Source organism: Etheostoma spectabile, unplaced genomic scaffold, assembly GCF_008692095.1.
Source record: "Etheostoma spectabile isolate EspeVRDwgs_2016 unplaced genomic scaffold, UIUC_Espe_1.0 scaffold00001614, whole genome shotgun sequence".
Classification (NCBI taxonomy): Eukaryota; Metazoa; Chordata; class Actinopteri; order Perciformes; family Percidae; genus Etheostoma; species Etheostoma spectabile.
Window position 1 is genome coordinate 133,984 of NW_022602782.1, and position 72,089 is coordinate 206,072.

General features: G+C 41.3%; 3 protein-coding genes and 1 long non-coding RNA gene across 4 annotated transcripts; all 4 read left to right on the plus strand.

Annotated features, from left to right (window-relative positions):
• Window positions 1–9,103: 9,103 nt before the first annotated feature.
• LOC116675180 (WD repeat-containing protein on Y chromosome-like) lies at window positions 9,104–13,697 on the plus strand. Its single transcript, XM_032507199.1, is given in 3 exon segments — window positions 9,104–12,499; window positions 13,162–13,238; window positions 13,240–13,697. Coding segments are annotated over 3 exon segments (3,261 nt in total). The 5' UTR covers window positions 9,104–9,343; the 3' UTR covers window positions 13,268–13,697.
• Window positions 13,698–17,801: 4,104 nt separating this feature from the next.
• Window positions 17,802–20,691, plus strand: LOC116675181 (WD repeat-containing protein on Y chromosome-like). Its single transcript, XM_032507200.1, is given in 4 exon segments — window positions 17,802–19,786; window positions 19,789–19,890; window positions 19,893–20,258; window positions 20,261–20,691. Coding segments are annotated over 4 exon segments (2,865 nt in total). The 5' UTR covers window positions 17,802–17,820.
• Window positions 20,692–29,834: 9,143 nt separating this feature from the next.
• LOC116675187 (WD repeat-containing protein on Y chromosome-like) lies at window positions 29,835–34,602 on the plus strand. The gene has a single exon (XM_032507203.1). The coding sequence runs from the start codon at window positions 30,241–30,243 to the stop codon at window positions 34,396–34,398; it is 4,158 nt and encodes a 1,385-aa protein (XP_032363094.1). The 5' UTR covers window positions 29,835–30,240; the 3' UTR covers window positions 34,399–34,602.
• A 13,189-nt stretch (window positions 34,603–47,791) lies between these two features.
• On the plus strand, window positions 47,792–48,315 carry LOC116675189 (uncharacterized). Its single transcript, XR_004328316.1, has 2 exons — window positions 47,792–47,824; window positions 48,243–48,315. It is a non-coding gene; the product is annotated as an uncharacterized LOC116675189 (long non-coding RNA).
• Window positions 48,316–72,089: the final 23,774 nt, after the last annotated feature.

Genomic DNA, 72,089 nt, shown 5'->3' on the forward strand with positions numbered 1-72,089 from the left:
AATTATTTTATACATTTTTCTTTTACCCACCTGAACACATTGACTAATTTGTCATCATTGTGGCAATTTTAGAACCACGTAGTTGAACAAGTCTGGCCTGAGGTGAACAATCGTGTCAATATCCACTGAAGACAGCCCTTCTGCAGTTGGTGCATCAAGAGGAACTACACATGGAAGATACTGTGTGTCCAGCTTGATTGGCCAGTTGTGCCAGATTGGTTTTACAAGAATGGTTGAGTCATGGAATGCTCACAGAATTCCAGGTCATATAAACCATTGCTGCAAAGATAAAAATAATTACAACAGACATTCACAAGTTTTAAGACTAACAGTATGTTCTTTTATTTTACAGGTAAAGGTATACCGAATAATTTGGCTGCCAGTGGGTGTCCAAAAGAAATACCACAGGAGCTGTTGCCTCATTCAGTTGAAGCAGCAGACCTTTACAGAGTTTTAAAAAGAACAACCTTTTTAAGGTTTTTTAAGATTCTTGCAACCTATCTCTGCAGCACTTTGAAGTGATGCAATACTGTATTTATAATTTATGTTTGATATTGCCATCACAATATGATATTGCCAGCTGGGATCTTCACTGACAACCCATTCTACTTTTGGAGTTGATCCATTTTTAACTGAACAGGACAAACTTGCCGTCGAGAATCAGTTTGCAGAGAAATATTCAGACATTTGAAACTTGTTCTCTAGAGCGGTTAACAATGACTTTGCTCCATACAAAGAGGCATTGCTCTATCTCATAACAATACCTCAGCGCAATGTGTGAAAACCATTTGCTCTATTTGAACTACAGAATGTGAATTACTGACAAAAGTAAAATGACTTGAAACTGTTTAAATCAGTAAAAACAGTGATGTCAATAAGAACAGTAGTCACATTTTCAACAAAAACAATTTCACATCACTTGTACAAGAACTCTGACCGACACATTGAATTGATAAAACAAACTTAAACACTGCAAAATCTTACTCCTCTTCAAAAAGGGATCTTAGAACAGAAAATGCCTCTGACAGACCATTAACCTGAAGTATGTGGTTGTCCGCTGTGTTCTCTCTGCATTTTGCACAGTGCACAGACGTCTCCTGCCACTGTTCCACACATGTTGTGCAACCAATAATGCTTCGACAACACAGTGTGAAGACGGGCTCCTCGATGAACTCTAAAAGACAAAATATTTGTCTTTCTCATTTATCCCGTCTGTCCTCAAAGTTTTCTTCATGTATTGGATGATAGTGTTTTATTATTTTATTAGGAACTCCACACAGAGAGTAACACGAGGGTCGGCCCGAGGAGACTGTGTTGTTCCTCTGCGGAGAAGTGCATTTAGTCAGAGTGCCTTTTCAGTCACAGCAGCACGGGAGTGGAACTCTGTCCCTCAGAACATCAGAGACCTCACCACTTACACTCTGTTCAAAAAACATCTAAAAAGCTGGTTCATAACACATCAGACATGTCGGCATTAATAAGAAAATGTATTTTCACTCTACCCAACCGTGCTGCAACTTGTGTCTCTATTGTGTAGTATCTTTTTTATTTTTATTTTCCCTAATGTCTGTATTACATTTGTAGACTGTATTTATCAACGTGTTGTAAAGAGTTTTATCTGTTTTACTACTTTTTTATTTGTATTGTTGACTGTAATTTTCTTATTGTTGTTGTTTTTTAGGGAGACAATTTTAAGATCTGTCCAGGGACAACGGATGAAAAATAGCCTTTTGGCTAATTCTGGTGCATTTACAGCAATGTTGATTAATGTACACTGTCCCTGTCAAATAAATTATTATTATTATTATTATTATTTTTACTAAACAAGTGTACAACTTTAGTGCTTAAACATTACACTTTGTTTTTGTAACATTACACTATGAGCTGGTACAAAAAGGTTTGCATCAGTAGATGCAGTTAATTGTTGTGGATGAGACAGCTGATCTTGGGTAGAGAATGTAAAAATGATTTGTATTTGGAAATCTCAAATTCTGTCACACAAAAAATAAAATAGATCCAGAATTATCTTTCATGTGGGACAATATCTATTGCATACTTAGTTATACAAACAACACAGCAGAGTCCTTGCTTGATGGTCTGTAGCTGTGGATGATTCAGGATGACTCTCTGAGTGGCAGCCAGGTTGGTGAGCTCTCTGATTGCTGCAGTGATATCTGGAAGGCTCTGGGATGCCAGCACAAGCTCTTCTAACTTCTCAGTGACCTCTCCAATGCCTGCAGCTTCGTCATCTTTTCGGCTGTTACAAGGGAAAACAACGTTAATAAATATGTACTTGTTGTTTTATTGCAGCTTTGCTTAACTGTGGTGGGGTGGAAGCCTAACCTTTTGTTTGAAAAAGTTAGAAAAGGGGAAAAAACAACAACAACTTAATAACAAAAGCAAGGGTTTTATTCATGAATGTAGCTTGGCCAAGTCAGGGCAGCTACTAATGTAATTCATCAGTTCAAAACAAGACTCTTGTCTAACACACAACAAAACAGCAGGGGGATGGGGATGAGCTCAAATTCTATCTCAGATTATTGGACTTAATAAAAAAAGTTGACAGGTAGACTGTCATAGTCGGGGTCCAGCTGGCCTTGAGTATTATTGTATTATTGTTTCCCTGCATTTTTCTTCTGTCCTGTTTTCTGTTTTTGTTTCTCCCTCTTCCTCCCCCTCTCCTGTCTGAAGCCAGCTGATTGCCTACACCTGCCGCCAGTCTGCCAGCAGCAATCCTCTCCGCCACACCTGCTCATCATCACCCGCTCCCGCCAATCACACCTGCCTGCAATCTACATCAGCCACAGTATATCTACCCCGGTCCTGCTCTCATTCTTCACCTGATCGTTGCTTCCGCTACTCGGGTGAACCTCATCAGAAGAGAATTCTGAACTTCTTCACGGTTTTCCCCTTGTGTCCTATCTCATGTACTCGCCTTCCTTGTGCTCTACTTTTCAGTGATCCTCTCCTCCGGTCAGCTGGCTTCAGACCCCGGACCCTCTCCCTCAGCGCCCCCTCCTCTTCTCGTATCAGCATCCGTTCTTCGGCCGCTCTTCACCAGCCTCCTCTCCTCTCCTCTGCTCCTCCTTGTGCCGGTGTCTCCTCCCCGCTCCCCAGCCGGGGCTCCTCTCAGTTCCTGACCCCTCACCTGTCCTCCGGTCCTCCGCTCCAGTGCTCCATCGTCCGCCTCCTACCTCGCTCTCCCTCTCTCTCCCCGCAATATTACAATAAATCTGTCTTTGTGAGCTGTGCATTTGAGTCTGCCTGTCTGTCCCATAACATAGACAAATAAATCTCTGGCCCAAACATTATAGAAGTCACTGTACAGGAGTGGTAATGGATAGGGTAGGCCAACGGGTTGATTTAAAAAAGTAGTTTTTTTAATAGTAACAAAAGGTAAGTGTACATTAACATTTAAAAACCATGCATTTCAATGTTTGTACAAAAAAGATTAATATTATTGTTTACAGGAACATGTCGACAGATTATTATTTTGTCACTTATTGGGAGCAGTAGGCTAGATGGAACCGGTTACCTCCAGGATCTGTGCTAAGCTAGGCTAGTGGTGGGCCACTTGGTAGAGTCAGGTGGAAAAATGAATGTACATAATGTAAATGAAATGCAAAAGTACTAGTAAATGTTATTACACAATAGCTACAAAGGAGACGAAGAATGGCAACTGTAGTTGATATTAGCATATCATCAAATGGTAACTAATTTTGGGTGTTTTGTAACGAAATTACATTTACGTTTTTTTTATTTCCTATCCTGTCACCTAATTAGTACATTTTAAAATATTAAATCATATCACTGTTGTTTAACAACCAATTTAGGAATACATTAGCTTTAAAATGTTTGAGGGACTGCTCTGGGGGAGGCGGAGGCCGTTGAACTCGCAGCAGTCGAAGGTGTTTGCACGAATGCGAAACGTTGGCCCGTGCTAACGTTAGTTGAAGCTGGTGAGGCGTCCTCGTCCTCACCGTGAACCTCATGATGACTTCTTGCAGTAAGGTCGAATGAGCTGAACACGCCAGATAATCCCGGAAACAATGCCACATTTGCATCGTTAGTCAGGTACAGACTACGAGTTGAGACCTGTTAAGAAAGTGTACATTGCATTTTCTTCAGTGAATGCTGAGAGTAAAACTCCAAATTCTAAATTTCTGAATGACGTTTAAAATTAGGCTAACAATTAACGATTGAAACAGCTCGTCTAGGGTCAGGTTACCAGGCTACCCTCACAGACTGATGCCGTAGCCTAGAGAACATATGGATTGTTTCTACCTGAAATATGTGACTGAGTTTTTCTCCAGTCATGTCTTCTTCCCTGAGACACACTTGTTTATTGTTCCTGAAAAAATACTGGTCCATGTCTTTCTAACGTAGCAAATAACAAGTTTTAATTTGAACAGAAATATGTGTCAGGCTAGCTAGGTGAGCGTTAGGCTACACGTGAAGGAGCCTTTAAGAGTAGGCTTAAGACTTTCCTCTTTGATAAAGCTTATAGTTAGGGCTGGCTCAGGAGAGTCCTGAACCATCCCTTAGTTACATCGCTATGGGCAAAGAGATACCTGTTGTTGTGATTAAGCACTATATAAATAAAATTGAATACTTTCTCTCTCTCTCTCTTGCTCTCTCATATCCACCTCCTCTAGACAGAGGGATGCTCTCTTCTATCTTCTTTTATTTATTTATTTATTTAATTTAATTTTTTATTTTCCGCTTCCCCCTATTTCCTAAACTAGAGGGAGACAGGGCATACAGCCCAATCTGGTTGGGGAAAATGTTATTTTAGATTGTTGCAGAGGTATACGTCTTTGTGAAGTGTGTATGAAGCGGTATTAAAATATCATGCACTGTGGATGATTGGGCCATTTTTATAGCTAGAACAGTACGTTTTCCCATTGACATCATGTTTCTAATGTGGAATATGTCGTTTCACTAGGTTTTTACGTGGGTTAGACCACTGCACAACCCCTCAACCCCCTATACCTGGTGAGCCCAAATATATTTTTATCTTTCTAAAACTGCTTTTTCATGTCTCACCTTGATAAATAATTGTATAAACACAGATATTTGTGCATTTACCTAAAATCCATGAAAGTCTGGGATTAGTATTAGTATGCAATTCACATACTTTTTGATTTATACTAAGACACACTGCTTTTCTCAGAATTCTGTGAAATGAACACGGCACCTTATCTCAAACTCTGTGGCAGATTCACGGAATTAGACCGTGGCCCCCCTACAGTGACTCTGAGAACCCCCTAGGGGTCCCTCAGAGAAATAACAACTTTGAAATATGCTGAATATGTATAGCTGTTGCCCTCCCAAAAATATTGTTTTTGTTACCGGCCTCAGACCTGGGGGAATCTGGGCAGGTACAAAGCCACAGGCTGGGTAGCACTGTGGATTGGTTAGAATTGGAGATACAAAAATTGTCTTTCTCAAGTGCTGGCTGTTTATTTCTGAGCTGAAAATAATTTGCATCTCTCCATTTGTGCATGTAAACACCTTAGCGTGTGTGTGTATTTCAGGCCTGTGTTTAGTGTGTCTAAAACAAACTGTAATTTGTAAATTTGTTGGTAAATTGTAATTTTCCAATAAAATAATATAAAGTATAAATTATTATAAATCGTTGCTGTTTCTTAATTTGAAATCTAACGGCAGATGGATACAAAGAAAAGACAACAAAGTGCAGAATTGGAGATTTTTTAACATGATGACATACATAATTAGATACAACAATTTATTTTTTTCACCTTCTTTCTAGGGTAACTTGTTTTTTTGGCGATCTTTTAAACATAACAGGCTTTTTTCATTTTTTTGGGGAGCTTTTATTTTCCCACAATGACATTGTTACATTTAGCTAACCAGACTTATACAATGTGTCTGTTGTTGGAACACAACTAGAGAATAATCGTCATTATCATCAGATTGATTCCAGGCAGATCCAGGTGATGATGATGATGATGATGATGATGATGATGATGATGATGTGACATTGTCAAAGTGACTAACCCTCTAAGATGTTAAACTGCTAAGTAGTAATTAGTGCAGGAGTAAAACTAAGACTGAAGTCGTCTTTCTGATTAAGCTGTTATAAAGCTCTCTTATACTGTACTAAAAGTTCAAATTTAACAATATTTATTGCAGGAATTTCACCATTCATTATTAAAGAATTATATTTCCATTTTATCTCATTGACAATGTCCGAAGAAATTCAGGCATCAATTGACTAATGTATATGACTATTAGGCTTACGAGCTGTTCCATAAAGTAGTGATCTTGAAATGAAGCTTCACAGATCATATTCTTTATTCCCTGAGCCAAATAGATGGCACTCTTTATTCAACAAAGGGTTTGAAGCACACTAAATAGTAATTTGTTGAGCCTTGTTCTATCAACCAAGATGGTTTGGTTCTCAGTAGACCCATCTAAATGGGTCAACAAATACAACTAATTATTCATGTAGCTTTATTTGGCAATCACTAGCAATAAATAGCACACTGCATTAAAGGTCCATTATTGAAAAAAAGTTTGATTTTTTAAATGTTATTTAACATGTGTCTAAAACAAATCTATTCATAATAGACTGCTTTCTGTCAACCAAAGCAAAGGGTGTATCCAGATTTTTTTTTACCAGCTCTTTTTTTTGCCGTTACTTAGGGATGTAACGATACGCAATGGGAAAAGAAATTTGCGACACTCCGATCCACGAACCTGTGTCTCGGAGTGAGAAGTGAGAATCGCCAACTCCCAGAGTTATGCTTCCCATCCAGATGCAATGCTACCACATCTTTAAATTACTATTACTAATTTAGCCAACTGTAAAGACGACTAAAGCGAGTAGGAGAGGTGGAGGGACGGAATAACGTTTGGAATGGCGAGGTGGAGGGACGGAATAACGTTTTGAATGGCCGCTGCTCTGACTTGAGTGCCTAAGAGTCCTTAGTACCAGAGTTAAGTGCTGACCAGAGTGGCTGCTAGCTGGCTGGGGGCTGACTGTGGAGAGGCTGTGTCCCCGGGGCTTTTGTCAGCTCTCATGAGTGAGGCAGGCAGATGGGGGTGTTCTAGCTGGCTAAATTAACATTAGATTAGTCGTCTATCTATGCAGTTAACGTTACTGATGAATTTGTGGGTTAGCCCAGAGTTGTTAACCATAGTCAAAACAATCAAACTAAAAATAACTGAGTGCGTTATGTTACCCACTAAGAATTAGCGGTACAGACCAAGCATTAGCATTAGCTACTTGCTTGTCAACCAGCACCTCAGTAGGCACCAAAGCACGTTTCCTCTTTGGTCCCCCTATAGTTTGGAAGCGGATTTGTCCATTACTGTTACCATTCCCATTATTCCCGTGTCTCCTTTGAACAAGTTAATGAACCACTGAAACTATTTTGGAAGCATTATTTTAAGGTACAAAAGAATTGTTGATGTTCCATCATGTTTGGTGGATCGATTTTATCTCTGTTGTTTGTTGCAAAGTGGCATATAATTAATGAGAAAACAATGCCCTTTGGCAGAAAAATAATAACTCTCCTCCAACCCTCCAATTTCTCTTGTCCTTTAATTTTAACATTGTAAAGTCTCCTCTGCAGTTGTTCAACTTCTACCAGCAGGCATTGATGGCATGGAAGTTATGTTACGTAGTTATGTTTCTCTCCACACAAAACAATAATCTGGAATGATGAATATATTACTATTCTATTTACTTTAACAAATTGGATTTAGAGCACCTTTATGCTGATACTGTAATTTTTTTATTTCAAGACAAGGGACAGCGCATAATAAAACATTAGTCTTGTCCCTGGGCAGGTTGATGGACAAATACATAGGAAATTAGTATGAAGAAAGATCATTATTAAATAAAATAACAGAAAAATGCAATAAATGGGCAATATATACTGGAAATATATTAACTTGTGAAAAAATGTCCTGATAACCAAATCATTTCCTATTACTTTTAATATAGTTTGGTAAGCAAAGCTTTACCGTATGGCATCCACCAGCTAATGACAGCTCAAGCTGGAATTGGTGAGAGAACAGAATTAAAGTTGCATCTCAATGGAATAGTAATTGAAAGTTCTAAATATATAAACAAAAATATCACAGAATTATTTCAGAACAAAAGCAGATTACACCAAGAGGTAAATTCTTTACTTTAAGAGGTAGGATGGGAAAACGATTGGCTTTTACCCTGTATAAATAACTAAGTAAAGGAGATACACCCTAAAAATCTTGCATCATATATACCCATCCAATTTATCTAAAATTGATGCCAAAATTAGCTTTTGTGATAGTGACATGGAAAAATCGGCACATTAAGTATTTCATGAAGCTTTTGTCAGGCTTGGAAGAATTTATACTATGCAAAACAAAGACGCAAGTTAAAATAGACTGGAAGAGTGTCATCACTGGTTTTGACTACAGCGAAATATATTAACCTCATGTTATTATTAGGCAAATATATTCATAAATCTAAACCATGCTTTAACCCTCTTAACCCCAAAACCTGCTGGGGGGCTTTGAAAAAAGCCTGTTTTGTTTAAAAGATCGCCAAAGAAAAAACACTTACCCTAGAAAGAAGGTGAAAAAAGAAATTGTAAAATGTTTTTTTTTCTATATTTTGTTTTAATAAATAATCAAATACCATTAACTAACGTGTATCATTTTTATGTTTTATGCCAATATAACTGTGTTATACTGTTCAACAGACATTTAGGAGATATTCCTGGCCATGGTTGTGTTTGGTAATGTTAGATACCAGACTTGCATATGGAGTGAAAAATGAGCTCACAGTGAGTAATAATGTGACATGAGCAAAAAAAAATATTTCTTTGATTTAAAGCTGTGAATGTTGAATTGTTATCTGCTTTTAGAGATGCAATGAGATAAGTTGTATTCAATTGTATTCAAAAGTTGCAGTCAATTACTAATTTCTGTATTTGTATGTTATAAATTGTTAAATAAAGTTTTTTTTTAAATCATTCACTTCATAACAAAATATGACATCATCATTGGCTTTCATGTGAAGAATGCGTTGATCTTTTACTGAGGTCACTATCTTTTACTTAGGTCAGTATCTTCGATCCATTGCACATTTGGTACGCAGACACAGAACGTTACACACAATTGTGAGAACTTGCAGCTCAAGTTTCAGCACTCCAGAACATAGAACTAGAATTCTATTCATTGCTCCAGACTGCTAAACTCTCAGCACAATTGCATTGTTATCATTCAAACTAAACCAGGATTGACATCTTAAGGGTTGACATTTTAATTCTTAAGCAACTCTATTAACTGGTTAATTCGGTCGGAGGACCTAACTGAGAACGCTAAAATGGATTCTAGAAGTGAACTTACAAAGACGGACAAAATGTTTACTGCTGAAAATGTGCAAGAGATTGTAACGCTATTTCATGAGGCGGATTCTGATGGAGATGGACGATTGGACATTGAAGAATTCTGTGAAGGACTGAAGCAGTTATTCCCTACTATGGATGAAGAAGATCTCATTGCCCTCCACATGAAGATTGACACAAATGGAGATGGAGGTGTGGACCTCGGGGAGTTAACAGACTACCTGGTGAACAAAAACAAGGCATCACAAAATATGGCTTTTAAAAATCAAATCTTTCCTAAACCTATAAAAATGATATCGGTGGATCAACATAGATTGATTGTTCGTCTGATTCACCGTCCCTTCGAGAATGACAGGAAACCTGACCATGGTTCAGAGGTTTTATTAGGACAAACCAGCACTTACCAAAAAGGTCAATACCTCTCCATCACCTCGAATGGTATCCTCAACTTCTGGCCTGACAGCTTTGACACCTCATACCCAATTCAATTATACAAAAAGGAAAACACACTTCCTTTTTCACACAACAAGAAAATGCACGTTAATGACATGGTCTACATCAGTGAACTCAAGCAACTGGCTATCTCCACTTCTGACAGGGAACTAATATTCTATCGCTGCAATGAATTCCCTAAGTTGTTTTCAACCAGCCACTCTTTAATAGTAGAGGACAACATAGTGAATACCATGAACTACTGGTCCAATGGCACTAAAGCAGTGTTTTCCTTTGGCGATGTAAAAGGTTTTTTGTCTGTGTTTGTCTCCAACAACATATGTGAAAACGGCCTCTTCTTCAGAGATGCATATGAGAAAATCTCTCTGCAAAAGTACCCAACTGTTTATGTTTCTACCCTGTTAAAAAACCCCTCTAAAGACTTTCTATGTGTGAAGGTCAACATCTTTAATGACATTTGCAGTCAGATTCAATACTTTCCATCACTTAGCTCATTTGCCATCTGCGGTAGTTCATCCAAGACAATGGTCCTTGCTTCTCTACCCAAGACATCCGCAACCAAAATGTCTACAACAGTCTTTAAGAGCAGAGGAGATGTGGACTTCTTCACCTGTGTAGAATACTCCACTTCCTCTGGGTATCTGCTGACCGGTGGGACGGACGCCCTACTGAGGACGTGGTTTCCCCATAAAACAGTGTCATGCATCCAGGAATTAAAGGGACATGCCAAACCCATCACCCATATAATGTTAAATCCCAAGGAAAAAGTTTTTGTTAGTTTATCGCTGGACCACCATATATGTGTTTGGTCAGAGGATGCAATGATCTGTTTGCAAAGCTTCAAGATAAAAGAAATGATGCAGAGTCCTATCTCCAGTGTGTGTTACAACACACACAACAATGAGTTAGTCCTAGCTAACACAGATATTGGCAAATATCTTGGAAGAGGAACTGATGTGTTTAAAAATGCATTAACATCGCATGACAAGCCCCTGTGCTGTGCTCTCTATCACAACATTTTCAAACAGGTTGTCTCTGTTTGCCAAAATGGCGTGGTGACAGTGTGGGATATCTTAACAGGAACGGCCGCCATGCAGTTCAAGGTGACTCCAGATCAGTACGTGGGGCATGTTGCTATTTCATTTGATGGACTAAAGCGCAGACTGATCACAATTTCCCAGGATGGAAAAGTTAAACTTTGGAACTTCAACAACGGAACAGAGCTTGCCATTCTTCCTGTTACCGTACAAAGGGAGGTGACAGGTATCGTCTGTGTAGACAATAGGGTGTTTGTGTCGGGAAAGAACTCCAAGATCATTTATGACCTGGACATACACGGATATGACAACAGATTTTTGAAGCATTATTATTTAGATGACATTTGCTCAATGGATGTCCATGAAAACACACTGGTTACTGCCTCCAGCTATGGAAATATTGTCATCTGGGAGGCCGCCAGTGGCGAAGTTCTCTACTGGCTCAATGGCAGCAACAGCCCTCGGACAAACATGGCAGACAAAACCACTCAGGGCCAGACAGGGAGTCTGCTTGGTGACAAGAGTCCAAAGCATGTCAGAGGCACTGGGAAAAGACCTCTAAAAAGTAAATCCCTGAATGGGAATGACATTGATGTGATTAACATACCTCTTATCATATGTCTGAAGACCAGGGAGGTTAAAGTTCACACAGCCACACTGCTGACGTCTTCAGATGGCAACATATATGCCTGGTCTGTTATTAGCAAGGGAGGATTGATTGGAAAGTTCAGAGCAGTGAAGGATGAAGGAGCAGTCATTACCACCATGTCAACTGATCCCAATGACCAGATATTAATGACCGGGGATAGTACCGGAAAGATTTATCAGTGGGACATTCAGGCTTTTGGGTTTAAAAAACAGGCAAACAACGAGCCATTTGAGGATATAAATGGGTGGTGCGTGTCATTGTGTCCACCTCCTCTGTTGCACTCTTGGCAATCTCACATCACAGGGGTGGTGAGTGTTCACTGTAACCCAACTTGTGAAAAGTTAATTACCGCAGGGAACTGCAATGTCTGTCTGTGGGAAAACACAGGAACCTACATAGGCCTCTTTGGGAAAGACCAATGGGGTGCTTCACAAATCAGCCTTGAGGAGAATGCTGAACAGGAGGAGACCGGCAGACCAAGCACAACGAAGACAAGCAACTTTCCATTGGCACGTCCTGTCTTTCCAACAAAATCAAAGTCAGAAGAACTGACAGACAGCATTAAAAGCCTCTGTGACAGAATAGACAAGGTAGTCAGCCCTAAGAAGCCTGGAGACAAATTAACAGAGGATCTACTTGATCGTGTAAATAGACGGATGATGAAGATTCAGTCAGGACTTGACTTAATAAAAAGCGAAGCCAATTACAATTATTTTGAACAAACTAACAAACCCCTGGAAAATCTGTATTTTAGTGAGGTCCACCAGGGGTCTAAAACTACATCAACACCATGTCCACCAAACACCAGACCAACTACACGTTGCACTAATGACACCATCAGCTTAGCAAACATGCAGCAATCTGATGGTGCCGTGAAGCAGGGGACTGAACCCACTTCAAAACAAGTACACATTACAAGGCAGTGTCCTGACACCAGTTCCACCAAACACCCTGCCAGGCATGGAGGGGTCTCAGCAAACACCGGACCATGTACACTTTCCACCCATCAAGGATAAGGTGCATCGCCCACATCATCAGACCCGTTCAAAGTTTCAGCAGAGAGACACCTTAAAAGGCGGTGTCCTCACACCAGTTCCACCAAACACCCTGCCAGCTATGAAGACCTCGCCACACATGCAGCTGGACCCCTCTAGGTCCAAATATGGGCGTGTGCTCAAGACTCAGAAGAGAGACACATTACAAGGCAGTGTCTTCACTCAAGTTCCACTAAACACCCTGTCAGGTACAAAGGGGTCTTGGCAAACACCGGACCATGTACACTTGCCACCCATCCTTGATAAGGTGCAGAGCTCACATCCTCAGACCCAGATTCAGCAGAGAGACACATTCAAAGGCGGTGTCCTCACACCAGTTCCACCAACACCCTGCCAGCTATGAAGACCTCGTCACACATGCAGCTGGACCAGACTAGGTCCAAATATGGGCGTGTGCTCAAGCTTCAGCAGAAAGACACATTACAAGGCAGTGTCCTGACACCAGTTCCACCAAACACCCTGCCAGCTATGAAGACCTCGCCACACATGCAGCTGGACCAGACTGGGTCCAAATATGGCATGTGCTCAAGACTCAGGAGAGAGACACATTAAAGGGCAGTGTCTTCACTCAAGTTCCACCAAACACCCTTTCAGCCATGGAGGGGTCTCAGCAAACACCGGACCATGTACACATGCCACCCATCGATGATAAGGTGCATCGCCCACATCATCAGACCCGTTCAAAGTTTCAGCAGAGAGACACCTTAAAAGGCAGCTTCCTTCCACTGTGTCAACCAAACACACTACCAGCTTTGAAGACCTTACCACACATTCAGCTCTCGGCTAGTACAGTCAAGCACGGGTATAAAATCACATCAAAGTATGTACCCTTACCACCCATCTCTGATAAGCTCACCACAGACTGCACTAACGCTACAAGGAGCTCATCAAGATTACTCAGGAGAGGCATTAAAAGGTGAGGTTCTCTCACTATTTCCGACAACCACAACCACCATTTCCAATCACTGGCAGCATGAAGGGTGATTGTGTGGGTTTAGTCCAGGTGATCTGGTTTCCTTAAACAATTGTGTGAGTTCATTCCAGGTGATCTGGTTTCCTCAAACAATTGTATAGGTTTTCTCCGGGTGAACCGGTTACTCCCACAATTAAAATAAATAAATAAATGTATACTAAAAAACAGTATTTGTTGAATATCAATGTTTTGGTATGAACATTAGCTTGTGACCTTGTTCATTGTGCCCGCTACAACCCAGCTTCTTAGGAGAGATCTACCGAAGGCACGGAGAAAAAATGAGCAAAAACATGATAAATTATGGACATCAAGTGGACAAATCCTGGATTTAACAGTTTGGACTTAATGCTCAACGACCCCGAAAAAGGCACACGTTCCAGGCTGGATAGAAAACCATTCACTTCATAACAAACATCCTTATGGGTGTTCATGTGACTTTCATGTGAAGAATGCATTGATCTTTTACTTAGGTCTCTATCTTCGACCCACTGGACATTTTGGCACACAGAAACACAATTCTGAGCGCTTGCAGCTCAGGTTTCTTCAGCTCGTCTAAACAGAATTTATTCATTGCTCCAGACTGCTAAACTCTCAGCACAATATCATTTTTTTCATTCCAATAGAAATTTGAACTAAACCAGGATTGACACTTTAATTCTTAAGCAACTCCACTAAACTACATTCTTTGTTGAATGAGTGTGACGTTGACGTCACACCCAAACTTTCGAACCCCACTGTATAGTTCACATTCATATACTGTACTTACAATCTATGCAATCTATGAAAAAAGTAAAGTACATAGCTAATTCATTGTATTTATGAAAATGAAAAAAACTGAGCTTTCACTGCTTTTTTCACTTTGCCCTCATTGGACCGGGTCCAGAATCAAAACCATGATGCAGATTTGACAAGTCTGTGTATTGTGGACATGGTCCAATATGACTAGCTACATGTGAAAAAAGCTGTGAAATTGGACAGACCCTCATTCACACACACACACAGTTCATCTTTGCATTTTCCCAATCTGAAACTGTAGTCTTCAGCATCATGTGCACTGGTTGAATTAACACAGCTTGTATGCCTGTCACATCTACTGTAGTAAATGTCACTGTGTTCACTTTGAAGGAATCACTGCACATGGCTCAGCACTTGTAATGACATTTTGAGCATGTTTAGAGGCTATAAACAAGTTTAAAACTTGTTGGGTGCAAACTCTAGCAGGAGGATAACATGGTGTAGGCACCACTGAAGGGTTTCATTTTTCTCTCTACTGACAGACCTCCAAATTCACTAAAAGAGCTATGTGTTGAAATTGACCAGAATTCTCCTTTAACAGAAGGATTCCTTTTTAAAGTATTAAAAAAAAAAAATATGGCTTTAACAGGCTGAAAAAGATTTCAAATTATGCTTTAATTGGACATTTAAGCCTTTAATTTAAAATCATACAGACAGGTCCGATGTTACCCAAGTGACACATTAGTTATGGCTCACCCTGTTTTGGAATGAGCCTGACATAAGGATTCCTTTTAAGAGTAGCCTGAAGAAAAAAAAAAAAAAAGAGATAAAAGGAACAGAAGGACTCAAACGCAACGGCTTGCCAAACAGAAGGATTTATTAATAAGAAAAAGGAGAAGTGGGGAGGCAGACGCCAGGGATCGAGACTGGGAAGACTCGGGGAGTGGAAGAGCCGGGAGCGTGGAGCCGAGGAGGAGACACCCAAACCAGGAAGGGGAACGGAGTCAGGCTGAAGCGGGATGCCGTGGGAGGGCGACCGAGAGGGGAAGCCAGCTGACCGGAGACGGGAGCGAGAGTGGAGGTGATGACTGGGGGGAGAGAAAACAAAAGAGGTAAGTAACTAGTAACACAGGGATTTAAATGTTCAACACGAGCGAGAGGCTTGTTACAAGTTTCACCAGGGTGAACGAAGCACCGATCAAGCGAGGAGTGGATGGAGAGCTGGGGTGGATGTACTGTCGTTAATTGGAGATGGCAGGCAGGTGTGGGCGGCGGGAGCAGGTGACTGTGGATGGAACTCACGTGTGGATTGTCAGCTGGCTTCACCAGGAGGGGGAGTGAGAGACAAGACAGCAGGGAAAAAACAGGGTAGGCCGATAGCAAACTCAGAAACATAGAAAACAAAAAAATACTCACGGCCAGCCGGACCCCAAGCATAACATAAAACATATTTCAAATATAGCTTTAATTGGACATGTAACCCTTTAATTTAAAATCATACATCAGAATGGGCTTAAATGTCTTATTTCCATCAGAAACCACTGTTCACAAACTGCTCCAAACAGCTCTATTGCAGTCCATATATATATATATATATATATATATATATATATATATATATATATATATATATATATATATATATATATATTTGTTGTCCTTTAATTTTAACATTGTAAAGTCTCCTCTGCAGTTGTTCAACTTCTACCAGCAGGCATTGATGGCATGGAAGTTATGTTACGTAGTTATGTTTCTCTCCACACAAAACAATAATCTGGAATGATAAATATATCACTATTAAGAATAAAGACTATTTACTTTAACAAATTGGATACAGAGCACCTTTACGATGAAATTGTAATTTATTTTACAATAAAACATTAGTCATGTACAACAAGAGAATATGCGTTGTGCCAGGTTCTAGAAAAATGCCATATATACTGGAACTTGTGTCCTGAGAACCAAATCATTTCCTATTACTTTTAATACAGTTTGGTAAGCAAAGCTTTACCATCTGGCATCCACCAGCTAATGACAGCTCAAGCTGGAATTGGTGAGAGAACAGAATTAAAGTTGCATCTCAATGGAATAGTAATTGAAAGTCCTAAATGCATAAACAAAAATATCAGAAATATTTCAGAACAAAAGCAGATTACACCAAGAGGTAAATTCTTTTAGAATTTGTTACTTTCAGAGGTAGGATGGGAAAATAATTGGCTTTTCCCTGTATAAATAACAAAGTAAAGGCGATATACCCGAAAAATCTTGCTTCAAATATACCCATCAAACTTACACATCTCAAAAAACACAGAGATTGATGCCAAGATTAGCTTTTGTGATAATGACATGGAAAAATCGGCACATTAAGTATTTCATGAAGCTTTTGTCAGGCTTGGAATAATTTATACTATGCAAAACAAAGACGCAAGTTAAAATAGACTGGAAGAGTGTCATCACTGGTTTTGACTACAGCGAAATATATTAACCTCATGTTATTATTAGGCAAATATATTCATAAATCTAAACCATGCTTTAACCCTCTTAACCCCAAACCTGCTGGGGGGCTTTGAAAAAAGCCTGTTTTGTTTAAAAGATCGACAAAGAAAAAACACTTACCCTAGAAAGAAGGTGAAAAAAGAAATTGTTGTATGTAATTGGATAAAAAGTGGATAAAAAACTCACATAGAAGATTTCCAACTTCAAAAATTGTAAAAAAAAATAAATAAATACAATTTTATTTTTATTTGCATGATCAAGAAACTGTAAAATGCATAAAATTCTGTTTTTTCCCTCTATTTTATTTAATAAATTATCAAATACAATTAACTAACGTTTATCATTTTTATGTTTTATGCCAATATAACTCTGTTATGTGTTGTTCAACAGACATTTAGGAGCTATTCCTACTTCTGGCCATGGTTGTGTTTGGGAATGTGAGATACCGGATTGCATATGGGGTGAAAAATGAGATCACAGTGAGTATTAATGTGACATGAGCAAAAAAACGCTTAAAAATGGCTTGGGTTGTAAGAGGAAAAAAAATATTTCTGCGATTTAAAGCTGTGAATGTTGAATTGTTATCTGCTTTTAGAAATGCAATGAGATAAGTTGTATTCAATTGTATTCAAAAGTTGTAGTCAATTACTAATGTCTGTATTTGTATGTTTTAAATTGTTGAATAAAGTTTTTTAAAAAAATCCTTCACTTCATAACAAAATATGACATCATCATTGGCTTTCATGTGAAGAATGCGTTGATCTTTTACTGAGGTCACTATCTTTTACTTAGGTCAGTATCTTCGATCCATTGCACATTTGGTACGCAGACACAGAACGTTACACACAATTGTGAGAACTTGCAGCTCAAGTTTCAGCACTCCAGAACATAGAACTAGAATTCTATTCATTGCTCCAGACTGCTAAACTCTCAGCACAATTGCATTGTTTTCATTCAAACTAAACCAGGATTGACATCTTAAGGGTTGACATTTTAATTCTTAAGCAACTCTATTAACTGGTTTATTCGGTCGGAGGACCTAACTGAGAACGCTAAAATGGATTCTAGAAGTGAACTTACAAAGACGGACAAAATGTTTACTGCTGAAAATGTGCATGAGATTGTAACGCTATTTCATGAGGCGGATTCTGATGGAGGTGGACGATTGGACATTGAAGAATTCTGTGAAGGACTGAAGCAGTTATTCCCTACTATGGATGAAGAAGATCTCATTGCCCTCCACATGAAGATTGACACAAATGGAGATGGAAGTGTGGACCTCGGGGAGTTAACAGACTACCTGGTGAACAAAAACAAGGCATCACAAAATATGGCTTTTAAAAATCAAATCTTTCCTAAACCTATCGAAATGATATCGGTGGATCACCATAAAGCGATTGTTCGTCTGATTCACCGTCCCTTCGAGAATGACAGGAAACCTGATCATGGTTCAGAGGTTTTATTAGGACAAACCAGCACTTACCAAAAAGGTCAATACCTCTCCATCAGCTCGAATGGTATCCTCAACTTCTGGCCTGACAGCTTTGACACCCCATACCCAATTCAATTATACAAAAAGGAAAACACACTTCCTTTTTCACACAACAAGAAAATGCACGTTACTGACATGGTCTACATCAGTGAACTCAAGCAACTGGCTATCTCCACTTCTGACAGGGAACTAATATTCTATCGCTGCAATGAATTCCCTAAGTTGTTTTCAACCAGCCACTCTTTAATAGTAGAGGACAACATAGTGAATACCATGAACTACTGGTCCAATGACACTAAAGCAGTGTTTTCCTTTGGCGATGTAAAAGGTTTTTTGTCTGTGTTTGTCTCCAACAACATACATGAAAACGGCCTCTTCTTCAAGGGTGCATATGAGAAAATCTCTCTGCGGGATTATCCAACTGTTTATGTTTCAGCCCTGTTAAAAAACCCCTCTAAAAACTTTCTATGTGTGAAGGTCAACATCTTTAATGATGTTTGCAGTCAGATCCAATATTTTCCATCACTTAGCTCGTTTGCTATCTGCGGTAGTTCATCCAAGACAATGGTCCTTGCTTCTCTACCAAAGACATCCACAACCAAAACGTCTACAAAAGTCTTCAAGAGCAGAGGAGATGTGGAATTTTTCACCTGTGTAGAATACTCCACTTCCTCTGGGTATCTGCTGACCGGTGGGACGGACGCCCTACTGAGGACGTGGTTTCCCCACAAAACAGTGTCATGCATCCATGAATTAAAGGGACATGTCAAACCCATCACCCATATAATGTTAAATCCCAAGGAAAAGGTTTTTGTTAGTTTATCGCAGGACCACCATATACGTGTTTGGTCAGAGGATGCAATGATCTGTTTGCAAAGCTTCAAGATAAAAGAAATGATGCAGAGTCCTATCTCCAGTGTGTGTTACAACACACACAACAATGAGTTAGTCCTAGCTAACACAGATATTGGCAAATATCTTGGAAGAGGAACTGATGTGTTTAAAAATGCATTAACATCGCATGACAAGCCCCTGTGCTGTGCTCTCTATCACAACATTTTCAAACAGGTTGTCTCTGTTTGCCAAAATGGCGTGGTGACAGTGTGGGATATCTTAACAGGAACGGCCGCCATGCAGTTCAAGGTGACTCCAGATCAGTACGTGGGGCATGTTGCTATTTCATTTGATGGACTAAAGCGCAGACTGATCACAATTTCCCAGGATGGAAAAGTTAAAATTTGGAACTTCAACAACGGAACAGAGCTTGCCATTCTTCCTGTTACCGTACAAAGGGAGGTGACAGGTATCGTCTGTGTAGACAATAGGGTGTTTGTGTCGGGAAAGAACTCCAAGATCATTTATGACCTGGACATACACGGATATGACAACAGATTTTTGAAGCATTATTATTTAGATGACATTTGCTCAATGGATGTCCATGAAAACACACTGGTTACTGCCTCCAGCAATGGAAATATTGTCATCTGGGAGGCCGCCAGTGGCGAAGTTCTCTACTGGCTCAATGGCAGCAACACCCTCGAACAAACATGGCAGACAAAACCACTCAGGGCCAGACAGGGAGTCTGCTTGGTCACAAGAGTCCAAAGCATGTCAGAGGCACTGGGAAAAGACCTCTAAAAGTAAATCCCTGAATGGGAACAACACTGATGTGATTAACACACCTCTTATCATATGTCTGAAGACCAGGGAGGTTAAAGTTCACACAGCCACACTGCTGACGTCTTCAGATGGCAACATATATGCCTGGTCTGTTATTAGCAAGGGAGGATTGATTGGAAAGTTCAGAGCAGTGAAGGATGAAGGAGCAGTCATTACCACCATGTCAACTGATCCCAATGACCAGATATTAATGACCGGGGATAGTACCGGAAAGATTTATCAGTGGGACATTCAGGCTTTTGGGTTTAAAAAACAGGCAAACAACGAGCCATTTGAGGATATAAATGGGTGGTGCGTGTCATTGTGTCCACCTCCTCTGTTGCACTCTGGCAATCTCACATCACAGGGGTGGTGAGTGTTCACTGTAACCCAACTTGTGAAAAGTTAATTACCGCAGGGAACTGCAATGTCTGTCTGTGGGAAAACACAGGAACCTACATAGGCCTCTTTGGGAAAGACCAATGGGGTGCTTCACAAATCAGCCTTGAGGAGAATGCTGAACAGGAGGAGACCGGCAGACCAAGCACAACGAAGACCAGCAACTTTCCATTGGCACGTCCTGTCTTTCCAACAAAATCAAAGTCAGAAGAACTGACAGACAGCATTAAAAGCCTCTGTGACAGAATAGACAAGGTAGTCAGCCCTAAGAAGCCTGGAGACAAATTAACAGAGGATCTACTTGATCGTGTAAATAGACGGATGATGAAGATTCAGTCAGGACTTGACTTAATAAAAAGCGAGGCCAATTACAATTAGAGTTTAAACAAACTAACAAACCCCTGGAAAATCTGTATTTTAGTGAGGTCAACAAGGGGTCTAAAACTACATCAACACCATGTCCACCAAACACCAGGCCAACTACAGGTTGCACTAATGACACCATCAGCTTAGCAAACATGCAGCAATCTGATGGTGCCGTCAAGCAGGGGACTGAACCCACTTCAAAACAAGTACATTTGCAGCTCACACAAAGTCAATTCAAGCCACACCCCTCATCAGAGGTGGATCTGCTCATGACCAACTCTCTTACCGGACTGCAACCAGACTATGTCCACGTGTGCTCAAGCTTCAGCAGAGAAACACATTACAAGGCAGTGTCCTGACACCAGTTCCACCAAACACCCTGCCAGGCATGGAGGGGTCTCAGCAAAAACCGGACCATGTACACTTGCCACCCATCAAGGATAAGGTGCATCGCCCACATCATCAGACCCGTTCAAAATTTCAGCAGAGAGACACCTTAAAAGGCGGTGTCCTCACACCAGTTCCACCAAACACCCTGCCAGCTATGAAGACCTCGCCACACATGCAGCTGGACCCCTCTAGGTCCAAATATGGGCGTGTGCTCAAGACTCAGAAGAGAGACACATTACAAGGCAGTGTCTTCACTCAAGTTCCACTAAACACCCTGTCAGGTACAAAGGGGTCTTGGCAAACACCGGACCATGTACACTTGCCACCCATCCTTGATAAGGTGCAGAGCTCACATCCTCAGACCCAGATTCAGCAGAGAGACACATTCAAAGGCGGTGTCCTCACACCAGTTCCACCAAACACCCTGCCAGCTATGAAGACCTCGTCACACATGCAGCTGGACCAGACTAGGTCCAAATATGGGCGTGTGCTCAAGCTTCAGCAGAAAGACACATTACAAGGCAGTGTCCTGACACCAGTTCCACCAAACACCCTGCCAGCTATGAAGACCTCGCCACACATGCAGCTGGACCAGACTAGGTCCAAATATGGGCATGTGCTCAAGACTCAGGAGAGAGACACATTAAAGGGCAGTGTCTTCACTCAAGTTCCACCAAACACCCTTTCAGCCATGGAGGGGTCTCAGCAAACACCGGACCATGTACACATGCCACCCATCGATGATAAGGTGCATTGCCCACATCATCAGACCCGTTCAAAGTTTCAGCAGAGAGACACGTTAAAAGGCAGCTTCCTTCCACTGTGTCAACCAAACACACTACCAGCTTTGAAGACCTTACCACACATTCAGCTCTCGGCTAGTACAGTCAAGCACGGGTATAAAATCACATCAAAGTATGTACCTTTACCACCCATCTCTGATAAGCTCACCACAGACTGCACTAACGCTACAAGGAGCTCATCAAGATTACTCAGGAGAGGCATTAAAAGGTGAGGTTCTCTCACTATTTCCGACAACCACAACCACCATTTCCAATCACTGGCAGCATGAAGGGTGATTGTGTGGGTTTAGTCCAGGTGATCTGGTTTCCTTAAACAATTGTGTGAGTTCATTCCAGGTGATCTGGTTTCCTCAAACAATTGTATAGGTTTTCTCCGGGTGAACCGGTTACTCCCACAATTAAAATAAATAAATAAATGTATACTAAAAAAACAGTATTTGTTGAATATCAATGTTTTGGTATGAACATTAGCTTGTGACCTTGTTCATTGTGCCCGCTACAACCCAGCTTCTTAGGAGAGATCTACCGAAGGCACGGAGAAAAAATGAGCAAAAACGTGATAAATTATGGACATCAAGTGGACAAATCCTGGATTTAACAGTTTGGACTTAATGCTCAACGACCCCGAAAAAGGCACACGTTCCAGGCTGGATAGAAAACCATTCACTTCATAACAAACATCCTTATGGGTGTTCATGTGACTTTCATGTGAAGAATGCATTGATCTTTTACTTAGGTCTCTATCTTCGACCCACTGGACATTTTGGCACACAGAAACACAATTCTGAGAGCTTGCAGCTCAGGTTTCAGCGCTCCAGAACATAGAAACAGAATTTATTCATTGCTCCAGACTGCTAAACTCTCAGCACAATACATTTTTTTCATTCCAATAGAAATTTGAACTAAACCAGGATTGACACTTTAATTCTTAAGCAACTCCACTAAACTACATTCTAAGAAGAGATGTGTTAGAAATTATCTACAGAGTGTGCTCAAGGACAACAAGCAAATGTGTGTGAATCATGTGTATATATATATATATATATATATATATATATATATATATATATATATATATATATACATACTACGGTCAAATGTTTGGGGTCACTTAGAAATTTCCATTGCACTCCATTATAGACAGGATACCAGCTGAGATCAGTTGCCTTGTTTTTTTAACCAGGGCAGCAGTTTCCAGATTACATTATTTGCTGACATAATTGTAAATAGGTTTGCCAGTGTTTTTCTAGTTAGTTTTTTAAAATGATATCAGATTAGTAAACATAATGTGCCTTTGGATGATTGGAGGAATGGTTGCTGATAATGGGTAATGTAGATACACTACCGGTCCAAAGTTTGGGGTCACTTAAAAATTTCCATACCACTCCATTATAGACAGAATACCAGCTGATCTGAGTGGGGGGGCTGATCTTTAATGCAATATCTACATTACCCACGCGTTAGTGCACCATTTGTACCATAATTGTATTAAATTAAATGGTAAGCCTTACTCCTACGAGATGGGCGAGTTTTTCTTACGTTACACACAAAGCTAACAGGCTATAGTTAGCCTGTACCATAGACAGTTAAAGAAGGCCTGTACGTATGCTAGCGGATATAGCTAACGTTGCGTAGCCAGCCAGCAACTTGGGCAGTAGAGTTTTGGCGAGCTAACCACGACAGCGTTGTCGACCACAATCAACCTGCAGAGATGTGTGAAATGGAGACACGAATAACGTTTCCTTTCCCAGAGATCCTGAACGTTATTTTCATTTGTGACGTTAAAGACAAAGGAAGGGTAGCCCGAAGGGACTCAATTTGGCCACAAGTTGGTGTGGAAGCATGGACTGTATACTGGTTCACCCTGGAAGCCTGGACATGCTTTTCCCCCTCGGAAACCTAGACTCGATACTTCAGTACTTTAAATAAAGCTGTTAATTCACACTCCTGGCTCTGCGTTCTGTACACCATTCACACCTAACAGTTACCACTTCATAAGTACGTATTAGGCATATCATTTATATATTTTATTGGATGTACTGTATGTATGTTTTATTGTATTTAAACTGTTAGAATTAGATCTTGACATGCATGTCCTTGTATAGTTTTTAGTTTTCACTTTAAAAATGTAAATGCAGTAAATATTAGGTAGATTTGATTCGATCATTACATTGAATAAGTTTTTTTTTTCCTATGCAATTTGTGATCATACTTTTGTTATAATACATTTACAATAACCCTACACAGATTAAACAGCAATTATTGCATTTTCAATTACACTTGATTTAATTATAAATTATACCAAATTACCAATGTCCTCTTGTATGACTACAATACTGTTTGTCCCTATAGTTACGTCAGAAAAACAAAATGTAGCTCTAGAAAGACCTTTATTGCACGTTGAAATGGGCATTAACTTAAAAATTACATAAACCACAAACATTGTATCTTTTTATTTAAGATTATGTTGAAAATTGAATTAAAAAATGTAGTTCACCTTTTACAATCCAGTGGAAATTCCATACATAAAACACTGTGGGTTAAGGTAAATAAATAATTGTCACAAGACAAGTCTACATAATAAAAAGAAGTAGTTGAATCTCTAGTGCCACATTGTTAATTCCAGTAGTAGCTGCAGGTCCTCCGCCATTCCTGCGACCAGGTTGACGGCTTCGACATCTCCCAGGTCATTCCCGCCACAGTGTAGGGACTGGAAAAAGAACGGGAGAAGGCTCTTCCACCGCAGACCACCCCAGCCAAACCAACAGATGTAGACATCTTCAATTCAATTTGATTGTTTCAAGTATTGGTACATACTGACAAGTGTCTGGTGCCAAAACCGGCTTCATTTGTCTCCGTTTCCGTCCAGTATCTGCCCTGTGACCAAGAAAAAATTCCTCTGGCTGGACCAGGTGAAATCTTTCTAAAAAGTGTGTATTCTTCATTTTTAAAGGAGGAGGTCTATGTCAAACATTTGTTTGGCACTTTTAAACTGTCCCATTAGTAGCACAAGTTCATGTGGTGCATCCATATTTTTAGAATATATCAAGGGTTAAAGGACTTATGTGTCAACAGGATTTGGAAAAACTGGTGCATGCTTTCATCTACAGTAGACTTGACTACTGTAACGGGGTCTTTACAGGTCTCCCTAAAAAATCAATCAGACAGCTGCAGCTGATCCAGAACGCTGCTGCTCGGGTCCTCACTAAGACCAAGAGACTGGATCACATCACTCCAGTTCTGAAGTCTTTGCACTGGCTTCCTGTGCCTCAAAGAATTGATTTCAAAGTACTTCTGCTGGTTTATAAATCACTTAACAGTTTAGGGCCAAAATACATTTCTGATTTGCTGCTACACTATGACCCCCCCAGACCTCTCAGGTCATCTGGGACAGGTCTACTTTCTGTCCCCAGAGTCAGAACTAAACAGGGGGAAGCAGTTTAGTTTCTATGCTCCTCATATCTGGAATAAACTCCCAGAAACCTGCAGATCCACTGCTACTCTCAGTTCTTTTAAATCACGGCTGAAGACCTTTCTTTTTCATGCTGCCTTTCTTTAAATGACTGTTCATTTCTTTAGTGTTTAATTTCTTATGCTGCACTGTAACTTTTATTCTTGTGTTTTATGTGTCTTAATGTTTATATTTTTATCTGATTATTCATGTGTTTTATCAGTTTTAATTTTTTATCTGCTTTTTAACTGATTTTGTGTAAAGCACTTTGAATTGCCCTGTTGCTGAAATGTGCTCTACAAATAAAGCTGCCTTGCCTTGAACCCTGATGAAACAGAATTTTGTAATGTAGCTACAGTTGTTTCCACAAGTGTAGTGATTGAAAACAGGTATGTGTCCAGAACAAACCAGGACGGGAGGCCAGGTACAAAATAAAAATGGAATTTTATTCACACAGTTTGCATAGATTCAAAACACTAAAAAAATAACGGCCAACAAGCACCAGTGTGGAACTACACAGTAGCGACTTTAAAAAAATGCAATGGCACCGTCTCAATTACTTGATATAAAAAGCAAAATTGTACTGGAATAGTTTAGAGGCTATTAATGCGTTAGGACCTAATACACACAATAAAAGAGCAATAGAACAAAACATCACAGCACACTTTAAAACTCACACATTACATGCAGGGACAATAGAAGGCAACACCTTCAACCACCCTAGCAAGCAATAAGGGGTCTCTAAAGCTATCTTGGAGCCTATAACCAGCCCTAAAATTGCGCAGCGTCCGTCAGGGATATTGCATTTACCCTTTAATAATAATAATAATACATTTGAAATGGACAAAAACAAACCCAATTGAAAAAGAAAACAAGTTGTAGACATACTTACTACTTTAAATTAATGTGGGAAAAAACAATGACAGACAATGTTGCACTTGAAGACAGTCCTATATAAAAAAACAAACAATATTAGACCACTTTCCAGCATATTTTAAGACAATACATTTCATAGAATGGTCGGACAGTCTGCCGTACCTTCAAGTCATTTAGGTTTCATGCAGACCAGCAGCATGTTTTGTGTCGTTATGACCGTTACTAGAAACAAAAACGATACACTGAACATCTCAGTTAAATTCTACTATGTTTGCTAGATAGCTTACAGTCATTACTTCAGCTCGTCTAAACAGCTGAAATGTTTGGCCTGCACATGTCGCCTAAACGCTGCACTTCCTGAAACTGCGAGGCGAGAGAGAGAGCGTAAATTACCTTTGTCCCTAAATATCGTTATTTGTTGAATGAGTGTGACGTTGACGTCACACCCAAACTTTCGAACCCCACTGTATAGTTCACATTCATATACTGTACTTACAATCTATGCAATCTATGAAAAAAGTAAAGTACATAGCTAATTCATTGTATTTATGAAAATGAAAAAAACTGAGCTTTCACTGCTTTTTTCACTTTGCCCTCATTGGACCGGGTCCAGAATCAAAACCATGATGCAGATTTGACAAGTCTGTGTATTGTGGACATGGTCCAATATGGACTAGCTACATGTGAAAAAAGCTGTGAAATTGGACAGACCCTCATTCACACACACACACAGTTCATCTTTGCATTTTCCCAAATCTGAAACTGTAGTCTTCAGCATCATGTGCACTGGTTGAATTAACACAGCTTGTATGCCTGTCACATCTACTGTAGTAAATGTCACTGTGTTCACTTTGAAGGAATCACTGCACATGGCTCAGCACTTGTAATGACATTTTGAGCATGTTTAGAGGCTATAAACAAGTTTAAAACTTGTTGGGTGCAAACTCTAGCAGGAGGATAACATGGTGTAGGCACCACTGAAGGGTTTCATTTTTCTCTCTACTGACAGACCTCCAAATTCACTAAAAGAGCTATGTGTTGAAATTGACCAGAATTCTCCTTTAACAGAAGGATTCCTTTTTAAAGTATTTAAAAAAAAAAAGTGAATATGGCTTTAACAGGCTGAAAAAGATTTCAAATTATGCTTTAATTGGACATTTAAGCCTTTAATTTTAAAATCATACAGACAGGTCCGATGTTACCCAAGTGACACATTAGTTATGGCTCACCCTGTTTTGGAATGAGCCTGACATAAGGATTCCTTTTAAGAGTAGCCTGAAGAAAAAAAAAAAAAGAGATAAAAGGAACAGAAGGACTCAAACGCAACGGCTTGCCAAACAGAAGGATTTATTAAATAAGAAAAAGGAGAAGTGGGGAGGCAGACGCCAGGGATCGAGACTGGGAAGACTCGGGGAGTGGAAGAGCCGGGAGCGTGGAGCCGAGGAGGAGACACCCAAACCAGGAAGGGGAACGGAGTCAGGCTGAAGCGGGATGCCGTGGGAGGGCGACCGAGAGGGGAAGCCAGCTGACCGGAGACGGGAGCGAGAGTGGAGGTGATGACTGGGGGGAGAGAAAACAAAAGAGGTAAGTAACTAGTAACACAGGGATTTAAATGTTCAACACGAGCGAGAGGCTTGTTACAAGTTTCACCAGGGTGAACGAAGCACCGATCAAGCGAGGAGTGGATGGAGAGCTGGGGTGGATGTACTGTCGTTAATTGGAGATGGCAGGCAGGTGTGGGCGGCGGGAGCAGGTGACTGTGGATGGAACTCACGTGTGGATTGTCAGCTGGCTTCACCAGGAGGGGGAGTGAGAGACAAGACAGCAGGGAAAAAACAGGGTAGGCCGATAGCAAACTCAGAAACATAGAAAACAAAACAAATACTCACGGCCAGCCGGACCCCAAGCATAACATAAAACATATTTCAAATATAGCTTTAATTGGACATGTAACCCTTTAATTTTAAAATCATACATCAGAATGGGCTTAAATGTCTTATTTCCATCAGAAACCACTGTTCACAAACTGCTCCAAACAGCTCTATTGCAGTCCATATATATATATATATATATATATATATATATATATATATATATATATATATATATATATATATATATTTTATGTCCTGTAAGTTTAACATTGTAAAGTCTCCTCTGCAATTGTTCAACTTCTACCAGCAGGCATTGATGGCATGGAAGTTATGTTACGTAGTTATGTTTCTCTCCACACAAAACAATAATCTGGAATAATAAATATATCACTATTAAGAATAAAGACTATTTACTTTAACAAATTGGATACAGAGCACCTTTACGATGAAATTGTAATTTATTTTACAATAAAACATTAGTCATGTACAACAAGAGAATATGCGTTGTGCCAGGTTCTAGAAAAATGCCATATATACTGGAACTTGTGTCCTGAGAACCAAATCATTTCCTATTACTTTTAATACAGTTTGGTAAGCAAAGCTTTACCATCTGGCATCCACCAGCTAATGACAGCTCAAGCTGGAATTGGTGAGAGAACAGAATTAAAGTTGCATCTCAATGGAATAGTAATTGAAAGTCCTAAATGCATAAACAAAAATATCAGAAATATTTCAGAACAAAAGCAGATTACACCAAGAGGTAAATTCTTTTAGAATTTGTTACTTTCAGAGGTAGGATGGGAAAATAATTGGCTTTTCCCTGTATAAATAACAAAGTAAAGGCGATATACCCGAAAATCTTGCTTCAAATATACCCATCAAACTTACACATCTCAAAAAACACAGAGATTGATGCCAAGATTAGCTTTTGTGATAATGACATGGAAAAATCGGCACATTAAGTATTTCATGAAGCTTTTGTCAGGCTTGGAATAATTTATACTATGCAAAACAAAGACGCAAGTTAAAATAGACTGGAAGAGTGTCATCACTGGTTTTGACTACAGCGAAATATATTAACCTCATGTTATTATTAGGCAAATATATTCATAAATCTAAACCATGCTTTAACCCTCTTAACCCCAAAACCTGCTGGGGGGCTTTGAAAAAAGCCTGTTTTGTTTAAAAGATCGACAAAGAAAAAACACTTACCCTAGAAAGAAGGTGAAAAAAGAAATTGTTGTATGTAATTGGATAAAAAGTGGATAAAAAACTCACATAGAAGATTTCCAACTTCAAAAATTGTAAAAAAAAATAAATAAATACAATTTTATTTTTTATTTGCATGATCAAGAAACTGTAAAATGCATAAAATTCTGTTTTTTCCCCTCTATTTTATTTTAATAAATTATCAAATACAATTAACTAACGTTTATCATTTTTATGTTTTATGCCAATATAACTCTGTTATGTGTTGTTCAACAGACATTTAGGAGCTATTCCTACTTCTGGCCATGGTTGTGTTTGGGAATGTGAGATACCGGATTAGCATATGGGGTGAAAAATGAGATCACAGTGAGTATTAATGTGACATGAGCAAAAAAACGCTTAAAAATGGCTTGGGTTGTAAGAGGAAAAAAAAATATTTCTGCGATTTAAAGCTGTGAATGTTGAATTGTTATCTGCTTTTAGAAATGCAATGAGATAAGTTGTATTCAATTGTATTCAAAAGTTGTAGTCAATTACTAATGTCTGTATTTGTATGTTTTAAATTGTTGAATAAAGTTTTTTAAAAAAATCCTTCACTTCATAACAAACTATGACATCATCATTGGCTTTCATGTGAAGAATGCGTTGATCTTTTACTGAGGTCACTATCTTTTACTTAGGTCAGTATCTTCGATCCATTGCACATTTGGTACGCAGACACAGAACGTTACACACAATTGTGAGAACTTGCAGCTCAAGTTTCAGCACTCCAGAACATAGAACTAGAATTCTATTCATTGCTCCAGACTGCTAAACTCTCAGCACAATTGCATTGTTTTCATTCAAATAGAAATTTGAACTAAACCAGGATTGACATCTTAAGGGTTGACATTTTAATTCTTAAGCAACTCTATTGAACTGGTTTATTCGGTCGGAGGACCTAACTGAGAACGCTAAAATGGATTCTAGAAGTGAACTTTCAAAGACGGACAAAATGTTTACTGCTGAAAATATGGATGACATTGTAACGCTATTTCATGAGGCGGATGCTGATGGAGGTGGAGGATTGGACATTGAAGAATTCTGTGAAGGACTGAAGCAGTTATTCCCTACTATGGATGAAGAAGATCTCATTGCCCTCCACATGAAGATTGACACAAATGGAGATGGAAGTGTGGACCTCGGGGAGTTAACAGACTACCTGGTGAACAAAAACAAGGCATCACAAAATATGGCTTTTAAAAATCAAATCTTTCCCAAACCTATCGAAATGATATCGGTGGATCACCATAAAGCGATTGTTCGTCTGATTCACCGTCCCTTCGAGAATGACAGGAAACCTGATCATGGTTCAGAGGTTTTATTAGGACAAACCAGCACTTACCAAAAAGGTCAATACCTCTCCATCAGCTCGAATGGTATCCTCAACTTCTGGCCTGACAGCTTTGACACCCCATACCCGGTTCAGTTATACAAAAAGGAAAACACACTTCCTTTTTCACACAACAAGAAAATGCACGTTACTGACATGGTCTACATCAGTGAACTCAAACAACTGGCTATCTCCACTTCTGACAGGGAACTAATATTCTATCGCTGCAATGAATTCCCTAAGTTGTTTTCAACCAGCCACTCTTTAATAGTAGAGGACAACATAGTGAATACCATGAACTACTGGTCCAAAGGCACTAAAGCAGTGTTTTCCTTTGGCGATGTAAAAGGTTTTTTGTCTGTGTTTGTCTCCTACAACATATGTGAAAACGGCCTCTTCTTCAACGGTGCATATGAGAAAATCTCTCTGCGGGATTATCCAACTGTTTATGTTTCAACCCTGTTAAAAAACCCCTCTAAAGACTTTCTATGTGTGAAGGTCAACATCTTTAATGACATTTGCAGTCAGATCCAATATTTTCCATCACTTAGGTCGTTTGCTATCTGCGGTAGTTCATCCAAGACAATGGTCCTTGCTTCTCTACCCAAGACATCCACAACCAAAATGTCTACAACAGTCTTTAAGAGCAGAGGACATGTGGACTTCTTCACCTGTGTAGAATACTCCACTTCCTCTGGGTATCTGCTGACCGGTGGGACGGATGCCCTACTGAGGACATGGTTTCCCCACAAAACAGTGTCATGCGTCCAGGAATTAAAGGGACATGCCAAACCCATCACCCATATAATGTTAAATCCCAAGGAAAAAGTTTTTGTTAGTTTATCGCTGGACCACCATATATGTGTTTGGTCAGAGGATGCACTGATCTGTTTGCAAAGCTTCAAGATAAAAGAAATGATGCAGAGTCCTATCTCCAGTGTGTGTTACAACACACACAACAATGAGTTAGTCCTAGCTAACACAGATATTGGCAAATATCTTGGAAGAGGAACTGATGTGTTTAAAAATGCATTAACATCGCATGACAAGCCCCTGTGCTGTGCTCTCTATCACAACATTTTCAAACAGGTTGTCTCTGTTTGCCAAAATGGCGTGGTGACAGTGTGGGATATCTTAACAGGAACGGCCGCCATGCAGTTCAAGGTGACTCCAGATCAGTACGTGGGGCATGTTGCTATTTCATTTGATGGACTAAAGCGCAGACTGATCACAATTTCCCAGGATGGAAAAGTTAAAATTTGGAACTTCAACAACGGAACAGAGCTTGCCATTCTTCCTGTTACCGTACAAAGGGAGGTGACAGGTATCGTCTGTGTAGACAATAGGGTGTTTGTGTCGGGAATGAACTCCAAGATCATTTATGACCTGGACATACACGGATATGACAACAGATTTTTGAAGCATGATTATTTAGATGACATTTGCTCAATGGATGTCCATGAAAACACACTGGTTACTGCCTCCAGCAATGGAAATATTGTCATCTGGGAGGCCGCCAGTGGCGAAGTTCTCTACTGGCTCAATGGCAGCAACACCCCTCGAACAAACATGGCAGACAAAACCACTCAGGGCCAGACAGGGAGTCTGCTTGGTCACAAGAGTCCAAAGCATGTCAGAGGCACTGGGAAAAGACCTCTAAATAGTAAATCCCTGAATGGGAACAACACTGCTGTGATTAACACACCTCTTATCATATGTCTGAAGACCAGGGAGGTTAAAGTTCACACAGCCACACTGCTGACGTCTTCAGATGGCAACATATATGCCTGGTCTGTTATTAGCAAGGGAGGATTGATTGGAAAGTTCAGAGCAGTGAAGGATGAAGGAGCAGTCATTACCACCATGTCAACTGATCCCAATGACCAGATATTACTGACCGGGGATAGTACCGGAAAGATTTATCAGTGGGACATTCAGGCTTTTGGGTTTAAAAAACAGGCAAACAACGAGCCATTTGAGGATATAAATGGGTGGTGCGTGTCATTGTGTCCACCTCCTCTGTTGCACTCCTGGCAATCTCACATCACAGGGGTGGTGAGTGTTCACTGTAACCCAACTTGTGAAAAGTTAATTACCGCAGGGAACTGCAATGTCTGTCTGTGGGAAAACACAGGAACCTACATAGGCCTCTTTGGGAAAGACCAATGGGGTGCTTCACAAATCAGCCTTGAGGAGAATGCTGAACAGGAGGAGACCGGCAGACCAAGCACAACGAAGACCAGCAACTTTCCATTGGCACGTCCTGTCTTTCCAACAAAATCAAAGTCAGAAGAACTGACAGACAGCATTAAAAGCCTCTGTGACAGAATAGACAAGGTAGTCAGCCCTAAGAAGCCTGGAGCCAAATTAACAGAGGATCTACTTGATCGTGTAAATAGACGGATGATGAAGATTCAGTCAGGACTTGACTTAATAAAAAGTGAGGCTCAATTACAATTAGAGTTTAAAGAAACTCACAAACCCCTGGAAAATCTGTATTTTAGTGAGGTCAACAAGGGGTCTAAAACTACATCAACACCATGTCCACCAAACACCAGGCCAACTACAGGTTGCACTAATGACACCATCAGCTTAGCAAACATGCAGCAATCTGATGGTGCCGTCAAGCAGGGGACTGAACCCACTTCAAAACAAGTACATTTGCAGCTCACACAAAGTCAATTCAAGCCACACCCGCCCCTCATCAGAGGTGGATCTGCTCATGACCAACTCTCTTACCGGACTGCATATTTGGACCAGACTATGTCCAAATATGGGCGTGTGCTCAAGCTTCAGCAGAGAAACACATTACAAGGCAGTGTCCTGACACCAGTTCCACCAAACACCCTGCCAGGCATGGAGGGGTCTCAGCAAAAACCGGACCATGTACACTTGCCACCCATCAAGGATAAGGTGCATCGCCCACATCATCAGACCCGTTCAAAATTTCAGCAGAGAGACACCTTAAAAGGCGGTGTCCTCACACCAGTTCCACCAAACACCCTGCCAGCTATGAAGACCTCGCCACACATGCAGCTGGACCCCTCTAGGTCCAAATATGGGCGTGTGCTCAAGACTCAGAAGAGAGACACATTACAAGGCAGTGTCTTCACTCAAGTTCCACTAAACACCCTGTCAGGTACAAAGGGGTCTTGGCAAACACCGGACCATGTACACTTGCCACCCATCCTTGATAAGGTGCAGAGCTCACATCCTCAGACCCAGATTCAGCAGAGAGACACATTCAAAGGCGGTGTCCTCACACCAGTTCCACCAAACACCCTGCCAGCTATGAAGACCTCGTCACACATGCAGCTGGACCAGACTAGGTCCAAATATGGGCGTGTGCTCAAGACTCAGGAGAGAGACACATTAAAGGGCAGTGTCTTCACTCAAGTTCCACCAAACACCCTTTCAGCCATGGAGGGGTCTCAGCAAACACCGGACCATGTACACATGCCACCCATCGATGATAAGGTGCATTGCCCACATCATCAGACCCGTTCAAAGTTTCAGCAGAGAGACACGTTAAAAGGCAGCTTCCTTCCACTGTGTCAACCAAACACACTACCAGCTTTGAAGACCTTACCACACATTCAGCTCTCGGCTAGTACAGTCAAGCACGGGTATAAAATCACATCAAAGTATGTACCTTTACCACCCATCTCTGATAAGCTCACCACAGACTGCACTAACGCTACAAGGAGCTCATCAAGATTACTCAGGAGAGGCATTAAAAGGTGAGGTTCTCTCACTATTTCCGACAACCACAACAACCATTTCCAATCACTGGCAGCATGAAGGGTGATTGTGTGGGTTTAGTCCAGGTGATCTGGTTTCCTTAAACAATTGTGTGAGTTCATTCCAGGTGATCTGGTTTCCTCAAACAATTGTATAGGTTTTCTCCGGGTGAACCGGTTACTCCCACAATTAAAATAAATAAATAAATGTATACTAAAAAAACAGTATTTGTTGAATATCAATGTTTTGGTATGAACATTAGCTTGTGACCTTGTTCATTGTGCCCGCTACAACCCAGCTTCTTAGGAGAGATCTACCGAAGGCACGGAGAAAAAATGAGCAAAAACGTGATAAATTATGGACATCAAGTGGACAAATCCTGGATTTAACAGTTTGGACTTAATGCTCAACGACCCCGAAAAAGGCACACGTTCCAGGCTGGATAGAAAACCATTCACTTCATAACAAACATCCTTATGGGTGTTCATGTGACTTTCATGTGAAGAATGCATTGATCTTTTACTTAGGTCTCTATCTTCGACCCACTGGACATTTTGGCACACAGAAACACAATTCTGAGAGCTTGCAGCTCAGGTTTCAGCGCTCCAGAACATAGAAACAGAATTTATTCATTGCTCCAGACTGCTAAACTCTCAGCACAATTACATTTTTTTCATTCCAATAGAAATTTGAACTAAACCAGGATTGACACTTTAATTCTTAAGCAACTCCACTAAACTACATTCTAAGAAGAGATGTGTTAGAAATTATCTACAGAGTGTGCTCAAGGACAACAAGCAAATGTGTGTGAATCATGTGTATATATATATATATATATATATATATATATATATATATATATATATATATATATATATACATACTACCGGTCAAATGTTTGGGGTCACTTAGAAATTTCCATTGCACTCCATTATAGACAGGATACCAGCTGAGATCAGTTGCCTTGTTTTTTTAACCAGGGCAGCAGTTTCCAGATTACATTATTTGCTGACATAATTGTAAATAGGTTTGCCAGTGTTTTTCTAGTTAGTTTTTTAAAATGATATCAGATTAGTAAACATAATGTGCCTTTGGATGATTGGAGGAATGGTTGCTGATAATGGGTAATGTAGATACACTACCGGTCCAAAGTTTGGGGTCACTTAAAAATTTCCATACCACTCCATTATAGACAGAATACCAGCTGATCTGAGTGGGGGGGCTGATCTTTAATGCAATATCTACATTACCCACGCGTTAGTGCACCATTTGTACCATAATTGTATTAAATTAAATGGTAAGCCTTACTCCTACGAGATGGGCGAGTTTTTCTTACGTTACACACAAAGCTAACAGGCTATAGTTAGCCTGTACCATAGACAGTTAAAGAAGGCCTGTACGTATGCTAGCGGATATAGCTAACGTTGCGTAGCCAGCCAGCAACTTGGGCAGTAGAGTTTTGGCGAGCTAACCACGACAGCGTTGTCGACCACAATCAACCTGCAGAGATGTGTGAAATGGAGACACGAATAACGTTTCCTTTCCCAGAGATCCTGAACGTTATTTTCATTTGTGACGTTAAAGACAAAGGAAGGGTAGCCCGAAGGGACTCAATTTGGCCACAAGTTGGTGTGGAAGCATGGACTGTATACTGGTTCACCCTGGAAGCCTGGACATGCTTTTCCCCCTCGGAAACCTAGACTCGATACTTCAGTACTTTAAATAAAGCTGTTAATTCACACTCCTGGCTCTGCGTTCTGTACACCATTCACACCTAACAGTTACCACTTCATAAGTACGTATTAGGCATATCATTTATATATTTTATTGGATGTACTGTATGGATGTTTTATTGTATTTAAACTGTTAGAATTAGATCTTGACATGCATGTCCTTGTATAGTTTTTAGTTTTCACTTTAAAAATGTAAATGCAGTAAATATTAGGTAGATTTGATTCGATCATTACATTGAATAAGTTTTTTTTTTCCTATGCAATTTGTGATCATACTTTTGTTATAATACATTTACAATAACCCTACACAGATTAAACAGCAATTATTGCATTTTCAATTACAATTGATTTAATTATAAATTATACCAAATTACCAATGTCCTCTTGTATGACTACAATACTGTTTGTCCCTATAGTTACGTCAGAAAAACAAAATGTAGCTCTAGAAAGACCTTTATTGCACGTTGAAATGGGCATTAACTTAAAAATTACATAAACCACAAACATTGTATCTTTTTATTTAAGATTATGTTGAAAATTGAATTAAAAAATGTAGTTCACCTTTTACAATCCAGTGGAAATTCCATACATAAAACACTGTGGGTTAAGGTAAATAAATAATTGTCACAAGACAAGTCTACATAATAAAAAGAAGTAGTTGAATCTCTAGTGCCACATTGTTAATTCCAGTAGTAGCTGCAGGTCCTCCGCCATTCCTGCGACCAGGTTGACGGCTTCGACATCTCCCAGGTCATTCCCGCCACAGTGTAGGGACTGGAAAAAGAACGGGAGAAGGCTCTTCCACCGCAGACCACCCCAGCCGAACCAACAGATGTAGACATCTTCAATTCAATTTGATTGTTTCAAGTATTGGTACATACTGACAAGTGTCTGGTGCCAAAACCGGCTTCATTTGTCCCCGTTTCCGTCCAGTATCTGCCCTGTGACCAAGAAAAAATTCCTCTGGCTGGACCAGGTGAAATCTTTCTAAAAAGTGTGTATTCTTCATTTTTAAAGGAGGAGGTCTATGTCAAACATTTGTTTGGCACTTTTAAACTGTCCCATTAGTAGCACAAGTTCATGTGGTGCATCCATATTTTTAGAATATATCAAGGGTTAAAGGACTTATGTGTCAACAGGATTTGGAAAAACTGGTGCATGCTTTCATCTACAGTAGACTTGACTACTGTAACGGGGTCTTTACAGGTCTCCCTAAAAAATCAATCAGACAGCTGCAGCTGATCCAGAACGCTGCTGCTCGGGTCCTCACTAAGACCAAGAGACTGGATCACATCACTCCAGTTCTGAAGTCTTTGCACTGGCTTCCTGTGCCTCAAAGAATTGATTTCAAAGTACTTCTGCTGGTTTATAAATCACTTAACAGTTTAGGGCCAAAATACATTTCTGATTTGCTGCTACACTATGACCCCCCCAGACCTCTCAGGTCATCTGGGACAGGTCTACTTTCTGTCCCCAGAGTCAGAACTAAACAGGGGAAGCAGTTTAGTTTCTATGCTCCTCATATCTGGAATAAACTCCCAGAAACCTGCAGATCCACTGCTACTCTCAGTTCTTTTAAATCACGGCTGAAGACCTTTCTTTTTCATGCTGCCTTTCTTTAAATGACTGTTCATTTCTTTAATGTTTAATTTCTTATGCTGCACTGTAACTTTTATTCTTGTGTTTTATGTGTCTTAATGTTTATATTTTTATCTGATTATTCATGTGTTTTATCAGTTTTAATTTTTTATCTGCTTTTTAACTGATTTTGTGTAAAGCACTTTGAATTGCCCTGTTGCTGAAATGTGCTCTACAAATAAAGCTGCCTTGCCTTGAACCCTGATGAAACAGAATTTTGTAATGTAGCTACAGTTGTTTCCACAAGTGTAGTGATTGAAAACAGGTATGTGTCCAGAACAAACCAGGACGGGAGGCCAGGTACAAAATAAAAATGGAATTTTATTCACACAGTTTGCATAGATTCAAAACACTAAAAAAATAACGGCCAACAAGCACCAGTGTGGAACTACACAGTAGCGACTTTAAAAAAATGCAATGGCACCGTCTCAATTACTTGATATAAAAAGCAAAATTGTACTGGAATAGTTTAGAGGCTATTAATGCGTTAGGACCTAATACACACAATAAAAGAGCAATAGAACAAAACATCACAGCACACTTTAAAACTCACACATTACATGCAGGGACAATAGAAGGCAACACCTTCAACCACCCTAGCAAGCAATAAGGGGTCTCTAAAGCTATCTTGGAGCCTATAACCAGCCCTAAAATTGCGCAGCGTCCGTCAGGGATATAGCTCTTTACCCTTTAATAATAATAATAATAAATTTGAAATGGACAAAAACAAACCCAATTGAAAAAGAAAACAAGTTGTAGACATACTTACTACTTTAAATTAATGTGGGAAAAAACAATGACAGACAATGTTGCACTTGAAGACAGTCCTATATAAAAAAAAAAACAATATTAGACCACTTTCCAGCATATTTTAAGACAATACATTTCATAGAATGGTCGGACAGTCTGCCGTACCTTCAAGTCATTTAGGTTTCATGCAGACCAGCAGCATGTTTTGTGTCGTTATGACCGTTACTAGAAACAAAAACGATACACTGAACATCTCAGTTAAATTCTACTATGTTTGCTAGATAGCTTACAGTCATTACTTCCGCTCCAAGTTTGAGCTCGTCTAAACAGCTGAAATGTTTGGCCTGCACATGTCGCCTAAACGCTGCACTTCCTGAAACTGCGAGGCGAGAGAGAGAGCGTAAATTACCTTTGTCCCTAAATATCGTTATTTGTTGAATGAGTGTGACGTTGACGTCACACCCAAACTTTCGAACCCCACTGTATAGTTCACATTCATATACTGTACTTACAATCTATGCAATCTATGAAAAAAGTAAAGTACATAGCTAATTCATTGTGATATTGATAATTGTACTATTTTTCAAAGTAAAATGGGATTAAATAACTAGAAGTGATTAAATATCCCCATCCAACACGATACGCAGCGTCTGATTTGCCATTTAAGGGAAACCTCTTAGGATTATACTGCTGTGATATCATATTAGACATTTAAGGTAGAGCATTAAAGCTTTATTGTATTTATAAAAATGAAAAAACTGAGCTTTCACTGCTTTTTTCACTTCGCCCTCATTGGACCAGGTCCAGAATCAAAACCATGATGCAGATTTGACAAGTCTGTGTATTGTGGACATGGTCCAATATGGACTAGCTACATGTGAAAAAAGCTGTGAAATTGGACAGACCCTCATTCACACACACACACAGTTCATCTTTGCATTTTCCCAAATCTGAAACTGTAGTCTTCAGCATCATGTGCACTGGTTGAATTAACACAGCTTGTATGCCTGTCACATCTACTGTAGTAATTGTCGCTGTGTTCACTTTGAAGGAATCACTGCACATGGCTCAGCACTTGTAATGACATTTTGAGCATGTTTAGAGGCTATAAACAAGTTTAAAACTTGTTGGGTGCAAACTCTAGCAGGAGGATAACATGGTGTAGGCACCACTGAATGGTTTCATTTTTCTCTCTACTGACAGACCTCCAAATTCACTAAAAGAGCTATGTGTTGAAATTGACCAGAATTCTCCTTTAACAGAAGGATTCCTTTTTAAAGTAGTTAAAAAAGTTAAAATATGGCTTTAACAGGCTGAAGAAGATTTCAAATTATGCTTTAATTGGACATTTAAGCCTTTAATTTTAAAATCATACAGACAGGTCCGATGTTACCCAAGTGACACATTAGTTATGGCTCACCCTGTTTTGGAATGAGCCTGACATAAGGATTCCTTTTAAGAGTAGCCTGAAGAAGAAAAAAAAAGAGTTAAAAGGAACAGAAGGACTCAAACGCAACGGCTTGCCAAACAGAAGGATTTATTAAATAAGAAAAAGGAGAAGTGGGGAGGCAGACGCCAGGGATCGAGACTGGGAAGACTCGGGGAGTGGAAGAGCCGGGAGCGTGGAGCCGAGGAGGAGACACCCAAACCAGGAAGGGGAACGGAGTCAGGCTGAAGCGGGATGCCGTGGGAGGGCGACCGAGAGGGGAAGCCAGCTGACCGGAGACGGGAGCGAGAGTGGAGGCGATTGTTACTGCTAATAAACACGACGTTTATTCAGTTCATACTTTTATTCAGTGCACAGCTAGCTTGGACACACGTGTCCACCATAAACCGCACAACCAACTACACAACTCCACGCATGCGCCAACCTGCACACACTGGGAAAACCTTCTGCCGTAGTGAACAGTGTAGAGGGGAAATAACATGTTAACAATCTCCCTATACTTTAAGAGAATACAAGAGATACAACAGAAATGTTTTATACATAAAACAAATAAAAAAACATATACGCACAATGGCCACAGATGTTTACAACTTAAAATGTTACATGTGCAAATGGAACTGTACATTGCTTTTTGCTCAATTTATCCTTTTGTTCTTAGCTTTGAGTGCTTTCAACAGCACCACAGTCCCTCACTGAGTGCTTTTAACAACACAAGAGCTGAGGTTCCCTTTTTGTAAGACAGTCAACAAGTTGAGTTTTTGTGTCGGACCAGAGCACTTTCTTTATTTTCTTAGTCTGTATAAGCTCCTTTATGCTGCTTATTTCCAGCCTTAGTCGTTTTTCAGTGACCTGTTTTGTTGACTTGAGAGCATCAAACAGAGAGTGATTGTCCGTTACACATATCAACGGAGGAGCATTTTGTTCTGCATTTCCACTTGTGAGCTCAGAAAAGAGGGTGGCCAGAAAAATAGCATTGTCTATTCCATCTGACATGGCCAGAGTTTCCCCTGCCAGAGTACTCCTCACAACACGTCTGATTCTCTTAGATTGCCAAGAGAGAGGAGAAAACTTCCCTCCTTCTCCCATTAGACCAATCAATGTACCCCCCTGTGTACCCCCATCAGGGAGATTACCAAAGAAGCATCACTGAAAACAATAACGTGTAGAGCATCACTGTTTCCCAAATGCTGAAACCTGAGAGACACCTTTTCAGATTTAAGCTTTCTGAGGACCTTATTTGTCTCATGAATAGACTGGACTGTGGCATCTTTTATATTTGACGCTAAGTTGCTTGCATCAAACACAATGTCTGGTCTGGTTTGTTTTGCAACCCATAGTATCTGGCCTATTTTTGACCTAAGCTGCTCCTTTTCAGTTTCATTAAGAGAGGCATCTCTCTGCACAGCACGTGCTGCTTGCAGTTGGACAGGCTGTAGGTTTTCAATGTAACTATTCTGATGTACATGAACTACACCATTATTACTAACAAAGTCCATTCCCACATAGCAGAATTTTTTATGTTCCTCACGCCCAACATGGAATGCAGACTTCAGCGTAGGGATCACTTCTGTTGTGAAAGTTTCCGAGCCTGCCCAAAGGAAGTCATCAACATGACATGCAAGTACTCCAATCACTTTACACTGTTCATCCAGCCAATAAAATACTGCTGGATCTACCTGAGACATTTTTCCACCTGTACCCAGCATTATTTCTTTCACCTTGTTGTACCAATACAGTGATGCATCTGCAAGGCCATAGACACATTTGTTTAGTTTCCATAGAATATTTCCCTTTTCTGCTTCAGGAGGGGCCGGACATAGATTTCTCTGGACAACTGCATGCCCTGTGAGAAAGCAGACTTGATGTCCATGGAATTGACTTGCCACTTGTTTTGACATATTACTGCTAATAATAATCTGAGAGATTCAGAAGCACAGGTTGGGGAATCTTTCTGCAGCTCGTGAATATTCAGCTCTTCAAAACCCCTGGCTACGAGTTGTGCTTTTGGCACTATACCATTGGGAGTATCCTTGAGACTACAGACCCATCTGGTAGAGACACACTTTTGACCTGCATCATTAACTTCCTCAAATACATTGTTTTTGTACCAACTCATTATTTCCTCCTGTTTGGCGGCATCAAATGAAATGTCTTTTGTTATGAGTATATCACTCTCCATTTCAGACTCAATGTTAAGATTATCAACACTTGACATATCAACTGACTCCTTTTGCCCATCACTGCCATCAGGTTCAACATGTTGTATATTAAACCAATTTTTGTGCCTTCCAGAAGCCTTTCCTGCTCTGCCTAAGACCTTGGCTCTCTGTAGACGACTATCTTCAGGTTTCATAAATGTTACAGTCTGACCTGTTTTTAACTTTACACCAGCAGAAGAGACAGAGTTGCCACCAACACTGTGATCTGTTTCACTTTGTGTCATTGTAGGCTGAACCACTTCTCCTGTATTCTTCCCCCTATCACTAGTGTTGTGTGTCTGTTGTGTGTCACTGGTGTGTGTGCTGTCTGTGTTTTCTTCATCATCTGAGCTTTCTGCTACATTGTTTAAACTGCCTCTCTTGCTTGTTGTCTCCCTGTTGTCTTGCACAGTTGGCTCATCCTGAGACTCCTGTGTGTTTACCTTACAGAGCCTGGATTGGTGCACTCTAACTAGAATCCCTCCATGTCTTACAAATACAACAGCTCCATCCTGACCAATAACTATCCCTGGTCCCTTCCACTCAGGACAATCTGCTCTTTTGTAATATACCTTGTTTCCTGTCACATACATGTCATCTGTGGGCCTGAGCTGCTTTTTTATTGCCCTTCTTATCCGCTCAGAAGACTCTGCTTCTGAGAATGCCTTCCTGGAAGCATGTAAAGCTGAAATGTGTTCTCCTACTCTAGCACTCATGGTGGTACCCTCTAGAGCAGGTAGTTTATCAACTAATACAGATGGAAGGTTAGGATTCCGTCCAAACACTAATTGATATGGACTGTACCCCTGAACATTCAGCATACTGTTCTTAGCCATGAGGGCCCAGTCAAGGGCAGTGTGCCAATCACATCCATTCTCTCGTTTGACCTTCTGGATGATCTCAGTCAGTGTTTGGTTATGTCTTTTGAGCAATCCGTTGCTCCAGGGGCTGTATCCTGCTGTTGTTTTTGTCTCAATGTTAAAGTTTTCAGCCATGTCTCTGATCTCTTCGTTGTTGAACTCTCCACCATTGTCACTGTACAGCCTCTGGGGGGCGCCATGGACACTAATCCAAGTGTGAATGAAGGAGTTGACAATTTCAGACGACTTCTTTGTTTTCACAATGTTTCCTGCGCTGAAACGTGTGAAGTGGTCGATGATGTGAAGATACCATAAACCTGGTTCCAACTCATGCAGGTCCATGGCCACTGTCTCGTTATATTCCGAAGCTAAGGGCAAGCCCACAGCAGGCTTTGGCTTTGTCTTCTTGTACTTCTGGCATACATCACAGTCATATACTATTTGTTGCAAGACGGTAAAGCATTCTTTGTCCTTGTTCCCTGAACTGCGAATGAGCCTCTGTAGTCTGTCTGCAGACGCGTGACCAAACTGTTTATGGAGCTTCAGAAGGACTTTGTGTTTCTCATCTGGGGACATATTTTCTGTTACTGTTAGAACTTCTTCTTCAGTTGAACCTTCTCTAGTTTCACTGTCTCTGATGTCAACACAGTAATGTCCAGAGCTAGTGAATTCAAGAGGTATGGATTGCTTGAACATCACTGCACTGTCCTTTTCCATGTCCAAAATGGTCCCTGCCTTCTTAAGGGATGTTTTACTCAGCAGAAGTGGAATGTCAACCTTGACAACTTCAGTTTCAATGTGGCATTTTGTTAGTCCTATTTTAGCTGGTAGTTTAACCTTTCTTGTGGAATACACCAGATTGCCATCTCCGAACCGAAATGGTCTGCAACTGGGAGTTTCTGTTTGCATCAATTTGTTCACTTGATCTTGGGTGAGGTCATCAAGATAGCTTTCCAGCCATTTCTCCCCCCACACAGTACGGGTACAGTCAGTGTCAATAATCGCAGATCCCAATGATTCAGTCATAAATATCTCAGCATCTGACATGGAGGCCTTTGTAAACAATGTAATGTTACATTCCTCTACATTTGCATCTTCAGTTATTCTTACTTGTTCAGTTTTCTTGTGAGGACAGTCTTTAGCCCAATGAAACGTGCATTGGCAAATAGCACATCTGGATCTCTTACCAAACTTATCCAGTGGATTAGTCCCCGTAATGGCTGCCTTAGTTGTCCACTTTGCCATGTTGTGTTCCGTTTTCCTCTTCCTTGTGGTCTTTGTTCTGTGAAAAACGCCACGTCCTGGTTCATTTGTATTCCGTTTAATGAACCTGTCGTTTTTCCTCCGAAGATCCTTTTTAGAGCCGACTTCATGGAGGAGAACTTCAACTCCGTGCAAGCCGTCAGTGCCAGTTGTCTGCTTTTCTCGTCGAGACAGGCCGTGTCTAACAGCTTAAAAGCCAGTATAGCATCAGGAAGCGTCATATTATACTTTTTCATCCGGTTGTATTGTTGTTCGAAGTCAATTATGTAGTCCGTCATAGAAACGGAACTCTCTTTCGTTATGCCATCAAAATAAGAATAGGCTTCATATGCGCGGTCCTTTTCTTCCTTTAAGAACACGTCGTCCAGTTTAGCTAACAACGTTTTCATACCGTCTTCACTGTCCAACTCTTCAGCGGGTATTCCCATCGCTGTTTCACGAGCTCTCCCCTCAAGTCCCAAGGCAACAGCAAGGGCTTGTTTCGTCTTGTCGAGGTCGGTAACCCTCGTCCAGATACTGACTTCATTTTTCCAACACTCGTATGGTCTGGCTTCATCAAACTTCGGCGGAACTTTATAACTAGCTGCCATCTTATAACCATCCTCTGCTACCAATGTTACTGCTAATAAACACGACGTTTATTCAGTTCATACTTTTATTCAGTGCACAGCTAGCTTGGACACACGTGTCCACCATAAACCGCACAACCAACTACACAACTCCACGCATGCGCCAACCTGCACACACTGGGAAAACCTTCTGCCGTAGTGAACAGTGTAGAGGGGAAATAACATGTTAACAGTGATGACTGGGGGGAGAGAAAACAAAAGAAGTAAGTAACTAGTAACACAGGGATTTAAATGTTCAACACGAGCGAGAGGCTTGTTACAAGTTTCACCAGGTGAACGAAGCACCGATCAAGCGAGGAGTGGATGGAGAGCTGGGGTGGATGTACTGCCGTTAATTGGAGATGGCAGGCAGGTGTGGGCGGCGGGAGCAGGTGACTGTGGATGGAACTCACGTGTGGATTGTCAGCTGGCGTCACCAGGAGGGGGAGTGAGAGACAAGACAGCAGGGAAAAAACAGGGTAGGCCGATAGCAAACTCAGAAAAATAGAAAACAAAACAAATACTCACGGCCAGCCGGACCCCAAGCATAACATGAAACATATTTCAAATATAGCTTTAATTGGACATGTAACCCTTTAATTTTAAAATCATACATCAGAATGGGCTTAAATGTCTTATTTCCATCAGAAACCACTGTTCACAAACTGCTCCAAACAGCTCTATTGCAGTCCATATATATATATATATATATATACTGTATAGGTTGGTTCTGGTGTAGTAAGATCAGTAGTGGGAAGGAGCCCCAGGATTGGCCAGCACAGTATGTAACAATTCCCAAACTCACTCGGCAAAGGAAAGGTACAACGCTTAAAATTAAGGTAATGGGCGGATCCCTGATATCAATCGGCTATAACCTTGTTTTCCCTATTTTAAATACACAACCACCTGATAAACCCCCCCCCCAACACTACCAACACCCTAAATGCCTTTAGGCCGGCTCAATAACCAGGCTATTTAAAAAGTAGACCATAGATTGTAAGTTTAACTGCGTGTATTAATGACACAACTTATTACACATCGGACACACCCCCTCCGTACATACACGTCAACGCACTTAAAAGTGACCCACACATTTAAACACTTTTCCCCCAAACACCCAACGTCCCAACAAAACCAATGTCATTCAATAAACTTAAATAGTCCGGATCCAGGTAGCAAACAAACAAACAAAACAAAACAAAACATGGCCGGAGAAGCGTGGCAAGAAGCCGCAGTTAATAACTGTCCGCACGGACAACTCACGCAACCTCGCCACGGTCCGCTCAGCACCAGGGTCGCCGCCGTAGTACCAAGGAGTAATCCCAGTTTGTAATCCACCGAAAATGTATTTGATCCGGAGGCTGGGATCTCCTGGAAAAACTGCCACGCTGCGCCCTCTGAACCCGACCGCTTCTCTCCGTCCTTCTCTCGCCCAATCGATCAGCCTTCTCCTTCACGTCACAACCCAGTATCATTATATAGAGGTATGCATTAGAAAAACATTTCAAAATAAAAGGAAATAATACACCAACACCAGACCATACACGTGATACCAATCCTGGCCACTGATAACTAGGCTACATACTTTATCAACATGGGAAAAACAACAATACACTACTGCATGTTCCCCACATATAATGTAGCCTCTATCAAAGATGGACATGGGCAACCATTACAAGTATACATTTGAATAGTTTTGAAAGGTTTTGTACTGGCTCTAATAAAGATGAGAGGTGAGAATTGTCTGGGTGCCATCATTTAACTGTCACTTGCATGTCACGCTGTGCAATTTGGGAGGCCTGTAATCTCATAGGGAATCCCGTGACTTAGATTTAGGCCTAATCCCATTTCTTCCCCTTACCCCTACCCCTTGGCCCTATCCCTAGCTTTTGCGCGTTCACGCGGGATCTAGTGTCGGTCCAATACGTATTACGAGCTAGGGGTAGGGGATCGATCAAGGGCTGTATAGCCCTTGAAATCTAGTGTCGACGCGACCTCACTAGAAACACACATCAACGATGGCTGCCGCATCGACCAGAGAGACACATAAATGTAAGTACTTTTGGTTTAAATAATTGATTAAGAAGTTACGACAGTTTTGTTTTGTGGTCTATGCAGTCCTGTGCATGTGTACTTGCAACCATGTTCCTAACTGAAACTTTTTTTAAATCGGTAGCTTGCGCTAACGCTAATCGCTAACGCTAACGTTGATTTGCACAACAGTTCCGCATTTGTCTGCCTAGAATTGACTGTATACATCGCATATTTGCATGCATTATTAACGGTTCATGATACATTCGTTCTTAATTTCCACGTTGTTAAAAATCAATAGCGTGCTGATAATGCAAGCATTGCTTAACATAGTACACTACTGCTTATGATATTTTGATACATGCTGTGCATTGCATTCACATCGAATGTTGTGCCAAGTATATAATAGTAGTATTTTTTGTTCCAGTCCAGCCCTGCCATGTGCTTTGTCCTGGGGGAGAGATGCACTTTTTAGCCATGTGCTTTGTTGGTGGGGGGGAGACGTTAGCCAGCTGCTAGCTATGTGCTTTGTTGTAGGGAAGGTGAAACACAAAGTATATATATTGTTGATTTTCTGTACATTTACCGTGCTGTATCACACAGGGACGCCAGAGGAAATCAGGAAGCTCATCACTTTTCGGTCACAGAACGAACATCTATTTCTGAGGTCAAAATACGCCGCAAAGCAACAATGGGAGTGAGTCATGCGTTTGTTGTAGCAATTCATTATTGTATTGGAACTGTTACTGCATTGTCATCATTTGTTATTCATTCCTGTAAATGTACATGTACATTTTGTTGTTTATGACGCAGGAAACTGATGAAAGACATGGGGTTGTTTGAAAAGGTAACAGGCCAAAAAGCTTCCAAAAAGTGGGAAAACCTGAAGCAAAAATACAAGGTATGTGGTGTCCAGTTAAAGAAAAATAACAACTACATCTTTGCTCTCAAAACAATAGAATGCAATGAATGCATACTGTATGGTTGTAGGCTTCATTGTAGTGTGTTGTGTGTCCCTCACTCCTAAAACAGGGTCCGGCACAGACAGTGGGGAAGTGACCGCTGCAACGTGGCAGTTTTACGAAGATATGCACGAGGTGTTGGGTGCCAGGCCTTCAATCGACCCTCCTGTGGTGGTGGCATCATTTCTGGATGAGCGTACGCCAAACCTCATGGTATGTTATGCAGTACATCTTGTGTTCTGAAATTTCCGAATCGCAGAATGTTAACATGTTATTGTATTGCTGTCTTTCTCTCTCGTGTGTGTGTACAAATTGTTCATTTGTGGAATGTAAATCAATATTATTTTGTTCCTTTAGGCGATTGAGGAGCCCTCATCCCCATCCTGCAGCTCTGCAGCCAGCAGTTCCCCACTGCCAAGTCCCTCCCCAGGGAAGAAAAGGAAGAGAAATCCTATCCTGGATTTCCTGACCGAGGAGTCCAACAGGGAACAGAGGCGCCACGAGGAGAGCGAGGCGAAGAACGAGGCCATGACTGAGCGATTCTTGTCTCTCTTTGAGAAATTAGTTGACAAGTTATAGTTCCTTTGACAGATCTACCTCATATTTAAATATATCATAACAGTTGCACTACATTTATATATTATAAATATTTAAAATCAACAATATACACTGTTAATTTTTTGTAAATTCCTGTTACATAATTTTATTCTGAATAAAGTATTCTTTGCACATCTCATCCAAATCTATTCAATGTGTTATTACAGTAATTCAAATCATGAGTCATTCATAAATGCCCAAAGGGACATGACCACACAACAAATACCAAGCCTTCAACAAATAACTAAAGTATTTCACTTCCATTTTGAAAGTAGACACCAGACTCAACTGAGCTTCAAATCAAATCATTGTTTAATGCCAGAAAAAGGTAGTATGACATTCAACACCATGCTAAGTGAAACATATAAAAACACCATGATGTGTGTATACAAACATATGCAAACAGATCTAAGTAGTAAAAATACATGCATGAACATAGATCTGTAAAATACATATACACTGGTCATGATCATGGGTCTTGCACACCAACTGAAACTAGGGCCGCCAGTCTGTTTCTTTTGACATTCCCAGAGGTTTCATTGTAAGCCATTTCTTCACGGGGAGGTTGGGCGTCATCTATTAAAATGTCTTCATCTGGACCAGTGTGTCACCATTGTCCATGCACACATTGTGCAAAAAGGCACATGAAGCAATTACCTGTGGTGCAAACGTGGGCTTCACCTCCAAAGCTTTGAAAAGTGTTGACCTCCATCTGGTCTTCATCATGCCAAACGCTCTTTCAATTATGCTGCGCCCCCTTGACTGATAGTAATTGAATCGCTGCTGTACTTGTCCTTGCACTGGCTCCTTGAATGGGGTGATGAGGCAAATCGGAGTTTCCAAACAGGGATACCCACCATCACCCAGAAGGATGTAGCCCGTTGGGGGATACCGTCTTGTGGTATAAAAACTGCTGTTTTTCATTATTCGTGTGTCATGGACAGACCCCGGATACCCCACAAAAATGTCCAGAAACCTGCCATTTGAGTCACATATTGCCTGCATGTTGACAGAGTAAAAGCCTTTGTAATTCAAGTAGTCTAATCTGTGACGCTGTGGTGGTTTTATCCTTATGTGGCTGCAATCAATTGCTCCAACCACATTGTGGAATGCAGGGGTTCCTGAAATGTTGACAAATCCCTGACCAACTGCAGGCAGGTCCGCTGTTTGAGGGAAGTAGATTGCTCTCCTTAGATTGTCCCATATGCTCTGGGCCACTCTGTGGATGATGCGTGAACTGTAGCCTTTGGTACATTAAAGACACGGGCCACCACTCGATAGGAGAGTCCATGTGCCAGCCAATAGGTGTATATGAGTACTTCAAGCTCAATACCCCAGCCGTGGTCCTGCTCCCTTTGCAAAAGCCTCTGCAAGCTGTGCATTGCTCTTCTGGTGAGGCGGAAATCCTGCCTCAGCTCAGTCTCAACATTGAACCACATGCGCAGTATAGGCATGTTGGGGTTTATGGCACAGTATGTAGTTGGAGCACCAGTCTGGAAAAGAAAAACAATTTCACAGCATTGAGTTGGAAAAAAGTTTCCCTTTTCAGAAGAACAAAGCACATAGTAGCCCCCCCCCCCCCATAGAACACGTCGTGATTATAGTTGCCCAAAGCACATAGCAGGAAAACAAAAATCGACTAAATAACGTCTGACATTCCCCACAACAAAGCACAAAGCTAGCTAGTGGCTACAGTTACTTCTTCCCCCCAAATAAAAACAGATCGTCTCCCCGCCAAGAACAAAGCACTGGCTGGACCGGTAAATAACGTCGCCTAAATAATACTTGTACACATAGATAGTCATGAGGTTCGTGTTACAATATAATGCACGTCCATGTAATATACGCGAGTCCAGCTCAGCTTGCTACTGTGTTCCGGCTAACGTTAATACAACCTAAGGTTGTTGTTGTTTTGTAGCTAATCCATACATACCATCAGCTGATCCGCCAGAATTTTCAAACGTCGTAGACTTCTTCCTCTCCTCCTTGCTTGATTTCTTCGAGTTGTTGCAGACAATCGCAGAAAATTACTAAGACCCACGCAATCGACATACACACGTTCGCAGACGCATCTTGGAAGCTTGTGACAAACGCTTGTCGCCTCTGGTGACGTAGCAGCCAGCTAGCGGCGATGCTTTGTGACGTAACCCACAACCAAGTGGTGTCCCAATTCGTAGGGGTATGTTTTCAGCCCTAGGCCTAATCCCTTGATTTTGAGGGCCAAGGGTAGGGGTAGGGCCAAGGGGTAGGGGTAAGGGGAAGAAATGGGATTAGGCCTTAGTCTCAGTCTGGCTGCAGGAGAGAGGCCAGGCCTGCTGCTAAAGAGAGAAGTTGTGCTGTAGTGACGTGTTTGCCTGAAGCGGGAACTGCCAAATGGCATCTCCTGTGACTCTTGTGTTTCCACACACCCATGTACATCGCCTTTCCAGGTATAATTTATTTTACATAAGCCTAAAAATTTTAGATTTTTACCGAAGCTGGCACCAAATTCTGCTGCACAGAGATCTTTGGAAGATGGTCTTTGAATTCAAACATAGATACTCACCAACTTTTTATACAGTGTTTTCCCTCAACTTGTAGAAACACTTTGGTGGGGGGGGAGGGGGTTTAGGGGCCCTTTTTTAAACCATTATTATTACCATCTAAAATGCACAGGGCCAAAGTACTGTAATTGCTGTAATCCTCCGTTCCCCTAGATGGCGCTGCTCAATGCTTATAGGCTGAACCGCTCAATGTTGCGCGGCTGAAGAAGATCAACGTCTTCTTCTTTCTTTTTTTTTCTCTTGTCGCAATATAGAGCTAGTAAAAGTGGCAAGAAGCCTTAGATATTGTGAACTGCCGTTCACACTTTCATTTCCTTTGGAAAGAAGTTTTAGAATCTCCGGTGAGGGAGACTGAAAGTTAACTACATGCTAGCATGCTGCCTTAAGTTCATTAAAAGAGCAGAGAGATAAGCTACTTTTATAATTATATATTCTGTGCATTTTATGTTACTTTGCTGTTCCTGTTATGTTATAACTTAAGAAAAAAAAACCAGTCGGAGATGATTGATATGTTATCTTTGCAAAGCCGCCATTACAAGTTTGTGGAGCCTTCTTGTACATGTGCGTTGTTGAAAATAAGACGGCGCAACGTGAATCCATGCATTTTTATTCCGCTACAAGGTTGCTCTAAAGGGCTAATATTTTGAGGCCTAGAGCAAGCATAAGGGTGTTTGCATGTCTTTTGCCGTGCTATTTGTAGCTATACAGTTTTAATGAGTCCAGTTACCTTTTGGTTAGCTTAAACCTGTAAATGTAGCATTATTCACGTGTCTTAAGTCATATTTGAGGTGGTATGTTACAGTGTGTTTTGTTCATGTTTAAACTGAGTAATATAGAACTGGATTTGAGTGACAGGAATTTCAAATGTGTTAATGATAAAGCCATGTACAGCTACTAATTGGACATTTTCCATTGCTGTATGCAGATTGGTTTTTTTTGTTGTGCATATTCTGCCACTGTTGAGAGAGAGAGAGAGAGAGAATGAGAGATACGGCGAGCCAGCGACCCAGTGATTCAGCGATTCAGGGATTCTGGACCCAGTGATTTCAGTGATTCTGGAGTGTGGACCAGCGCCCACCAACCCTGGTGGACTACACTCTTTTGGATACAGGTAAGATTTATGAGATCTCCAACCTTATCACACTGCCGAGTAGTGATTTGAACAAGGCCTAACCGAACTGAACTGCATTGAACTGACTGACTAACTGATTTTCTTTTAAGCTGACTGACTATTATTTTGGGGGGAATCTTTTGTCCTGTTGTTTTCCATGTGTTATTAATATCTGTGCAATATTGAAATAAATGTTTTGAAACTGTTTTGCTACTCAAACAGTGGTCGTAGCCAATTCACTTCAAGAGCCGAACCTAATTCTGATTCCTAGTACTAAAATATAATTAATACAGATCATAGTGATATTTACGTTGATACCTCAAGTTACGAAAGTTACACATATATGTGCATAAAATGTAAAAGAAGAAACTATAGCACATAACAAACAAATATTACATAAAAGCTTAAAGAAAAGATTTGCTAAAGAAATCTACAACTAAATCATTAGAGATAGATAATTTGTTTATTAGTCCCCAATGGGGAATTACTGCACTACACTCTGTGTACACACTTTTTGTTAGTACTCCACACAGGCCTGAAATACACACACATGCTCAGGACCTATACATGCACTATACATGGAGAGATGTCAGAGTGAGTGGGCTGCGGAGTGGGTACGTGAGTACTGTGAGTGGGTACAGTGCCTTGCTCAAGGGCACCTAGCAGTGCCCAGGAGGTGAACTGGCATCTCTCCAGCTACCAATCCACGCTCCCAACTTTTTTTGGGTCCATACGGGGATTTGAACCAGTGACCCTCCGGTTCCCACCCAACTCCCTATGGACTGAGCTACTGCCAACCCACTAACTCTTAGAAGAATCCTTTAGCTACATTCATTTGCCTTATGTATGCCCAAAACAGCTTGGGTTCTGCGCCTAAGCCATATAATGGTAGGCATATATCTTTTAAAGTCTTTACTTGTCCTAACTGTGCATCTCTAGTATGCTGGCTCTAAAACAAACTGATAACTGAGCCTTGTTTTTTGTGGAAAGAATTTTGAAATATGGCTTTTCGATAGTTGGCTCATTATGATGTGTAGATTCTTTGATAAATCATTCTAGAGCTAAACAATGTTGATATCCTTCTCATGTGACTGTCATGACTGACCACGTCTGCCGAGTTAACTGGCTACGCAACGCTACCATGGAGATGTCATGCTGCTGTAATTTGAGCGCTGACATCCAGCAGACTCTCACAGCTGGTTGTGCCTCTGTGCATGAGAAATAACTGCTATTTTAGGCTAAAATATATAGCAGGAGTCTTTATTATAGCAGGAGAATTAATATTATTCAGGTCCAACTAATAAGATTTCCTCCCAGCAAAGGTCCGAACGTCATAATGTCTCAATTACGTCCTGCAGCCTGTGAAGAGATTTCTCTCTTCACTTTTAAGATGGCTCAAGAGATGACACGGGACACCAAGCTACTTTGTACAAAGGCAACCTGCTAGGCTGAACACCCAAAAGAGAGTCGCGCCGAGGCAGTTCCTTGCTTCTTTATTTATAGGTTTGATACAAACAATAATAGTGTGTGAGTGTGTAATCATCATGTGGTTGGGTTATAGGTTGATACAACAGCATAGTGTGTGTGTGTGTGTGTGTGTGTGTGTGATTGGGCCTCCGTCCTTGGTTAGTGAGATACATGTTTCAATAAGAGACGTGAGATACATGTTTCAACAAAAAGAACATTCTGTGAAATGCTTGCATAGCTTTTATGAGTGCAGAGTGTGACAATCACCCATATATCGCTACACAGCCAAGCAGTTGAATATAGTACATTGAATATATCTTATAACATTCCCTCCTGTTTGTCATACTCTGTAGGCATCAGACAATAACCTCTTCTTTCGATTTTCAGTTATGTCATCATGTGAGAGCTTTTACTCCTTATTTACAGTGTTGTAGAGTCAGAGGTTACCAGCACTTGACTCTAGGTGGGGCTAGAGTTCTCAGTACTCTGCCCTTTTACACAGATGTGTCGTCACTGTCGCTGTTGTCGTCCCATGGTCTCTTGTGGATCTCTCTGGTGCTATCGTAATTTCCGTCAGGGCTGTCAGGGTCTCTCTGTTGGAGTGTCATGTAGGTGTACACATGGGCAGCCAACATTCTATCCATCATTCTTGATATACATGGCATAATACATGTTGAGCATAGACAACATAACACTACTAACATAATCACAGGTCCTACTAAGGTTAACAACTTCTCTCTCCAGCTTCCTGACATCAACCAGTCCCAAAAACTCCATCCTGTAGAGGGAGCTACATCATCTTTTTTCATTTGGGCTAAGAGGTTGTTAAGGTGTGTGACGGTTTTCAGTAATGTTGCCGGCTACGTCTGGATGTATGTGCAGCACTGGTCTCCTATCACATGACACAATCCTCCTTGAGATGCTAGAATGATATCGAGAGCCAATTGATGTTGTGTTAACGTATTACGTACTGCAGCAGCGAATGGTCCTAATGCACTGAAGCCCGAGGACGTTATGGATGTTAGATTTTCCAATTGCACATGTAGCTTGTCGATATTATGTGCGTTCTTTACTGTGCCCCACCATGGAATGTTGCGTCTATTGAGCCATTATAACAAAACCATAAGACGTCAGCTGTGTGTCCCCATGTATCTTTAGACCCGCCATGACAAGGTCCTTGTGGTGTCCAACGGTTGGAGATGCCTGCTGTATGGAGGCATCCTGTGGTGTAACACATGCAATTGTTAACAGTACCAATAATATCCAAACTACCCTCCCCATCATTTCACCTGCAGGAAACACACAGGGTGGTTTTATCCACGTTGGTTGTCTTCGCTAGCCCTTGTTACCAGGATTTCTCCCCTTGTCCCCTCTGAAGGACCCTTGTGGTCTCTTCAGGTAGGTGGACCGTCCCAAGGGAATGTCTAGTCTTCTCACTATGTGTTACCTTAGTCTTTTGATGGATCAGTGAGGGCTTCCACTGGTACTATTTACAATGACTCTGATGGATCCATGTCGCCCGTTCAGCTATTTTTATAGCTGTTGGTGTTGTCAGCAAAACTTGGTATGGGCCTTCCCACCTGGGCGCTTTCCAGTTGGACCTGTGTATCACCTTGATCAGGACCCAATCTCCGACTCCTGGTTTCCTGTGGACAGAGGGCACATCTCCATCTGGGACACAGTTAGTCTCAATTATTTCTTTCTGATCTAACATTTGTCTCATCCAGTCAGCTAAAGTGTGCTCCTTATCTGCCTTTTCCACAGAGCCATTATAAATAGGTAATGGGAATGTTCGTCCATACACTATTTCAAATGGTGTCAGGCCTGAGGCATGGCCGTAATCCGCATCCACATTTTTACCAACGCTAAACAATCTGGCCACGGTCTCCCTGTTTCTTCCATTGTCTTTCTTAGTCGTTGTTTAATTGTGCCATTTGTTCTCTCGACGAGTCCTGCGCTCTGGGGGTGGTAGGCACAATGGTGCTTCAAATTTATTCCTAGCATTTCTGTTGCCATCTGTATGATCTGATTTACAAAATGGGACCCATTATCTGAACGGATAATGGATGGTAGCCCATAAGTAGGTATGTAATGTTGCATAAAGCTTTTGCCACTGTTACTGCATCTGCTGACTTGGCTGGATATATCTCAACCCATTTAGATAATTGATCAATATTACCAGTGCATACTTAACACCCTTTTCATGATTTAGTTCAATAAATCCATATGTACAGTATGAAATGGATGAGGAGGTGTAGGGAATTGACCTCTTTTTGGTCTTAATTGGCCCTGTGAGTTTTTTTTAGTCATATCATACATCGAGCTACAAACATTTTAGCTGAGCTTTCAAAATTTATTGTATAGAATAGTTATTAACCATAGTTACCATATCCCTCCTGTTGACACATCAGCTATGGGTCACTAATGCTGCTGTTTGGTGTAGGGATTTTGGTAAAACTGGTTTGTTGTCGATGGTATAGACGTCATTAACTAAAGTAGCGCCCCCTATGAATCCACTGTTGTATCTCTTTAGCTGGGGCTGCAAGTTGCTGATCCTTCAATATGTCTGTGGTGATTATATCTGTGTGGTATATACTTGTGGTTTCATGTGTCTGCATGGCAGCAGCTTTCGCTGCTTTGTCTGCAAAGTTGTTTCTTTTAGTGATGTATGAATCATCTGTCTGGTGTGCCGCACATTTGCATAAAGCTAATGAGTGTGGGAGGCACACTGCATCTAATAGGTCTTGTAAGACACTGCGTGTGTTAAAATTTTTCTACTAGAGGTTTTAAACCCTCTATGTTTCCATATTTTTGCAAAATGGTGTACTGCTCCAAAGACGTACTGACTGTCTGTGTAAATATTAATGTCCTGTCCTTCATGCATTTGGCATGCACGTATTACTGCCACAAGCTCCGCTGTTTGTGCTGAGGTTGTGCGCGGTAATGTTCCTGCTTCTAATACTTCTGTCAGTGTGGTTACTGCGTAACCCACACGGTTGGTTCCAGTGCCGTCTTTGGATGCTGAACCATCTACAAAAATATTTTGTTTACTATTATTGGCTGTTGTAAAATGTCAGCACGTGGACGAGTGTACTTTTCTATCTCAGAGACACAGCTGTGTGGTGTCCCGTCTGCGGATGTAGCTACGGCCTCTGCTACATTTATGCCTACACACTTCTGCCAAATGATGTTATCTCGTGACAGCAGTACACTTATTAGTTTTAGATGACTGGCATGTGTAACAAACGGTAAGTGAGCGTGCAGCAACACCTCTTGTATTGTGTGTGGAACACATACTGCAACATTGTGTCCTAATACTACATCTGCACAGGCCAAACTGCTTCATATGCTGCACAACACCCACGTACACAGTCTGGAAACCCACTTGCAATGGAATCAAGTTGTTTAGAGTAGAATGCCAGGGGTCTATCTTTTTCCCCCCACTTTGAGTCAGCACTGCTGTCATGTAGATATCTTTGTGTGACACTAATAGCTTGAATGGTTTACGGTAGTCTGGTAGTGCCATAATAGCATTTGTCTGTAATTCCCCTTTTAGTTTCTCAAAAGCATTGGTCATCTCAGTTGACCAGGTGACTTTATCTCTCATGGCCATATTAAGACCATGTATAGATTCATTAAGGGCTGGATCATTATGGAGTATTCAGGGATCCATGCCCTGCAGAAGTTACATAGCCCTAAAAATGACATAATTTGTTGTTTGGTTTCAGCTTTGGAGTCTGTTGAATTGCTTGCTTTCTAGTAGGTAACAATTATTTCCCTTCCGCTGATAACACGTGTCCTAGATATGCTACTTTCTGTTGCACAAATTGTAACTTGGATTTTGATACTTTGTGCCCCTCCTGTGCGAGGTGCCTTAAAACTGTTAAAGTGTTCCTTCTGCATGAATCTTGAGTATCTCCTGTTACTAAGATGTCATCTACGTATAGGAGATATTGTCCATTTTGTAATGGAGGACAGGTAGACATAGAGTCAGTTAGCACTTTAGAGTATATAGTGGGACTATTTACAAATCCCTGAGGTAATCTGGTGGATGTATAGACTTTTCCATTTAGTCTAAAACCAAATAGCCTCTGTGCTTCTCTACTTAGTGGGATGGAGAAAAATGCGTTAGATAGGTCAATGACTGAAAACCATTTTGCAGTTGGTCATATGCTGTTCATTATAGTATGTGGATTAGCCACAGTGACTTCCTCTTTTTGTACTATTTCATTTACAGAGCGTAGATCTTGTATCATTCGCCATTTTCCTGCTGCTTGTTTCCTTACTGGGAATATGGGAGTTAAACACGTGACTTCTGACAATGTTGTTTCTCGTAATATACCTGATTTTAACATTGAAGTTATTACTGGCTGTATGCCAGCAGTGGCTTCCTTTGAGATTGGATATTGGCGTACTTTTGGCGTTCTGGTTGATATGACCTTTACATCTACAGGCTGTACACCTTTGACCAGTCCCACATCTGTGGGCCCTGTTGACCATAAATAGTCTGGGAGTGCATCTAAGTCTTTCTGTTGGCCTTCAGTCACTGCCTGCACTGATAGGATTTTTAATCACATGGGGCTGTCCAAGTGGGTGGTAGGCGTCACTCTAACTCTCCATCCTACTGTCTTTTTCTTATATCCTGTGTTAGTATCTGTTCTCCATCCATCGTCACCACCTCCTGTGTAACTCCCTCTCTCTGCTATTGTTACCATCTGCCCTAGGCTGTACCATGTATGGTCAGTTCTCCTTCTCAGTGAGATATGTGGCACATATCTTCCTCTAAACAGCTCTTTATGTTCCTCTGTCAGCATGACTGCAGCTGCTACCTCTCCTTCTGGTGACATGTACAAATTTGTTACTTGTAATGCTCGGCCTTTTAGATTATTTATTTGCAACTGATATGGCACATCTAATCCTGGCGAACTCTTATACCAGAGGGTACAATGGACTCCGTCTGGCTTTTGTTCCTCAAGGTGTGATTTATCACCTTTGTCTGTAATCAATTTTAATAGCTGTATAGCAGCTCCGCTCCCCAAATCTAGTGTCCAATAGTAGTGAGGCTCTTCAGGCCCATAAACTACATTTTCATCTTTCATTGGCACACATTTCATACCATGATTTGTTGGAACAATAGCCAAATTGAATGCTTTTAATAGGTCTCGTCCTAGTAGGTTTATTGGACAGGAGCTGTCTACCAGAATGGACATTTTTACTCTTTTGTTTGTCTCCGGGTCCTGCACCCATAAGGGTTTGGACATACGGTTTTGTGTGATATGACCTGAGGCACTTCGTACCCACACTATTCGTGCACTAGGCTGGAAATTGGGTGGTTTTGCAGTTACTACTGTTGTGCATGCTCCTGAGTCGCATAAACAATTAAACTTTCTTCCTTCAACCATCATTTGTCTCATTGGCATTCCTTTTCCAGCATGTTGTGATACTAAAGCTTGGATGTCTATGTGGATTGGGGATTGTGAATTTCTGTTATCTCGGTATTTGGGGTGTCACCGTGTGTTTCTCCTGATGGTGGCACTCCTACATCCTGGTCTAGTCAGTCATTGCAAATTGTTCTTGCTTTTTGTTGGGGCATTTAGCTGCTAAGTGCCCCGGCTGGTGACAGTTAAAACAATTGCCGTTCTCATAGTCTAACTCTTTTTGTTTCTGTGCAGACTGGTTATCATTATATTGTCCTCTTCCCCCGCGGCCGCGGCCTCGCCCTCCTCGACCACGACCACGGCCTCTTCCTCTAGAGTTTCCTTGGAAGAAGACCGTAGCTGACTTTTTCTCTTTTTCTTTCAGTACTTTCTCAGCGTGCCTGGCTTGATTTACTGCCTGTTGTACGCTGCCTGTTTCTATATCCACCCATTGCTTCTTTACTAAACTCTGTATGGGAGGCAATAGCCCCTCAATGAATTTGGATTTCAGCTGTTGTTGATATGCTGACCCATCATCAGTATTGTGTGAGATCCCTGAATGGGTTTCAAACACCCCCTCTAGGCGGTCTCTATACTCAGATGGTGACTCACCCTCCTTCTGCTTGCAATCACTTATTTTGCCATAGTCTGCCCTTACTGCAAAATAGGTTGTGATGGCTGTTTCAACGGGCTGTAATGCTGTGATTAGTGCCTGGCTTGATGGGGCCAGTACCTCGCCACCAGCGTTTGTTCCTGTGTATGTGCCTTTAATTCGTCCAAATTTGTGGCCAAACACCACTTGGAGACACTTCAAACATTCCAGTCCATTTAAGCCAAAACTGTCTCTGAGCTCTTTAAAAGCAGCCACCCAAGCTACTGGGTTGTGTTTTGGGTCGGGGAGCCCCTCTAAGGCCTTTAGCATGTCTCTGTTAGTCCATGCTCTATATATTTTAATAGTGGGTCTCATATCTGGTCTGTCATTTTCATCTTTTTGTCCATAGCGGGGGTTAGCTACCTCTACTAAGGGGTATTGTCCTGTGATGGGTGTCGGTCCCTCATCCTCAGAACTGTCTTCACCTGCTCTATCACATTCCTCATCCTCTGTGTCTATGTCATGCCATTCAGACCAACCCTCAACATGGTCTGCTAATTCTTGCATTGGATACAAATCTTTCTGTCTTCCCCTTGGTGCATGTGTGGACCTTTGTCCCTTTGCTTTCACCAATCTGCTTGGTTGCTTTCGTTTTGATACTGTCTGTGGTTCACTCTGACTTTTAGATGAGCCTTTACGGCTGTCTATCTGGCGTACTGGGGTTGTTTTTGGTTTTGCACCTCCAGTCGTGGAGCTAATGCTCCCTGTCCCTGAACTTTCTGCTCCGCTGCTCGGAGCTGGCCTGAGGGCCACACCCTTAGATGTTGTTGGTGTCTCATCTTCCTCTCTCACCATAACTGCTTGTCTGAGTTGCTTCTCCTTTTCCTTTTCACCTTTTTCTTTTTTCCCTCTCTTGACTTACTGTTAACCATCTATCAGATAACTTGTATTCCTTACGTCTCTTATCCTTCTTTTTTGGTTTTTATTTAACAATTTCCAACTTCAGGGCTATCTGTAATTCTAGGACATCTGTGGTCCGTAACTTCCCTTTAAAACCATGCTTTTTTCTCCATCGGTCTCTAGTTATCTGGCCTGCTCCTGGACATTGCTGTTCCATATACCTTTCATCTCCCTCCAAACTTGCTAGGACTTTTCCTCTTTCTTCTAACTTATTTTCATTGCTCTGTGTCTTACCCATTATTCATTATCTGGGTGATTTACCTGACACAGGAGATATATTTCTTGGAGACTATCCTGTTCGCTAGGTATTATATTAGTCTGTATTTGACTTTGTGAAATACTGATATCTACTATGCAATCAAGAGTGTCATCAGTATATTGTTCTGGTGATAAACTATATCGGACCTCTTGAATTATTTCGTCCCCAATACAAAATACAAAAGTATTTTAGTACAAAAAGGATCATTCACAAAATTCACTGACACACAAGTCTTGAGACAGGACAACAACACGCCCTTCTACACCATCTAACCTGGTGCGGTGCTGTTTTTATGGACTGTGTCCGACCTTTTGTCTTTAGACGTCAGTACTTCTTTTGTAAATGACAAAACAACAAACTATCACTGTGTCAGTCTCTATAGACCCTTTAATCGACTTCAGTGATATTATTCATCACATTCACATTCACACTCATACACTGTTCCTTCTAGGCCTGTTATGCGTTTCTTTGTCACTGTATTTCTTATCTGGGTTCTGACTGACCCTCATGAAACAGTTCTGACTGACTGTTTTGCTCTAAAACAGTTCTGACTGACTGTTTTGCTCTAATACAGTTCTGACTGACTGTATTGCTCTAAAACAGTTCTGACTGACTGTTTTGCTCTAAAACAGTTCTGACTGACTGTTTGCTCTAATACAGTTCTGACTGACTGTATTGCTCTAAAACAGTTCTGACTGACTGTTTTACTTTTGTGACCTTACGCATTCATTCGTATGGTGTTCCGTATCTCACCTCCTTCTTGCCAATCGCAGGTTTCGGATCCGGTGTCCTGTGGTGGCGACACCGGTGAACCCTCTATTCACCGGCCGGGACGAATTTACGTCACCGGGCTTTCAGCCCGCTGTACTGGAGGCTGGCTGTCGACAGGCTTCGGTGTAGATTCTTCCGGCGCCGCCAACACAGTTACCAGATCCGGCTCGAAGGACCAGAGAAATGTGAAGAGATTTCTCTCTTCACTTTTAAGATGGCTCAAGAGATGACACGGGACAACCAAGCTACTTTGTACAAAGGGCAACCTGCTAGGCTGAACACCCAAAGAGAGTCGCGCCGAGGCAGTTCCTTGCTTCTTTATTTATAGGTTGATACAAACAATAATAGTGTGTGAGTGTGTAATCATCATGTGGTTGGGTTATAGGTTGATACAAACAGCATAGTGTGTGTGTGTGTGTGTGTGTGTGTGTGTGATTGGGCCTCCGTCCTTGGTTAGTGAGATACATGTTTCAATAAGAGAACGTGAGATACATGTTTCAACAAAAAGAACATTCTGTGAAATGCTTGCATAAGCTTTTATGAGTGCAGAGTGTGACAATCACCCATATATCGCTACACAGCCAAGCAGTTGAATATAGTACATTGAATATATCTTATACACAGCCTTTCCCTATGTATCAAATAAAATCAACAACCTACGTTCCAAATCATCAACAATATGTGTTTTTCAATTTCTTTTTAAGTAGGATACTATTAACATGCAGACACGTTGAACTTGTAGGAAAAAAAACAAAAGCTATCTTAACCAGAAATAAATTAGTCATAACTGCACGATTCAGGGAAAAATATGAATCACGATTTTTTTTGCTGATGTGATCTCGCTTACGAGTTCCAGTGAGGAGACGAGCGGCAGCATTTTGAACCAGTCAACACAAGACTGTCACACAAATGTATGAGAATGGCACTAACTCCATTTAAGCCAGGATTTGACTGCAGGGCAGTCACAGGCCCATACCTCTCTCTAGGAAAGGAAGCAGGACAGAAAAAAAAGTAAAAACATCAAGAGAAAATGCTGCTCAAACATGTGCTTGCACTTTTCTAAAAAAAATATATATTTTATTTTGATGTATTTATTCTATTTCTTTTACTGTAACTGTAGGCTTTAAGTTTATTGTGGTAGGACTAGGCCTGCACGAGTAAATTGAATTATATTAAATAACTTTGATTATTTGTTTATCTTTTTTAATGTTTTTACTTTATTAAATGACTTCAATTCTCATTTAATTTTACGAGCCCACTGCATCACAAACTCTACTACTTTCTTCTGTTAGTTTTAAACATAGACTGTATAAAAAGATTTTAAAGCTCTGCAATGCTCCCCCTTCTCTTCATTAAAGCCTCTACGTTCACAGGCTCGTGGGGATGCCCCAAAAAAATCTTTGTTTGGTACTGCAAATTAGTTTTGTTTTGTCACGGTTGATGTGTGCAATAAACATTACACTTTGTGTACAACAAAAGTCGTAGCAGAGAATCGTGATATCAAATTCTAACATGCAATTCACAGAAGATCAGTAATAATTTGTGAATTTAAACCAGATCCTACCGCACAACAGATATGCAAGGCTGTAGTAATTATGTCACTTATTGGATAAAGGACATGTTCTGATTACAGCCGGGAGCCATACATTTAAAAAAAAAAAAAAAAAAAAAACATTTAAATGGATAATCTTTAAAGGTGCACTATGAGTTCCTGCATGATTCAGCGCAATGTCATTTTTGTCTCAAATAGTAGGCATCTCTCTTTGATCCGCTAGCTGCTCGCCATACTGAAACCATGCAGGAACTCATAGTGCACATTTAAACAAAAAAGCCCGCAGAACAGAGTGTCTCACTAGTTCAATGTCCATGCCGCTGCTCTGTGAATTGCATTTTAGGGTAGATGTAACCCAGTTGGTTGTGCATGAGCGTTTTCTACCTTCTTTTTAACCAGTATTCTCTGATGTCTTTCTAGATTTTACAAGAGTGAAGTCATACAAGACTCGCTGGTGAGTATACTTACTTTAACCTTGAAACTATTCCTGTCTGCCTCCTGGAGAGGTTCAGCCCACCGGCAGCCCACCTACGTTAGTACACCACTCATCATATGAAGTGCCACAATGACGGAAGACAAGCTTCCTGTAGTATTTATAGCATTTGTACCTGCTGCTTATCTGTCAGTGACACCTTTGGACTTGTTGTTTTACTATAACCTTACTTAAAGTGGTTTTCAAAGTACGGTCATGCTGTGAAACCTGCTCTGTTGAATAAAATGTCAGACTTATGTGCTGTTCCCTTGTACAACGTTCTCTCTTGGTCTGTAAGCATCAGCCAGTTGTGTAAATTACCCATGATTCTTTGGCTGTTCTACTCCTATTTGCGTGGCAGATGTAGGAAGCTATAGAAGCAAGCAGCCAGAGCCAGTTCTCTCTGCATTTGCACAGTGCACAGACGTCTCCTGCCACTGTTCCACACATGTTGTGCAACCAATAATGCTTCGACAACACAGTGTGAAGACGGGCTCCTCGATGAACTCTAAAAAAGAAAATATTTGTCTTTCTCATTTATCCCGTCTGTCCTCAAAGTTTTCTTCATGTATTGGATGACAGTGTTTTATTTTTACTAAACAAGTGTACAACTTTAGTGCTTAAACATTACACTTTGTTTTTGTAACATTACACTATGAGCTGGTACAAAAAGGTTTGCATCAGTAGATGCAGTTCATTGTTGTGGATGAGACAGCTGATCTTGGGTAGAGAATGTAAAAATGATTTGTATTTGGAAATCTCAATTCTGTCACACAAAAAATAAAATAGATCCAGAATTATCTTTCATGTGGGACAATATCTATTGCATACTTAGTTATACAAACAACACAGCAGAGTCCTTGCTTGATGGTCTGTAGCTGTGGATGATTCAGGATGACTCTCTGAGTGGCAGCCAGGTTGGTGAGCTCTCTGATTGCTGCAGTGATATCTGGAAGGCTCTGGGATGCCAGCACAAGCTCTTCTAACTTCTCAGTGACCTCTCCAATGCCTGCAGCTTCGTCATCTTTTCGGCTGTTACAAGGGAAAACAATGTTAATAAATATGTACTTGTTGTTTATTGCAGCTTTGCTTAACTGTGGTGGGGTGGAAGCCTAACCTTTGTTTGAAAAAGTTAGAAAAGGGGAAAAAACAACAACAACTTAATAACAAAAGCAAGGGTTTTATTCATGAATGTAGCTTGGCCAAGTCAGGGCAGCTACTAATGTAATTCATCAGTTCAAAACAAGACTCTTGTCTAACACACAACAAAACAGCAGGGGGATGGGGATGAGCTCAAATTCTATCTCAGATTATTGGACTTAATAAAAAAGTTGACAGGTAGACTGTCATGGGGCCTGTTGCACGAAACTAGGATAAGGGATTAAGCCGGGATATTCAAGTTATCCTGGATGAATTTAGCTTGGACTCGGTTGCACGAAACCAGATTGAATCAAGCCCAGCAAGTAACTATGGAGATTTATTCTTTGCGGCTAGCCTGGTCCAGAGCAGGCTAACAGCCAGGCTAAGATTAATCCTGGAGTCTCATGTGTCAAATCAGCTGCCGTCTGATCCGAAATAAACGTGTTTAACAGTTATTCATTGTCTTCTGCATGTTTTCTGCTTTATTTTTATTAACATGCATTAGCCTATACTCGCGAGTTTGATTTAAACCCTACTACATTTGTTTAGATGTTAGGAATGGTTGCACTGGCACCCTGATGTGGAGTGGGACTTTTCCCGGTGGGACGGTACTATGTCGAGGCTGCCTGGCGTGCGGCGCTGCCCGGGGCTATTGCCCGCCAGCAGACTTGCGAGTCGCGTCAGTGTCCACTCTCTCTGTAAAAGTAGAGATGAGCAGCGCAGCGTCCGTGGTCTCAGCTTCAGGTTTCTACAGGACGCTCCGGAGATTAAGTGTGACGATATTAATGTAGCGATATTCCAAGATGATATTAATGGCAGACTGGTCAGAGACCAATACATTCATGATTTCATTTTCTTTTTGCTTGTCCTTCTCTAATAAAGGGTAGTTTGTGTTACTCCTTAATAAGTGGGCCTATTGTTTTTTGTTTGTAGCTTACATTGGTTTCATAACCTTCTCAATAAGTCTCCATCCTGGACCAATAACGTGGCCTATGTACAGCACGTATGTAGTGTAGTTTACATTCATCACACTGGAACACCACAATGCTTCTTAATCTTTTTATTTTGGTGCGGTCACTTGTCAGAAGAATAAAAAAAACGTGAATATTGTTTTACATATATGTTCACAGCGTGTATTAAAGTTATTTACTTTTTTTTCTAGTTGTTGTCCCTTCTGATTGTTCTGTATGAACATTAATGTACAAAGAATTAGATATAGCTATAGAGATTTGGGCATGGTTGTAAAACATGTTCTCACGTTGTGAATAAGGGTTTGAAATTAAGCCTAAAGTCCGTAGGGTCCATTTCCCGAGGAACATTAGTTCCCTCTGCTCTCTTTTGAGGCAAAGTAGATATTTTAAACCCCCACACATTCAGTCGGGTCCGCTGTTTTTTTTTTTTCTCCGTTTGATAAGAGCCGTATTTCCCTTTTTGCATATTCTCCCCTCCTCGTTACTGTCCATTAGAAGATGCTGCTCATTGGGTGAAACATTTGGCGCTTGCGTCTTCTCATCTCTGCATCAGTAAATCTGTGATCGATAACTTGGTCTATTTGAGAAAGCCGTGAACGTGCACTTATCCCAGCTATCTACACCTGGCTTGACATAGCTTCCCCTGTTCATCCTGGCTCGGCAAACGTGCAACCGATGAAGCCGCGATGAGCAGGTCACACTAAGTCAAGCTGCGCTTTTTCACTTATCCTGGATATCTTTATCTACTTTCGTGCAACAGGCCCCTGGTCGGGGTCCAGCTGGCCTTGAGTATTATTGTATTATTGTTTCCCTGCATTTTTCTTCTGTCCTGGGGCCTGTTGCACGAAAGTAGAATAAAGATATCCAGGATAAGTGAAAAAGCGCAGCTTGACTTAGTGTGACTGCTCATCGCGGCTTAATCGGTTGCACGTTTGCCGAGCCAGGATTAACAGGTGGAGCTATGTCAAGCCAGGTGTAGATAGCTGGGATAAGTGCACGTTCACGGCTTTCTCAAATAGACCACGTTATCGATCACAGATTTACTGATGCAGAGATGAAAAGACGCATGCGCCAAATGTTTCACCAATGAGCAGCATCTTCTAATGGAAAATAACGAGGAGGGGAAGAATATGCAAAAGGGAAATACGGCTCTTATCAAACGGAGAAAAAAAGCCGACATAGCGGACCCGACTGAATGTGTGGGGTTTAAAAATATTACTTTGCCTCAAAAGTGAGCAGAGAGAATTAATGTTCCTCGGGAAATGGACCCTACGGACTTTAGGCTTAATTTCAAACCCTTATTCACAACGTGAGAACATGTTTTACAACCATGCCCAAATCTCTATAAGCTATATCTAATTCTTTGTACAATTAATGTTCATACAGAACATCAGAAAGGACAACAACTAGAAAAAATAGTAAATGACTTCAATACACGCTGTGAACATATATGTAAATCATATTCATGTTTTTTATTCTTCTGACAAGTGACCGCACCAAATAAAAAGATTAAGAAGCATTGTGGTGTTCCCAGTGTGATGAATGTAAACTACACTACATACGTGCTGTACATAGGCCACGTTATTGGTCCAGGATGGGAGACTTATTGAGAAGGTTATGAAACCAATGTAAGCTATAACAAAAAACGATAGGCCCACTTATTAAGGAGTAACACAAACTACCCTTATTAGAGAAGGACAAGCAACAAGAAAATGAAATCATGAATGTATTGGTCTCTGACCGGTCTGCCATTATTATCATCTGAGAATATCGCTACATTAATATCGTCACACTTAATCTCCGGAGCGCGTCCTTTATAACCTGAAGCTGAGACCACGGACGCTGCGCCGCTGTGGGAAAATAATACAATGACTGAGGTGGTGATGAACAGGGCACTCAGGAACGGCCACGTAAAAGCTGGCTTACAGTATATACTGAATTAACCAAAGACTAAATAAAGTGTGTGTATGTGTGACATATTATACATTATGCTTTGCAGCTGGGTTACAGCTAGGAGGGAGAACAGACAGGGCTATCTTAGTCGATATGCTACAGTGAGCACGGGAGGAGGAGATGGTGAGGCCAAGGACACTGAAGTTTCAGGACGGTCTGATAACTCAGAGAACAGGACATACAAAACTAAGGAGGAGTGAACATAGCTGTCTGGTGAGGTAAATGATAACTGAAAATAATAAGAAAGAGGGAAGAGGCAGAGCAGAGAGTGTAACCCAGCACAGTATAGCTGACCAATCAGGCCCCACAAGGGGAACCAATATAACCCTGAGCACAATATTGTCTAAGTGCCTTTTGGGGGACCTCTGTACTAGACAAGTCTCCATCAGGTCCGTGCACGTGTAACTGCTCGGAAACGCATTTCATCTGTTGACCACAAGAATAAACGCTGTGTAATTCATCATGGAGTCAGTTGTCAGTTTATAGAAGGATTCCCCAACAAATTTGGTGACCCCCGACGTGATAACGTAATTGGACAGGGGAATCCAACTGGACCTTGGCATTGTGTCCACGGCCGGTTCAGCTCAGCCACCGGACCTGACATCCCGCAGCCCGTGAAGGGGACTGAGCGGCGATACTGCGATTCGTTGGTGTGATCACTGAGAGCTCTCAACAAAAAAGGTAAGCAAAAGCCTGTTTAAAATCAAAATTCTGTTATTGGCTGAAAACTAAATTGATGTGATCACATTTCAACTGTCGTAAGTGTTGTTTTAAGCGAAAAGTATTGATTGAATGTGCTGTAATTAAAGGGATATAAACAGATGAAATGTTGGGGCATGTGATGTGATTAAACAGAGAAAAACAACTAGAGAGTTGTAAGAGAATTGTTGAATAATACGGGTGGCGGTAGGAGAGGAAAAGGGACAAATAGTCAGAGGAAAATACGTCCAGATGGTTGACGAGGTAGGAGACTGCTAAGGACAGATAGTTCAGATGAGTGATTGTGAATTGCCACCCTTGGTTCTGTGTGAACATCCTGAAAAAGAGTTGCAGTTAACAGATTGTCATTGTAATATTACGAGTCCACCGCGAGTGTATTTGTGCGAAGGAGTGAGAGGTCACTTTTTAAGTTGTAAAGATTATAGAGATGTACATAAAAAGGCTCTAGATGGAGTCTTAATGAAAAAGTTGTTCGTTGTTGCATGTGTGATTTTGTTGTGGTTTGGCTTGTTGGATTTTTTCTCACTGCTTATTTGTTGTAAAATGACGACCCCTTATGGTAAAGTGTTAGTAGGGGCAGTGAAAAAGTATGGCAGTAAAGGAGAGGAGAAAGTAGCAAAAGAGATTGTGAAAGAATGGGAGAGAGGAGGATGGATTGAGGGAGAAGGGGCGCCGTCCCCGGAGAAAGTGATGAAATAGTGAAGTATGAAAAAAGTAAGTTGGAGTATGCGGAAAGGCAGGCAGAGGAGGAAAGAAAAGAAAATGGTTTAAATGACTAAACCAAAGCAGAAGGAGTATGAAGCGCAGAAAGAGAAATATGGGGTGGGGTTGAAATGACAAATGCAATACAGAAACAATTGGGATTGACAAACAAGATGACAAAAGTTCACCAAAAACTGAGACAGAAGCCGAACAGAATAAAACCGCTAGCGCAGAGAAAACCCCGCTGCCCTCTGAGCGCCCCCGCCAAACCCTTTTTATCCAGATATAAGAAACCTAAGAATTTCCGCTCCACCTCCGCCGTATACAGGTCCAACGGCATCAAAACCCACAGTCCAAGCCCCAGTGGTAACTGCCCATTTACAGCCAAATGCATTACAAATAGACGTACCACAGGACCCATTGATACCGGCATTAGAGGGCCGCGTACAGGATTTAGAATGTTATCTAAATTTAATGGTACAGTCAGCGCCAGGGGGAGCAGCAGCGGCTCCACCACAACCAGCGGCTACAGTCCCAGCCGGCCCAAGCAAAGCTAGTACCCCATATTCAGCGTCTTTTTGCCAACAAAATCCAGAGCATTTTCACATGTCAGTAAAAGGACCCAGTCCACCTCACCATAGTACCCCACAAGACTCAGGAAGTAAGGAAGATAGCGAACAGTCAGACAGCAGCAGGAAAGTGAGCAAACAGACAGAAGCTCCAGCTCTAGGGAAAGGACTAAAAAACGACATAAACGCAGGCCCAGATCTAGATCACAAAGTCCTCAAGACGTTTTTGTAGCAGCACATTTAAAGGTAAATTTACCAACGAGGACCCTGACGAAGTTTGCTGCGAAGATCAACTAGAATAAGGGAAAACTTAACAAAGAGTTCAGAGAGATAAAAAGCAGCAAGAGCAGCTGCGTCTAACAGTAAATGAGCTCAGTGAGGGAGAGCAGACGCGCCACACACCAGAGGCGGGGCTACAATGCCCACTCCGCCCAGTAGGAGGAGGAGGAGGACTGTTGATGTACACCCCTTACAGTTTTGGTGACTTAGATTCTCTGTGTGCAAAACTCCCCTCCCTGACAGGAGGGGCTGAGCATTTCCTCACAGCTTTCAATAGTCTTACAGCAGGAGTGCAGCTGTGTTTGGGAGATCTCAGAGCAGTATTGGGTAGAGTAATGGGAGCAGATGAAGCTAGTGCTGCCCTCACCAGAGGGGGAGCTGGACCCACTGTTTCCCGCATCAGTGCCTGCATCAGCAGTAACCCCTGGCATTTGGGCTGAGCTGCACCGCATGTATCCCACAGTTGGGGATCATGCAGCATGGCATGATTTAAAAGACTAAGTGATGAAATTTTGATGCCTATGCAGATAGAGCAAAAAAGATTTGGCAGCGTGCTATGAGGGAACCGTGGGACCAGTCCGCCGCCACAGTGGCGCTGTTCCGCCATGGGGTACTAGGGGATTACCCACAGCAGTTCAGACACAGTTAGGAGGAGTAGTAGGCCTGCAAACAATGACCGATGCAACATGGGGCGAGAATGTGCGTCATTTCCTGTCAAAACACCAAAAAGGAGCAGAGCAACAAGAAGATGAATTAAAAGACTACAAACTCAATTGTTAAGAAACAACTGGAAGAATTAAACAAGCCCAAGCCCAGCAAAGCTAAACAAATGACAGTCCTCACAGAACCCCCAAACAGTCAGAAGCCCCTCACAGTTGCAGACATGCTGTCTTTTCTGGGCCTCACAGGTATACAGCCGCTCACATATCCCCTGACATACCAACAGAACTCATCGCTGTCTCACACGCCCCCCTCCTATGGACAACAGAGGCCGAGGCCGCCTTCTCTGACCTCAAAAGTGCCTAGCAAGGGCAGAGACACTCACCTCCCCAGACTACTCACTCCCATTTCATATGGATGTTTCTGAAAACAATGGCTTTCTCATGCCATTTTATTTCAGAAAAAGGGGGAGACAGCATGTACTGAGGTACCACTCATCAAGGCTGGATACAGTCAGGAGCCTATGAATGAATCAGTGGCAGCGGAGCGGCGCCACAAAAGCAAAGATGGGATATGGAGGTCTCATCAAGGAAAGATAGCAGCATCAGCCGAGATGTGCAGAATGTTGCTACCTGAGGCACACAGACCAACACATGAAGGAAAAAACAGACTCTCCTGAATCTGTCTGAGCTGTGGTGGCACCCCAATTTGAGGGACATGGTGACACATTTTTGTCAGGAATGCAGGGTGTGTGGAGAGCATAATTTTCAGAAACCATACACCACACAAAAGGAGCGTACCAGTCCCCACAGTTTTTTTCAAGATATCAGCATAGATTATACTGATATGGGCGCAGCAAATGTGGTAGGGGGAAAAAGGTATCTTCTGGTGATGGTAGACAGGTTCTCTAGGTGGGTAGAAGCCATTCCCACCAGAAAAGAGGACGCAAAAACAGTGGTGAATGGCTCAAAACTGAACTCATCCCGAGGTATGGGGTCCCCAGGCAAATAAGGTCAGATAATGGCACACATTTTAACAACAAACTACTAAGAGAAGTAAACAGGCCCTGGGATCACTCATGCCTTCGGATCAGTTTTCATCCACAGTCACAGGGAATGGTGGAAAGAGCAAACAGACATTGAAGGCTAAGATAGCTAAGGCATGTGCAGGAAGCAAGTTAACATGGGTAGAAGCGCTCCCATTGGCCCTCATGGCTATGAGGTCCTCAGAAGGACGAGAACACATTTGACCCCACACGAAATAATGACAGGAGAAAAATGCCAGGACCTCCACTAATGAGGCCACATGCCAGATTGCCCAATGTTAAGATGTTCAGCAAATAGAATGACAGACTATATGAGAAAGCTACATCTCTGGTTTCAGCCCTTTCTACGCAGGTCCAGTTGGCGAACAGGAAACCGCAGGAGGAACAACACTACCTGTCAGGTAGGCGACTGGTCAGGGTCAAA

Bases quoted from the DNA above. Each gene is read 5' to 3' on its own strand.
- LOC116675187 (XM_032507203.1), top strand. From the start codon at position 30,241: ATGGATTCTAGAAGTGAACTTTCAAAGACGGACAAAATGTTTACTGCT.